Raw genomic sequence first — 72,089 nt, forward strand, 5'->3', positions numbered from 1 at the left:
TTGATCATTTTCCCTCCAAGCCCTCCTGCAGAACCTTCTCCTTCATTTCCCGAACATTTCACCAACCTTCTCTTTGCCCCTGATTGTCCAACCGCAGATCCAGGAGCTTCATCATCACCATAACTTCCCATTCCACCGTCGTATGTTGATGAACCACGCGATTTGGTGAAGGCACTTCTGCCCAACCCCAAAACGATGATGGCGAAACATTGCAGGCACAACCCACCATCGCCTCCTTAGCTGCTGAACTAGAAAATATACGGTCCCTTCTCTCCCAACAACAAGACTTGTTCTGCTAGAAAATAAATGAGGTAAACTAGCGAGTTAAAGACTTGCAACGCAATGCTGCTATGACAAGGCAGGTGATGATCAATATTCAACGCAACATCTATACGATCCACCTGAACCAAAGGCAAGTAGTGGAGCGTAACCATGAATATTTCAACTTCTTGATTGCTTATCTTCATGGCCCCATAGTGCCTCCGCATTTACAGCAGCGTCTGAATTTCGAAGAAGCAACTCGCATACCTCATCAGAATCCTCCACCGGAACCTCCTCCTCCTCAATAACTTTACAATTTTTTTATTTGCGGTCATTCTTTTATTGTTATTTCATTCATTATTTTTCTTTGTATAGAAGCTAATTCTTTGATTCTTTGTACATGATAAAACTTTTGTATTGCGTTATTTGTATTTCTTTGTATACTTAGTTAATTTTTAATACAACTGAGTAGCAATTCTTTCCCTATGCCTTAGCCTCTTCTTTATCATCCTTTGTCATTATTTGCTATATTCTTGATCTTCTATTTTCCCACACTTTGTATTTTCTGACTAACACTTAGTTAATTTGTGGCTATAGCACTATTTTACCTTTTATCCTTCAAAATTCTGCTCAAACCTTCTTTTCAAAATTTTGTCTAAGTGTTTGTCTATTCTGTCCAAACAACGCAATTAGGACCGTATCTCTAAATTTGGTGGTGGGAAAGGTCTGAGCAGATGCGATCAAGTAGATGCGGTCATTAAGAAAAATGTCAAAAAAAAAAAAGTTCTGTTTTCATACAAAACTCCATTGTCAGCGCAAGGGAAATCCCAAAACAATCCCAACCTGATACGAGTTAAGTCGTGAAAGGAACGTGCTCGTAGTTGGATGTTCGCATGACACCCGTGGGAGCAAGCCAAAACGAAAGTAGGTTTCCAAGAACGACGCAATATGAAAAGAAAAAGAAAATGAGAAGAAGAAAAATAAAAGAATATAAGAGACAACTCTTCTAACCAGCAAAAGTTATACTTAGCTGAAATTCAAGAGTTAAAGTTGAGATTGGCATACAACCGTAGCTGGATGTTCGCATGACACCCGTGGGAACAAGCCAAAATGAGGGGTGTAACCATGATCAACAGTCTCTAAATGAATGACGCAAATTTGACCACCGCATCCAGACACATCAAGTTATTTTTGCAAGAAGAGGTAAACATTCTTTTTAAAACTAGAAAGGCATTTTTGAGTAGAAATTTATTGCATAGAAGAATAAAGTAGAAATTTGTTGTTGAGTAATGTTGCCTAGGTGGAGCATTCAGAGCAACCATTCGACACAAAATTTAGGATAAGAATTGAGCAAGATTGCCTTAGTAGAAGATATGCTTGAGGACAAGCATATATCTAAATTTGGGGGTGTGATAACTTCTAGAAATACAAGTTATTTATACTGTTTTATTTAGATATTGCAGCCAAAAGAAAGAAAATTACGTTGATAGTATGGAAATTGGCCAAGAAATGCGAGAATTATAAATTGTCGTCAATACACCCACTGACACCATTGCGATGATGGAAAAGAACATTTCAGCTCTGTTTTACAGGAAATCAAGTCACCACATGCGTTCATGGCTCAAAGATAAACGGAACAACGCATCTACGTCGCATTGTGCCCGTCAACTCAATAATGAAGAGACGATCAACGCAATGGCGGCGCATGCCATGATCGATCAAGAGCTTTACGATCAACGCAACTTCAACCGCATGCAGTAATCAAAAACAACACTGCATGCGGGCAAACAATTGAAGATGTAAAGAGGAATGCAATTGTGGAGGATTCAGACGCGTGTACAGCTGTTAGTTATGCATTTTTTATGGGATTGATTTCTTAACAGGAATATTCACTCCACCATTTCAGGAATTGCCTTAACAATAAAGTGAGGACCATAATGCAAAGAGTCAAAGCTTCATCTATAAATAGCTTCTGCAATTCCATTGAAAAGATATGCTTGAATACAGAGAAAAGTGCATATACTGATCTAAGAGAGAGACTGGTTGAGTGACTAATTAGAGTAGATCCGGGAAGAATTAAGAGACAAGGCCGAGAGGTGAGTCTCTGGGCAAAGAATCCTTCTGATCCCCACCGTTGAAGCTGTGTACGAAGGTCACCTCTATCGGATGAGCAAGCCTGAGAGGGAAGCTCTTCTGTTCAACCATTCCACATGCCTGCAAGCAAAAACCACCGTCCAGATTTGTGTCAAGACGTTGACACTCTTCTATATTTGTTTCTATCTCTTTATCATCATTTGTATTCATCTTCGTAGTCTATCATTCACACCATATATCAGACGCTTAATCTTAGTATTGAATGTTATGATCATTTCCATTATCATTTATCTGTCTATTTCCGTTCACCCATAATCCATCTTCTCCATGACGTTTTCTTAATCCCATGGGTAATTAGCAAGAGTTAAGCAAGTAAATTAATTGGGTTAAGGAAATAATTAAGTTTAGTCAAGGTATGGTAGACGGCATCTGCACCTGTGAGAGCATAAGTGAAGATGCTATTCTGCCTATCGAGAGAGGGTTGGAAGAATGCGTTAACTAAAGCGAGAAGTACTTCCAGAGATCGAAGCAACCTTGCGTTCACTACGTTCATTCCTGTTTCACCATAGAGAAATGGGAACGCGGCCGATCATCGAGAGGTGTACACCAAGGGAAAGCAAAACCTTAGTTACATCTTTATCGCAATTAACAAACTTGCGACGTTTGTACTAATTATTCTTTCTCCTTCTGATTCATCCATAAAGACTTGCCATCGCATACCACGATCCTTTGTCAACTTCACAGTCAGTCCCAAACTCAGTATCATGTATATCATGTATCTTGTATCTTGTATCACATTAGCTTAGGTTTATTTTCATCGCAATTTAGTTTATTAACGCAACTTTATTTTACCCCAATTTTAAATTCATGTACAAACCCAATTCTTATTAATTGTAAAAACCGGTCGCATATATCACAAAAGTAACACTTTAACGAAAACAATCCCTGTGTTCGACCTCGGATTACTCTGAGAAACTTGCATTGGAATTATACTTGGTTTCAGCGCAAGGAAACTTGTGACAACGCATTACTCCATATCATACTACAAGCATATAATTAACAACGCATATATCTAGAAGTAGTATCGCATAAAATGTGGATGAGCATTAACATAGCATAAGATTACATTTAGCGTTACAAGTTTATGACAACATGAGCTCTGTCTCTTATACACATCTAGATGTGTATAAGAGACAGACCCAATTCTTATTAATTGTAAAAACCGGTCGCATATATCACAAAAGTAACACTTTAACGAAAACAATCCCTGTGTTCGACCTCGGTATATACCTGTCTCTTATACACATCTAGATGTGTATAAGAGACAGGACCTATAGTTCCAAGAAGCCCAAGAAAATGAACCCCAAAGTTGCATCCACCCTCAAGCCTTCAGAACATGAGACAGAAGAAGTCCAGCTACCACCAACTTTGCAAAGATTGAAGGAGAAACAAAATGATGAAGAAAAGATCACAACAGTGGCCGTAATGCAAAATTCTATGATCCCACCTAAAATGGGTGACCTAGGAATCTTCACGATACCATGCTCCATCGGAGGGGCCTACAGTGGCCAAGCACTATGTGATCTTGGGGGGAGTATAAGCGTAATGCCGCTATCAATATTCAAAAAATTGAATATTGGCACACTCACGCCCACGACAGAGACTCTCTTACTTGCGAATAGATCCCGAATACATCTTGAAGGAGAGTTGAAAAATGCCGCAATCTCAATTGATAAATTCATCTTGCTGGTAGACTTCCTCATTTTGGATTATAAAGCGGACGAAGATGCGCCCATAATATTAGGACGACCATTCCTTTCGATCGGTCATGCTTAAATTAATGTGCGTAAGGGAGAGATTGTAGTGAACATTCATTGGGAAAAGCTCCAGATTAAGGCAGTCAAGATCCCAGAAGACAAAGAAAAGAGGGAAAAGTGACCATGGAAGTGAAAAGACCAGCTTGGAATAAGAAGTCCCTGAGTTACTATATAAGTCAACCTCATCAGGGACGCAACTCTTTTGAATATCCTTTTTCCTGCATCAATACTTCATGAACTTTCATCATACTCGTTATTATCTATTATCACAATTACTTTGTTTATCTATCTGCACTTTTATTCAAAAAAAAAATGATTGTGCTGAACGATTGCTGTAAAAGATTTTGTTTTGTTTAAAATCATTTGACCCTCTCGATGTTTTTCTTGCAAACGATCAAGGCGAACGATTGCGGATGTGCTGCACGAAGAAGCAACTTATCTTATTTTGTCACCCCAATCCAAAGAAGAAGATCGTCGCAAAGTAGGATGCGTCCACAAACAATGCGAGCGACAGTGCAAATTTGGGGGTTATATTCTTCCTTAACTTTATTCCAAATTTTGCACTATCGCATCGCATTTTAATGTTGAAAGTTTTATCACCGCATCCTCTTTGATTACCACAATCATTTAACATTGATAAATTTAATCAGTCACCGCATGCTGTCTCTTTGCCAATTATGATTTGAATGATGAAACACATGCTTCTATTTTCTTCATATATACTAGAGTCAACTTAATCTTAGAAAAGTCACCTCATGAAATATTTCTAGAAGTTAGAGGTCTGCTAGCTTTCTTTTAAACCCTCTTTACGTAGCTTCCTAAGAACATTGAAAGACTTCTTTCAATCTTTTGGCAATGGGGACATTGCTGCATTTTAAATTTGGGGGTGAGGTATTTATTTTCGACCTTGCTATTTTTAGCTTTATTAAAAAAAATGAGAATAACAACTCCACTATCAACGCAATGGGGAAACCCATGTTGATAAGAGTTAAGTTGTGAAGGGCGCTTACCCGTAGTTGGATGTTCGCATAACACACGTGGGGGCAAGTCAAAACGAAAGTAAGTCGCCAGGATCAACGCATAAATAAATGTCTACAACTCTACTGCCAAGTAGGTATGAGTTTAGTCTGAGGAAGAGCGCCTTGCTCGTAGTTTGAAGTCCGCATGACACTCGTGGGGGCAAGCCAAAATGAAGACGAGGCACTTGGATCAGCGCAAGGTCAAATAATAATAATAATAATAATGTAAAAAATATGCAAGGATAAAAATCATTTGACACCCTGGTGGAAAAGTTTTTTTGAAATAAATTATGCAATGTCCCAGAATTTAGTAAAGTCCTTTTGAAGGTTAAACTTGCGGTCCCTAGGTTTTAGAAATATTTAATAGGAGATTTGAATAAGAATTAAGGAAATTTTGGTGTATAGGATTTGAATGAAGTATCATTGAGAAATCTAGGAAAAGAGATTTGCAGTTGACTTTCTAAAGGAAATCTTTAGCTTATGCTTGAGGACAAGCATTGTTTAAATTTGGGGGTGTGATAACAGGCAGAAATACATGTTATTACAGTGCTAAGTTCTTAAACAATGTTGCCTTGCGTTGATAAAATATATAAGATTGCGTCCAAAAAGCATTAAGTTTATAACATTGCGGTTACATGCGTACATCGCATAGAGACAGTTAATTTTTGTATTTTTATGTAGAATATGCGTTAACGCAAGGCAGAAAGCGCGATCACAAGAAATCAATAGACGAGCGTGGCATTACCGCAAGGCTTTGCAGGGATTTGTGCTTGCAAACATCTTCTCAAGAAGGATTGCCGCATAGAGTCACCACAACTTGGTGGGTGCATCTAGGTGAAAGGCATAATTAATCACGATGGGACAGAAAGCTGATGATGGTCGAATCCGAATTAAGTTGACAAGCTGCTAACGATAACAACTACACTAAGCTTTTTGGTGACAAATATTCAGCGCATCAATTTGAGAATTAAAGCCATCCCATCTGTGCAATCATTAGAGAGAAGCCGTCTTTCACCCCAAAGGCTCTATAAATATCGAAGGCAACCTTCAGAAAAGGAGTTCGGAAGTTCAGCAAGTTCGGTTCTTTTTGTTCATAGAATAGCCTTGTTCTTAGATTTTCTTTTATTTTAAGGCGGAAGCAAGAGAAGAGAGATTTTTTCGATAGATCGTTCCGGTAAACTTGGGAGAGTGCCGGAAGCTTTAAGATCAGAGAGAGGGTCAGCTTCTGCGGAAGCAGGATTATCTTTTGAACAAAATAGAGTTCAAAGTGTAAAAGCCTTGGGAAGCAAGGGATTGCTACCAGGCTTTCTATCCTTATCTTCCATTGTTATTTTGTACTCAAACTCATTTATAGAAATGGAATTTACTTCTCTATATCTGTTCACTCTCTATTTATTACGCATGAGTAGCTAAACTTGTCAAATGGGTTGAGAAGCACTTAGCTAGTAGGGAATCTTCATTTTATGCGATTATCTTGTATTATGTATGCTTCATTCGTCCATTAGAGATACTCGAGAGGGTAGTCTAAGGACAGGATCTAGGCTTGGAAAAGTCAGGTTAGAATCTAGGCTCGGGAGAGTCAGATTAGAACGCATAATCAAGAGATAGAAGCTAATGAATAAAAATTGTTTGCTATTAATGCATCGCATGCATCCTAGAGATAGGATATGATTATGTGCAGTCAGCTTGTATTTGTGTGCATCTTGCATCATCGCATAGTAAAAGAGTAGAGACTTAGGAATAAGCTCTATGGACACTTTTGCATTCAACGCATGCGTCCTAGAAGTAGGAGCACCGCATTTGCATTGGAAAATGATTTACTGTCGCATGAGTGTAGCATGATCGTATATTTTGACACATTCCTAGGAAATGCCAGCGAAAGACCTTCTCAACCTGTTCCACCCCATACTCAGTGCATTTATCGCATAATCGAACTTTTCTCATATCCGCCGCATTCGTTTATTTTATTATCGCATACAACAACCCAAACAACTATTTGATTTATTTGGTTACTGCAAAGTCTTTTGAAAAATTATCACCGTATACCGTTTTCCCAAGTCCCTGAGTTCGACCCTGGACTTACCAGGAAACTCAATGGGGTTTGTACTTGGATTCCACTGAGAAAACTTGTTGCTCAATGCAATTCCATCACCACATTTCATTCCATATTTTCACCGCATAAAATAATGCATCGGCAGCCAATCCGAAGGGAAAAAAATTCCGATTGGGGCAAAAACTAAAGCGACCCTATCCATTCTGGATTTCATCTTGATATTGACCAACCACATAAACCATCCGAAGGGGGACGCTTCAAGGGCGCCACGAGGCCGTGCAAGAAGATCTCATGTTGCAAACTAATGAAGAAGACCGCAAGATATGTTGACATACATCCTTCACTCATTTACTATAAATACTCCCTTCGTCCACCTTGATATTGACTCATGAAAACACCAATTGAAGGGGGATGCTCTCAGGGCACGACGAGGCCAAGCATGAATATCACGACATGAACATTCAGAGAGAAACGTGAGTGGAACTAACATATCATATATATCTTTTCCTCCCACTGAGTATTTTATAACCTAAGGTTTAGTTTACTTAGAAAAAACACGGCTAATGATTTTAACTAAGTGACTTTTTAGGTTTGCCCAAAAGTAACTCTTGCTTTGGAAAGTTGAACAACTTTTGATCATCATTCGTTAAATCTTTAACAAAGTCTTTGATCAACTGTTGTATGCTTATAGAAAATCTATCTAATTCACCTTTCCATGTAGGTTTCGAGATAGGGGTGTTCTGTTTATATAGCTTAAATACCCCAGCCTAGCCAGAACTAGCCTTAGAAAAAAGGTCCCTTATAGATAGATTTAATACAAATTTAATCTTTTATGGAAATTAATTTAATCCTATTAAACTTATTCAAAATATTAAACTTAGGTATCTAATCTCATTAGAACCAATAACTTATGTCTATCTCAATCCAATTTTAAAACTTTTTAAAACATGAGTTCACCTAAGTTCACAAGCAACTCTTTCTTATTGATTTTAGTTCTAATTTCCATTATAACTCTTATAACAAGAAACAACTAAAACAAACCACAATGTAAAGCAACACATACAAGGCATTCATAACTCTTATAAATAAGCCTAAATTCAAGCTTCATGCATTGTTCATTCATTGCTACTGGTATATAACACTTATATAACAAAGCAATGAACCAAGCACACATGCTCTCATACACCCTTATACTATAACTCTTATAATATAAAGATGATGCATGAATATGCTTAATGCATGCATAAATATAACTCTTGTATTATATGATGCATGAGCATGTTTTCTTATAATTTCATCATACCATTTACTATATTATAACACTTATAATATATGATGCATGAATAAAATGAATAACCTAAGGTGGGTTTTAAATCTATATGTCATACACTATGGCATATAAACAAATATACATCTCATGTATATTAAGTAAAAATTGATGGACCGGGATAATTAGCCTAAAATCCTAAAAAAAAAAAGCTAAATATTACAAAGATAAATGAGTCTACAAGTTCAAACAAGCGAACTGGGTCTTGAACTGTTCGAGCGAAGATCGTGTCTCCTTGATCGTGTAACAACTCCGTGTGATCGTCGAGCAACGCTGTATGAGCATAAACAATCATTTAGCAATGATCGGGTACCTTTGACTATGTGATGAAGCATGAAGGTCACGCGATCGTGCACCACACATCGTGCAATGCAAACCTTAAACAATCAAGTAGACGACAACGATGCGGTGAAGCATAATCATCTAAAGATCCTGAAGCAAGCGTCAAGTACCATATACTGGGTGATTGTGTAGTCAGTGACTATGCGATGAAGCATGTTGAACTACACGATCGTTTAGTGAGTGCACCTTCTAAACGATGAGTGTCAAAAACTCTTATACGATCGTTTACCTCAAGTGTCCACGTGATCGAGCAGATAACACTAAACGATAGAGTAAACTCTTTACTCAATCGTTTAGCATCAGTTATACAATCGTTTAGTAAACACTACATGATCGGGTAAATCTTTTCTACACGATCATTTAGCCAAATCTAAACGATCATTTGGCCTGGGCTACATGATGCGACCAACCTTTAGTCTTCTTCCTCGATGAGAATTGCATCTCCATCCTTCGAAACTTCATCATGAACGACTCAAAAAACTTCAAACACATTGAATACAGACTCAATTGCCTGTTAATTATGCCCAAAAACACAGGGGCCCTTACAAATTAACACTTTGTAAACTTAAAGAGAGCTTTAAACAGAGGCAATCATCCCTAAACATCCATCAACACATCCATAAACACATTTAACTCCTAAATGCATTGTAGAAAACATAAAACCCACCACGACTGTAAAAGAAGTTCAATACAGTAATGGAATTTGGAATATCAGAATAACCTGTCTCTATTACCAATTGTAGGAAATCTAAACAGAGATCTCCATGAGTAGCGGAAGTGGATCGTTCCAAATTCCATTCAGAATGAACACACTAATTACAATCTTAAACGGAAACGAATAGATTATACATAAACAGAAATTATAGCATGCTACTTTAAGATACAAGGGATAGAGTATGCGTACTTTTGAAGAACTATTCTTCAAGTATCCCTCGATCAGTTTCCAATGTGTCCAAAGCAGCACTAGAATGCAACGAACAGAACACCAACAACACGAACAACTAGATGCACCTCGAACCCAATCGAGTTAGTCCATGAACGAATTTAGAACATCACCACAAGTGTTACCTTAGTTTTCTCGGTGTGAGAATCCAGAAGTTGTAGGCTCTGTATGATCTTGGATTGAGGAAGACAAGAGGTAGACGATCGAGTAAGTGGGAGATATGAAAACTTTCTATCGTATAGATGATGTACTCGATCGTTTAGAAAATGGAAGCCTATTGTATAGACTTTGCTACTCAATCGTGTAGAACCGATCAATGAGTAATTATCGTATAGTCAACTCTTAGCTCGATCATGTATGCTCTCAATGGCTATCGCTTAGTAAAAACTCTTTTTACTTGATAGACTTTTTCATGAGATTTTCCGAATGAATCAACTTCTAATTTTGGAAAACAATTTTTCTTTTAATTCGCGGTTACCATAAAACTTCTAATAACCTCCCACTCAAATCGTTTATTAGAGAAAAAGAATTAATTATCATATAATTAATATATTATAAATAAATATGATAACTAACTTATCATATTATATTTATAACCTATAGTTTTAATATTTCATCATATGAAACATATGAACCATAACTCTTTTTCTATTTTATGATATTTAATATAAATCACATTTATATTAATTCCTCCAATTAATGTATCTAATACATCACACCAATTATATCACATATAATTGAATTTCCTCTTGTTAAATTGAACACTTCAAACTAACCCAAGATCTGATTCTCAACTTGAACCCATTGAGCGACCAAGGGGACCTCATGAACCTGTAGCTTGAAGCTCTAACGGTACGTGAATAACTGACTAAAACTCTTTAGTCACGAGATCCACCATTCGTTAACTCTCTGGCACTCCACTAAAGACCGACAGTTGCACTCTTCGCACTACAGACATATTTTTATGTCCATATAACCAATCAATAGTGCGATAACCCTTCACAATCGGTCGTAAGTATAGCTGGGCCAATTTAACATTTTGCCCCTATAGTTACATCTAACTCCTTCAGTACCACTGATTCCTCTAATGAATAATAAGTCATATTCCTACTATGACTGAGTCTTCTCTTTTGAAGAGAGGGTGTGGTCACTATGTTCAAGACCCGGAATCAGCCCTTAAGTGAGCAATTTATCTATTTACCCCTACTTCGGGGAAAGAGTGAATTTCGTTTTGTATAGCTGAGTTCCCAGCTCCCTAATCAGACGAATCCCCAAAAAGGTAGGTTTGTTGAGTTAGCAATCTAGCCACTCTCACTCATACTAATAAGAGAACCGCTCTCATAGGCAGGAGTTCCCAACTCACTCAGGATTAAGGTCATGTCACCTATGGTCATTTTAGTGAAATCTAAGTCTCAATTATCAACGATGTTAAATAAAGAGACTAATCATCTCGTGATCCAGTCTTATATAAACTCTTTGTATAGGAAACCACCGCTCGTATGTCTTCACATGAATGGTCAGGATCAGACCATTTGTAGCACTTTACAACAGTTGTAGATATCTACAAAGTGAGTCGTATCCGTAGTGTCACCAGGATAAGGTATCCCTTCTTTAGCCTTATACTACAGACCATTTAGGTTATTACTTAAGGCATGATCCACTTGTATGTCTCACATACATGCTTAAGTTACATGAAATAACCATGGATCTTAGTCTATTAGATTTGAGTAAATGCAAATAAAATAATATTTATTTTATTAATAACAATGTGTGTACAAAAAGTTTACAAAGGACCACCCTCATGAACAGGAGTTCCCAACTCACTCAGAATTAAGGTCATGTCACCTATGGTCATCTTAATGAGATGTAAGTCTCAATTATCAACGGCATTATATAAAGATACTAATCATCTCGTGGTCCGGTCTTATACAAACTCTTTGTATAGGATACCCCCACTCGCATGTCTCCACATGAATGGTCAGGATTAAATCATTTGTAGCAATTTACAAAACTGGTAACATCTACAAAGCAGCCTGTATCCGTAGTCTCACCAGGATAAGGTATCCCTCCTTTATCCATCTACTACAGACCATTTGGGTTATTACATAAGGCATGATCCACTTGTATGTCTCACATACATGCTTAAGTTACATAAAATAATCACAGATCTTAGTTTATTAGATTGAGTAAATGAAAATAAAATAACATTTATTTTACTAATAACAATGTGTCTACAAAATGTTTACAAACTACGAGACCACCAGGACAATTAGAACACCAATCTCAACAGTCATATATTCACAAATTATAAGAGTCTCAAGCATATCTTTTATCAGAAAGAATTGAATATGAGACAAAGAAGATGGATTGAGTTAATCAACGACTATGACTGTACAATTGAGTACCACCCAAGTAAAGGAAACGTGGTGGCAGATGCTTTAAGCTGGAAATCAGGAACTGCTAAGGCTGCTATTTTTTCAGTTAGAGGAGTGTCGTTACATGAGTTGCGGAGTGCAAAGGCGGCTCTAGTGGTTAGCCAGTCAGGAGGTTTATTAGCTTCATTCTAGGTACAACCTACCTTAGTTGATGATATTTTACGTGAGCAGTTAGGAGATTCTGATTCCAAAATATAACAGCAGAGGTAGGTAAGGGCCTAAGGACTGATTATCATATAAGGGCGGATGGAGTTCTACTCAAGGAAGGTAAGGTATGCGTACCTAAAGCCTTAGTACTTAAGTAGGCTATTCTGAAAGAGACGTATAGTTCAGCTTATGCTATATCCAGACCGTACAAAGATGTATAGAACATTGAAGAAGTCGTACTGGTGGTCTGATATGAAAAGGAAGATAGCAGAATATGTTAACAGGTTAAGCCTGAGCGGTAGTGGCTAGTAGCATTACTTAATCCACTCCCAGTGCCAGAGTGAAAATTAGAACATGTTACAATGGACTTCTTGTTTGGTTTACCTAGGATGCCAGCAGGTTATGACGACATATGGGTGATAGTTGACAAATTGACGAAGACAGCTAAGTTCTTACCAGTTAAGATTACTTTCACCCTAGACAGACTGACAAAGTTGTATGTAACAATAATAAGTCAGTTTGGAGCTCCAGATTCAATAGTATCAGATCGAGATTCAAGGTTTACATTGAAGTTCTGGCCTAGTTTACAAAAGTCTATAGGTACTAAGTTGTATTTTAGTACAGCTTTTCATCCGCAGATGGATGGACAGTCAGAGCGGACAATACAGACATTAAATGACATGCTGAGAGCATGTGTTTTGCAGTTCAAAGATAGTTCGGATACGTATAACAACAGCTATCATTCGAGTATTGGGATGGCTCTATATGAGACTCTATACGGAAGATCATTTAAGACTCTAGTATATTGGAATGAAGTAGGAGAAAGGAAGCTCTTAGGCCCAAAAATTGTTCAGCAGACATCTGATAGTGTTAAGTTTATTAGGGAGAATCTTACCCATGTGTTTCCTAAGCAACCAGTGCAGTTAAAGGAACTATGTGCTAAATCCTACCCATGTGTTATAATGCTTGAAATTATGATGTGATGGTGTGAGTATGTGATAAACATGCAAGTTTTCCTAACAAGGCCCAAGTATAAACCTTCTTAGTTTTCTTAGTAAGTCCAGGGTCGAACACAGGGACTAATAAGTAGATATGCAATAAACACTTTGATTCTATTGCGGTACTAAAAACAAATGAAGTGGATAATGTTTTGATTGAGATTTTTCCTATGTGATGTAGTTGAACGCAGAGTTGATGAAACTGTAGAGTTACAAAAAGTATGCGATGAAGGGGTTGAGAAGTTTTGCTAACATTTCCTAAGATTGTGCACAAGTTATGCGATCATGATACACACAAATATCAATACTACATTTCTCAATACAGAATGCCATAATTTCTATTTCTAGGATGCATGTGATGTATATGCAAAAAATTTGATAGGACTTACTTTTAAGTCTCTACTCTTGCCTAAGCGATGATGAATGATGCACACATAAAACAAGGTGACTACATACCATTATTCCTATTTCTAGGGCGCATGCGATGTGTAAATAGCAATAGAACTTATGTCTAATTTTCTACTTCTTACTTATGCGATTCTAATCCGACTTTCTCAAGTCTAGATTCTAATTTGACTCTCTTAAGCCTAGATTCTATCTTTAGACTACTCTCTCAAGTTTCAAAGGGTGAATGATGCATACATAAGACAAGATGATCGCATAAAATGTAAATCTTAAGTCATGCTAGCTAAGTACTTCTCAACCTATTCAGAAATTTAGCTACTCATGTGTGGTATGGAGAGATTGAACATAGATTGAAATGAAGTTTCCATTTTCTGCAAATAAAGTACTGAATACAAAATAACAAATGGATTTGAGAAATGAGAAGCCCGGTAAGCAATGTCTTTCTTCCCATGGCCTTTTACACTGCTCTTTGTCACTTCAACTCAGTTCTCGTGTGTATTCTTGCTCTCGCAAGTGTTTGCCCTCTCTCCTTTATGTTGCTTTCCAGCAATCTCTCGATCTGTCCGGGAGCGATTCTCTTGACTTTTCTTTGCCTTCTTGCTCTCTCCATCCTCTAAGTATATGTATGAGTATGTGCGTAAACAGACTAACTTACTTTCTCTCAAGTGGCCTTCGGTATTTATAGATTTCAAGGTGAAACAGCTTTTCTTGCTAATGATTGCCATGATGGGCGGCTTTAGTTCCCCTATTCTGCTGCGCCGTTTAATAGTCAGGAAACTAGTAAGAGGGCCAACACTTGATTTACTAGTTGCTAAGACATGTTTAGTGGAGGATGATACCACAACCTGAATATTGGATTCGGGAGCCACTAATCATATTCTCTTTTCAGGAAACTAGTTCCTAGAAAAAGCTTAAAGAAGGCGAGATCACCCTCAAGGTTGGAACATGAGAGGTTGTCTTGGTCGAAGCAGTGGGAGACTTGAAGTTGTTTTTCGAAGATAGATATCTAGTACCTAAAAAAGTTTTGTATGCACCTCTTATGAAGAAGAATTTAATATCTATCGGTTGTATTATGGAACAAATGTATAAAATATCTTTTGATGTTAGTGAAGCGTTCAATTTTAGAAAAGGTATTCAAATTTGTTCTACTATACTTGAAAATAACTTATATAAGTTAAGACCAACTAAAGAAAAATTTGTCTTAAATACTAAGATGTTTAGAACAGCCGAAACTCAGAATAAAAGACAAAAAGTTTCTTCTAATGCCTATCTATAGCACCTAAGACTTGGCCACATAAATCTCAAAAGGATTAAGAGATTGGTTAAGAATGGACTCCTAAATCAGTTAGAAGACAATTCTTTACCTCCATGTGAGTCTTGTCTTGAGGGAAAAATGACTAAGAGATCTTTTACTGGAAAAGGTCTCAGAGCCACAATACCCTTAGAGCTCGTACATTCGAACCTCTGTGGACCGATGATTGTCAAAGCTCGAGGTGGGTATGAATATTTCATCAGTTTTTTTGATGATTATTCAAGGTATGGTCATATTTACCTAATGCATCACAAGTCTGATTCTTTTGAAAAGTTCAAAGAATATAAGGCTGAGGTTGAGAATCAGTTAGGTAAAACAATTAAGACACTACGATCAGATCGAAGTGGGGAGTACATGGACTTAAGATTCCAGGACTATATGATAGAACAGGGAATCAAGTCACAACTCTCTGCACCTAATATGCCTCAGCAGAATGGTGTATCTGAAAGAAGAAACAGAACCTTGTTGGACATGGTTCGCTCAATGATGAGCTTTGCTGAGTTACCTGATTCCTTTTGGGGACATGCATTAGAGACTGCTGTCTATATTTTGAATAACGTTTCCCTCTAAAAGTGTTTCAGAAACACCTTATGAGCTAAAAGGTGTAAGATTACGTCACTTAGGATTTGGGGATGCCCGACACACGTGTTGGTGCAAAATCCTAAAAAATTGGAACGTCGTTCAAAACTATGCCTATTTGTAGGTTATCTAAAAGAAAAAAAAGGTGGTCTTTTTTACGATCCTCAAGATAATAAGGTATTTGTATCGAAAAATGGCACATTCTTAAAGGAAAGCCTCATAAGAGCCATCAACCTCGTAGTAGACTAGTATTGAATGAAATTTCCAAAGATGCTACAGATAGAGCTAGTTCATCTACTAAAGTAGTAGATAAAACTAGTACATCTAGTCGGTCACATCCTTCTCAAGAGAGTTGAGAATGCTCGACGTAGTGGGAGCATTGTTCATCAACCCGACCGTTACTTGGCTTTAATAGAAACACAAGTTGTCATACCTGATGATGGCATAGAGGATCCATCGACCTATAAACAGGCGATAAAAGATGTAGACTGTGATTAGTAGGTCAAAGCCATGGACCTCGAAATGGAGTCTATGTACTTCAATTTTGTCTGGGAACTTTTACATTAACCAAATGATGTAAAACCAATTGGTTGTAAGTGGATCTATAAGAGAAAAACGAGACCAAGCCGGTAAAGTACAGACTTTTAAGGCTCGACTTGTGGCAAAGGTTTATAACCAGAGAGGGAGTGGACTATGAAGAAACTCTCTCTCCCGTTGCCATGCTTAAGTCGATTAGAATACTCTTATCCATTGCCACCTTTTATGACTATGAAATTTGGCAGATGGATGTCAAGACAGCCTTTCTAAACGACGATCTTGAAGAGAGTATCTATATGGCTCAACCAGAGGGGTTTATTACATAGGGTCAAGAACAAAAAGTTTGTAAGCTTCAAAAATCCATTTATGGGTTGAAAAAAGCTTCTAGATCTTGGAATATAAGATTTGATATTGCGATCAAATCTTATGGCTTTGAATAGAATGTTGACGAGCCTTGTCTTTATAAGAAGATCGTCAATTCTACTATATCATTCTTAGTTTTATATGTTGACGATATTCTACTCATTGGGAATGAAGTAGGTTACCTAACTGACATCAAGAAATGGCTAGCAACGCAGTTCCAAATGAAAGATTTGGGAAATGCGCAGTATGTTCTCGGGATTAAGATTATTCGAAACCGCAAGAACAGAACACTAGCCATGTCTCAAGCAACTTATATAGACAAAATGTTGTCTAGGTATAAGATGCAGAATTCCAAAAGAGGTCTGTTACCTTATAGATATGGAATTCATTTGTCAAAGGATCGATGTCCTAAGACACCTCAAGAGGTTGAGGATATGAGACACATTCCCTATGCTTCCGCAGTAGGGAGCCTGATGTATGTAATGTTATGTACTAAACCTGACATATGCTACGCGGTAGGGATAGTCAATAGGTATCAATCCAATCCTGGATATGATCATTGGACTGACGTTAAAAATATCCTCTCCAATCCTAGATATGATCATTGAACTGACGTTAAAAATATCCTCTCCAATCCTGGATATGATCATTGGACTGACGTTAAAAATATCCTCAAGTATCTTAGGAGAATAAGGAACTACATGCTCGTGTATGGTACTAAGGATTTGATCCTTACTAGATACACTGACTCTGATTTTCAAACCAATAAAGATGCTAGAAAGTCTACATCTGGATCAGTGTTCACTCTTAACAAAGGAGCAGTAGTGTGGAGAAGTGTGAAGCAAAACTGTATTGCAGACTCCACAATGGAAGCTGAATACGTAGCTGCTTGTAAAGCAGTAAAGGAAGCAGTATGGTTGAGGAAATTCTTGACAGATTTGTCATTCCAAATATGCATCTGCCTATCACCCTATATTATGATAATAGTGGTGCAGTTGCAAATTCAAGAGAACCAAGAAGCCACAAGCGCTGCAAGCATATTGAGCGCAAATACCATCTGATCTGGGAGATTGTACATCGTGGAGACATTGTAGTAACCCAGATATCTTCTAAGCAAAACATTGTTGATCCTTGTACAAAGACCCTCACGGCTAAAGTGTTTGAAGGTCACCTACAGAGTCTAGGTCTACAAAGTTTGTAAACTAGGACAAGTGGGAGAACATTTGGGTATATGCCCTAGTTTATTGTATTCATATGTTTATTGTACTCATATGTTTTTCACTTATATTCAACATTGTGATACTCCACTAGGAGTTTTAGTCCAAGTGGGAGTTTGTTAGATTTTATGTCCTAAAACTCATAGTTTGTAAATTAATAAACATATTCTGTTTTGTTTTTTGATAAAGTTGTTATTGAAATTATAATCTTGAATCCAATAAACTAAGGTCCTGAGGTTATTTAATGTAGTTTGAACTATATGTAGTGACATAAATGTGGATCAAGTTCAAATATATAGCCAAAATGGTCTATAGTATATGAATAAGGTTGGGCGCCTTATTCTGGGGACACTATGGATGTGGCCCACTTTGTAGTTAGTATAAATGATATGATCCTGAATCGTTCATATAAAGATATGTGAATGGAGGCATCCTATGCAATGAGTTTGCATAAGACTGAACTATGAAATAATCACTTTTTACGTTCTAAATGTCGTTTTATGTATAAAACTGACTATTTCGTTAATTGATGACTAACTTAATCTTAATCCTGATCTAACTATGAACTCATGTTTACTAGGATTATCCTTAGATCTGCATAGGTGAGGGCAACTCATCATCAATGGCCCAATAAGCCTCCCATTTGAGGGGTAAGATCGGGTGGATAGCTGGGAATATAGGGTGACAGACAAAATTCACTCCCACCCATTATAGAGATAATAGATAGGTTGTTCTCTTTAGTACTGAATCCAGGTCTTGAACAAGGGGCCCCACCCTCTCCTTGGCCTGAGAGGGATTCAGTTTATAGGTTGGACCTTAAACCAATTGTTCATTAGAGGATCAGTGGAACTTAAGGAACAAGATGTAGTCTTGGGGGTAAAACGGTTTTTATGACCCAACCGAGATTACGAACAACCTGTGAAGGATTAGCTTACTAATCATGGTTATGTCAAATGAATACAAATATATCTATAGTGAGGGGATTGCAACTACGGGACTATAGTGGAATGACCCGTTAGTTAATGAATGTTGATTAGCTCCGTCTAAAGAGTTTAGCCAGCTAATCTTGGATCGTTGGAGCCCTTCGAACAATTCAAATTATTCTATAAGTCCATTAGGTTCCCCTATTAGCTCATATGGAATAAACTTATAACAGTATGATAGAATAATTCGAATTGTTCGAATTAGGTAAAGAGAGAGAAACCGACAAGTATATGTGATATAGTGGTCGAGTTTTTCAGTTTAAAGATACAGCTTTAATATTTAAATGTGATTTAAATATCAAGAATATGAATACATTCATATTCAGAAGCTCAGAAATAATGGAAATGGTCAAAGATGTAAAAAGTCAAAGAGTTGACATTTGACTTTGAAAAGTCAAACTTTGACCGACCTTATATTCAAATGTGATTTGAATTTTGAGAAAATGAATGTGGATTCATGCTCGGGAGGTAAAAATTAGTCAACACGGAAAAAATCATAAAAAGTCAAAATGTTGACTTTTTGGTTAATGTTTGACTTTGACCAAATGACTATTTTGTCCTTTGACTATAGTTAGTAGGAAAATCCAAACTTTTGTTAGATAATTTCACTAACAAAATAGTGGGCTAGGTGTTGGCTTATAGTAGAGACATTAAGCCCACTAAGATAGTGCATTATAGGTGTTGGGTTTTTATGGATTTTGTTCATGCAATTGTTGCATGGTTTTTTTCTATAAAATGGGCTTTTGATTTTAAATTAAAGACTTTTGACAATTTGTCAATTTTGTTTTTAATTTGGGCTGGAAAAAAACCTCTTTTCTTTGTGTGAAGTTCAAAAAGAAAACCCAAACCAAAACCCAAATTCATTCCTTTTTTCCATCTATTTTCTCTCTCTCAAGGTTCTTCATCCACCAGGTCCCACAACCCAGTTCTGAGTCCACAGGATAGTAGGTCAACTCTAGTGGTAGTCCAGAAGAGTTCGAGTCAAGATTCGGCAAGGAAAAGCATTGTTCGGGAGCTACAAAGGTTGTAACTCATCCCTTTTTAATTATTGTTTTTCCTTCAATTACATGCATAATTTTCTTTTAATTAAAATCAATTAGAGTGTAATTAGATCCTAATTCCACTGCGTATATCTCGAGTTCCATTAGTGAATGTGGCGACTAAATAAAGTAATCAAGAATTTCAGATTGAGTCAAACTAAAGAGGATGCGATAGTAGAATTTAGCAATATTAAATTGAAACGCGAGAAGTGCAAAATAAGAAGAGGCAAGGAAAGATACAACCCCCAAATTTTCTTTGTCAACCACCTCTTTTGATTGCATCCTTTCCTGCGGTGGGCTGATTCCATGATTGCGATGGGCTGATCGAATCGGTCGCCTGTTTGAGGTTATCGTATTGCTCCATCGCAATCATTTACTACGATCAGTGATAAATATCAAGAAGATAAAAAGTATGAGAGAGTTGCCAATTCTAAAGAGTAGTGATCATGTAAAAAACAATAAGATAGATTCATGAAAGAAAAACAAAAAAAAGAAGGATACTCAAAAAAAGGATTCGTCCCTGATGAGTGTGTGTTGCTTATCAATGCAGGGACTACACTTTTCTTCTTCATTCTGGATTCCTCAGGTCCACGGAGGTTTTCCCTCATTGGAAATCTCCTCCATGATATATCTTGACTCTTTTTCCATTTACCTTAAATGTGCTGGTCCCCTCTTCGTTTGTTAATTCTAGCACTCCATGCAGGAATACTTCTTTAATTATAAATGGTCCAAACCAGCATGATTTCAATTTTCCCGGAAAGAGTCATAGCCTAGAATTGAACAGTAAGACCTTTCGACCTACCTGGAGATTCTTTTCACACAGTCGCTTGTCATGCCAACGCTTCGTATGTTCGTTGTAAATTTTGGCATTTTCATACGCCTGTAGTCTCCATTCGTCCAACTTGAGTAACTGAAGCCTTCTTTCCCCCCTACAGCCTTCAGATCAAAGTTAAGCTTCTTCACTGCCTACAATGCCTTATGCTTTAATTCCAGCGGCAGATGACATGCCTTCCCAAACACCAACGCATAGGGGGACATGCCTATGGGTGTTTTATAGGCAGTTCTATATGCCCACAAGGTATCGTCAAGCTTCATGGCCCAGTCCTTCCGTGAGGGATTCACCACCTTTTCTAAAATCAGCTTGATTTCTCTGTTAGAAACTTCGGCTTGTCCGTTTGTCTGGGGGTGATATGCGGTGGCGATCTTATGATGGACATTGTATTTGATCAGCAGTTTCTTAATGATATGATTTACAAAGTGAGTTCCTTCATCACTTATTATGGCACATGGTGTGCCAAAATGAGTGAAGATGTTTCTCTATAAGAATTTGGAGACTGTTGCCACAACGTTTGCGATGCATGATACCGCTTCAATCCACTTGAAAACGTAGTCGACGGCCAACAAAATGTATTTATGACCATTTGATGGTGGGAATGGTTCCATGAAATCTATGCCCCAGACGTCAAAAAGTTCCAATTCCAATATGATGTTCATCAACATCGGATTTTTCTCTAAAATGTTTCCAGTGCGTTGGCACTTATCACATTTCATAGAATAGTCTCATGCGTCCTTAAACAGAGTTGGCCAGTAATACCCGATTTGCAAAACTTTTGTTGTTGTGTGTTATCCCCCGAAATGTCCGCCATTGGGCGAGTCATGACATTGAAAAAGTATCTGCTGAAAAGTAGTCTCTGGCACATAGAGTCTTAAGATCTGGTCTGGTCCCTTTCTGTAAAGATTTGGCTCATCCAAGTAGTAGGATTTACATTCATGAATGAGCCGCTTCCTTTGGTGGGATGTGTAATTTTCCGAAAATTGTTTGCAGGCCAAGAAATTGACAATAGCTGCATACCATGGTAGTTCTTCAAGTTTAAACAACTGATCATATGGGAAGGATATGTTCACCTCTGACTGAATGCGATCCACTTCAGGATTATCTAATCTCGATACATGGTCAGCAACCTGGTTCTTCATTCCCTTGCGATCGATTATCTCCATATTAAATTCTTGAACTAGGAGAACCAATCGGATTAGCCTCGGCTTCGCATCTTTTTTGGTCATTAAATATCTTATTGCAGAGTGGTTTGTGTGAACAATAACTTTGGATCATAATAAGTAAGGTCTGAATTTTTCAATCGCAAAGATTACCTCTAGAAGCTCCTTGTCTGTGGTGATGTAGTTTGCCTGCGCGGAGTTCAATGTTCTGCTCGCATATACGATGGGGTGTAACATTGTCTTTTCCTTCTATGCTAACACTGCCCCCATCGCATATCTGCTGGCATCGCACATTAGCTCGAATGGCTTTGTTCAATCGGGTGCGATCAAAATAGGCGCTATAGTCAATGCGTCCTTCAGTGCTTTGAATGCGGTGAGGCATTGTGAGTCAAAGTCAAATGTTCTGTCGGCTTCCAGCAACACATTCAACGGTCGAGCTATTTTAGAGAAGTCCTTCACAAATCGTCTGTAGAACCCCACATGTCCTAAAAAACATCTTAAAGCCTTCACATTTGCTAGAGGTGGAAGTTTTTCAATGGCCTCAATTTTTACTTTATCCACCTCTAGCCTGTCCTTTGAAACCTTGTGCCTGAGCATAATTCCTTCTTTAACCATGAAATGGAATTTCTCCCAATTCAACACTAGATTGGTCTCTTCGCATCTTTTCAATATCCTCTCCAAGTTTTTTAGACAAACTTCATATGTTTGCCCATAGATTGAGAAATCGTCCATAAAAATTTTAACTAAGTCTTCTAGGTACTCGGAGAAGATTGCCATCATACACCTTTGAAACGTGCTCAATGCATTGCATAGTCCAAAAGGCATACGACGAAAAGTGAACATTCCATATAGATAGGTGAATGTGGTCTTTTCTTGGTCTTCTGGTGCGATCATAATCTGGTTATAGCCCGCATACCAATCAAGAAAACAAAAATAATCATTCTCTACTAGTCGGTCGAGCATTTGATCAATGAAAGGTAAAGGGAAATGATCTTTCTTGATCGTCACATTGAGCTTCTGGTAGTCCATACAAATCCGCTAGCTAGTGACGGTCCTCATGGGGATTAACTCGTTGTTTGCTTTCGAGACTACTATCATTCCGCCCTTCTTGGGAACGCATTGCACAGGGCTAACCCACGTGCTATCGACGATAGGGTATATGATGTCGGCGTCCAGCCATTTAATGATTTCTTTTTTAATAACCTCTTTCATAGTAGGATTCAGTCTGGGTTGAGGTTCTATCAAGCCTTTCTAGTTTTCTTCGAACCAAATTCTGTGCATTCAGTATGTCGGACTAATTCCTCTGATATCCGCAAGCGTCCATTTGATTGCTTTAATATATTTCTTTAGAATACTAAGCAGCGCATTTTCTTTTTCTTCTGGTAACGCAGAGGATATTATTACTGGCAAGTTTTCATTCTGGCCAAGGAAAACGTACTTCAAATGATTTGGTAGAGTTTTCAGCTTCAGAGTAGGTGATTTCTCTAAGTAAGGTTTCTGTGTTTTTCTCTCTTCATTCAAATTCAACTTTTCTTCATTGTTCACTATCTCTTTTATCACATGGTAGGTTTTTAAGAATGTTTTTACATCCTCTTTTTCTTCATCTTCTTCTTTGAACTCCATATCTTCATCGCAAGTGTGTTCATCGTCAAAATCTGATATGCGTTCATCTTCTGGAAACTTCATTGCCTTGATGATGTTAAACCTGAGCTTCCTTCCATGGATGCTCATCGTGATCTCTCAATTGTGCACATCTATTTGAGCACGACCAGTGGACAGGAATGGTCGTCCCAATATGATTGGCACATCTTTGTCCGCTTCATAATCTAGAAGGATAAAGTCTGCAGGTAGAATGAACTTATCCATTGTAACCAAGACATCCTTCAACTTTCCTTCAGGTGTAACCAGGGACTATTTGCAAGCTGGAGAGCCACTATCGTGGCTGTCAGCTGTCCTACCGTTCAAATTGTTTTGAAGATTGAACATTAAATTTATGCTTGCCCTAAGATTGCATAATGCCTGACCGATGTAGATCTCTCCTATTGAGTAGGGTATCGTAAAGCTGCCTGGGTCGCGCATCTTCGGTGGGATGATAGTGTTTGATTCTTATATTAATGCCACAGTAGTGAATTTTCCTGTGCTTTTCTTTTTCGACACCATATCTTTCAGCATCTGCTCTATCGCTTCTATAAATGGAATTGTGTAATTGTTTAAATATTTCCAGGAAGGGATGATACTAGCCTTCATCGTTTTGCTTCTTTTTCAGTTGTTAAGGGAAGGGTGGTAATTATACTTTCACTATTCCATGGTCTGGAGGCTTAGAGGTGGTTGCAACTTCAGGTTCCATAATCTCGGGCTCTTTTGACTCAGTTTGCGTCAACGGCTTCTTTGATTCCATCGTACTTGAGTCGATCCTGCTAGGCTCCTTCCTAACTTCTGCCGTCGTCTTTCCATTTCGCTGGGTGACTGTTTTACAGTGTTCTTTCCCTGTGTTCCTTGGGTTGCGTGGGAGCTCAGTTGAGTTCGGCAGCATCCTCTACGGTCTATTCTTCAGCTCTCCCACAATCTGTCATATTTAGATTTCAAGATTACGGATGGAAGTTGCTTGGTTCTGAAGGATCGTCTCATTTTTTTCAATGTACTGTTTTAACAGGTTCTCCAAAGAGGATGATGGCGGTTCTTGAGAGATGCTGACTTATTGTTCTTGTTGACCATTAGTTCATTGGAAAAATCCTTGTGGTCCTTCTTTTTGCGCCATAGGTTGATAGCCTTGTTGTTGGTTATTTTTCCAAGCAAAATTAGGGTGGTTTCGCCACCCAGGGTTATACGTGCTTGAGAAAGAGTTGTTCTTGACAAAGTAGATTGACTGCGGGTTTCGTGGACACTCTTCATCCGAATGCAAATCTCCACATGTAGCACAGCTGGTGCTTGTCTATTCTATCGCGTTGACTTGCCCTCTTTGTGCTTCAGGATTATTTATTGCGATGCCCTGTAACAAATTTATCATCGCATTCATCTGATTTTACAAAGATGCGATGGCACTGTTATTTGCGTTACCTTCTCTGGATTTTTCTCTCTGATCGTTTTCTTACCAATCTTCATGGTTTTTTTGATATGTGATCAAGAATGTTCTTTGCCTCATCATAAGTCTTGTCCAGCAGACCGCCTGCTGCTGCCGCATTGGCAGCTATCTGCAATGCGGGATTTAGCCCATGATATTAATCTCCATTTGGAGGTAGTTTGGAAATCCATTGTGCGGGCAATCGCGAATTAATCTCTTGAACCTCGCCCACGCGTCACTGAGCGATTCGTCTTCTTCTTGTTCAAAATTTGTGATTAACTTCCTCCTTTAGACATTCTCTGTAGGAGGGAAATACTTCTTCATAAACTTCTCCACAACCTATTCCCATGAAGTTATCTCTCCTGGTTCGAGGGAGTATGCCCATTTTCTTGCTTTATCGCATAGTAAAAATGGAAATAGCGTGAGTCAAACTTCTTCAGCGAAAATATTGGGGAACACAAAAGTGTTACAAATTTCAATGAAACGTCGAAAATAGGCGTGCGGATCTTCGTCATGCCGTCCACCGAACTGTCCTGTTGTCTGTATCATCTGTAACATTACCAGCTTCATCTCAAACCTTGTTCCATCCAATGTTGGCCTCATGATTCCTAGGGAGAAATCATACAAGTTTGGTGATGAATAGTCCCAGATGGGTCTATTGCGATCATTCGCAAGTAGGATAGGATTTGCCATTATGTTGTTTACATTTGCGACTTATTCTTCTGGTTGTTCAACCATTTTGTGAGTTCTTCCTTGTTGTCGACGTCTGTTTCTCTATCTTCAGCGAAATGTTCTTTCGATCTCTGGGTTGTAATTGGGCTCAGGAGCGTGTCCTCGCTCATGCGACCCTTGCTTCTTCCTTTACCGAAGGAATGGCAATGCACAAAGGTCGAAAGCTGCAAAGAAAATCAAAGAGGTTTGATGTTAGCGCAATATATACCGTAGTCCTTGTCAACGACGCCAAAAACTTGATGCATGAAATTATGATACGATGGCGTGAGTATGCGATGAACATGCAAGTTTTCCTAACAAGGCCCAAGTATAAACCTTCTTAGGTTTTCTGGTAAGTCCAGGGTCAAACATAGGGACTACTAAGCAGATATACGACAAACACTTTGATTCTATTGTGGTAGTAAAAAACAAATGAAGTGGATAGTGTTTTGATTGAGATTTTTCCTATGCGACATAGTTGAACGTATAGTTGATGAAAGCATAGAGTTACAATAAGTATGCGATGGAGGGGTTGAGAAGGGGTTTAACTAACATTTCCTAAGATTGTGCACAAGTTATGTGATCATGCTACACACAAATATCAATACTACATTTCTCAATGCAAAATGCCATAATTCCTATTTCTAGGACGCACGCGATGTATATGCAAAACAGTCGATAGGACTTATTTTTAAGTCTCTACTCTTGCCTATGCAGTGATGAATGATGCACACATAAAACAAGGTGACCACATACCATCATTCCTATTTCTAGGGCGCATGCGATGTGTAAATAGCAATAGAACTTATGTCTAAGTTTATACTTCTTGCTTATGCGATTCTAATCCGACTCTCTCAAGTCTAGATTCTAATCTGACTCTCTCAAGCTTAGATTCTATCTTTAGACTACTTCTTGCTTATGTCTTGCTTCCCGTGACCGTTTAAATTGCTCTTTGTCACTTCAACTCAATTCTCGTATGTATTCTTGCTCTTGCAAGTGTTGGTCCTCTCTCCTTTGTGTTGCTTTCCGGTAGTCTCTCGATCTGTCCCGGGAGCGATTCTCTTGACTTTTCCTCGCCTCCTTGCTCTCTCCATCCTCTAAGTATATGTATGAGTATGTGCATGAACAGACTAATTACTTTCTCTCAAGTGGCCTTCCGTATTTATAGATTTCAAGGTGAAATAGCTTTTCTTGCTAATGATTACAATGATGGGCGACATTAATTCCCCTATTCTACTGCGTCGTTTAATAGTCACTGAAAGATGGATGTACTTGCTACAATGTGGCTTTTAACAGCTTGTCAACTAAATTCGGAATCGACCGTTATCAGATTTTCATCCCATCATGATTTATTATTTTGTCGCCTTGATGCGAGGTCTTTATGCGGCCACCTTTTTAAAAGACTTATCACGATGGCATGACTTGCGATCGCAACTTTAAGCGCGCTGACGCATTGTGTCCTTGGATCGCAATTTCATATGCGCCATTGCATTGTACCTGCACAAAATAGGTAAATTAGCTGTTTTTATGCGATGAGCACTCGTGATCACAATTCCTTTTAGTTTAGCGCTTTTGGACGTAATATTGCCTATTTTACCATCGCATTCTCTCATTGTTTTACTTATTTGCGCTGTAATAACTTGTATTTCAACTTATCATGTTACCTAAGCAGCCAGTGCAGTTAAAGAAGAATCTGTTATACGAGGAAGAATCGGTAGAGATTCTTGATAAAAAAGAGCAAGGATTGCGGAACAAAACAATACCTTTAGTAAAGGTGTTATGGAGGAATGATGGCATTGAGGAAGCCACATGGAAAGAAGAAGCGAAAATGAGAAGCAAATATCCCCAGTTGTTCAATTGATACCCTTGTAGCAAATTTCGAGGATGAAATTTCTTAAGGGGACGTAATTGTTAAACCCGAACCCTACTTTCCCTAGTGAAATATGTTATTTTTTTAGATTAGTAAAATGAGAGGTTTATTATTTGAGTTATTATGGAATTGTAGGGAAATGGGTAAAGAATAAGGAAACGAATAAGGAAAATCCTTAGGTATTCGACACTTGACTCTCGGGTGTTTATAAGTTAACCTAGCAAGAAGAAATTTTTGGCTAAGTGTTGGCCGTGAAAATAGTGGTGACCATCAAGTAAAATCCATGCATGAGCGAGCAAAGGATCGTGCATCAAGTATGCATGAGCGAGGAAGGATCGTGCATCGAGTCTGCATGAGTAAGGAAAGGATCACGCATCGAGTAAAGGCCATATGTGAGCGAGGAAAGGATCGTGCATCGAGTATGCATGAGCGAGGACAGGATTGTGCATCGAGCTTGCTATCGAGTACCATCGAGTAATTACCAAAATATCATCGAGTAAATGCTATCGAGCATCGAATATGCCATCAAGCATCAAGTTTGCATGAGCGATCAGCCTTAAGCATCGTTTCTGTTTGATGGCCTGACCACAAACAGGGTGTTCATTAAAGGAACACTGATACTTAAGGATATAAAGGTAACGTAGGATAAAATGGTAATTTAACCCAGTTAGTGTTACAAACACTCGTGAAGGACTAACTTACTGTTATTGGTCAATATCCATAGATACAGAAATATATCTGCAGTGTGAGGAGGCAATTATGGGTCTATAGTGGAGTGTATCAACAATTAACGAATATTGATTAACTTGGTTAATGAGTTTAGTCAATTAATTTCATATAATTGGAGCTTCTAAACTATAGATCTATTAGGTCTCGCTGGTAGCTCATAAAGGGTATTGAGGTAATTGAAGTAATTTGAAATGTTGAAATTTACTAAGGGAAAGAATTTAATGTATGGTGATACATTATAATATAAAGTTTATATTTTAATTAAACTTTATAATATAATTTTTTAAAACTTTGATTCAAGATTGATTTATGATAGAATTAAATATTTGAAGGAGTTCAAATATTAAATTTAATATAATAGAATTCATATTAAAACTATAAGTTAAAATTAATTTGCATTAGATGCACATTGAAACTATAGGTAATATGAGAGAAAATAATTGAATGTGATTCAATTATAGTTAAATTAAATATGTGATATTTAATATAATGATTAATTAATCGGAGAATTAATTAATTAATTAATTAATTTAAATTTACTTTAATTAAATTAATTGAAATTAAAAGTATAGGTTATGAGAGATGAATGTAATAAAATATGATTCTAATGCACATTTAATTAAATACGAGATATTTAATTATTATTAATTAATTTGACTAATTAATAGTTATTTGATTTATTTTAATAAATTAAATTTTGATTTAATTTATTTTTAAATTAAATGAATTTATTATTTTTTAATGAAATAAAATAAATTTGATTTAATTTATTAATTAAATAAATAATATATTAATTATAACAAACTCCCTAACGTAAGGAGTTATATGGGAGTGGCAGAGATCCTGAACTTCCTCCTCTCTTTCCAGTTAGTTCTCTATGCATCACAGAATTAGTTTTCTCTCTCTGATTTTTGTTTTCTGATATTTTTTTTCTATAGAAAATTTCCTCCAAGGATCTCACCTCTACCTCACTAGCCCAAGGGGAATATTGGTGAAAACATTTTGGTAGTGTTCACTTGTTTTTGTAGTAGCCCTCTAGAATCGTCAATGAGATGGTGAAGCCCTCTAGAATCGTCAATGAGAGTAAGGGTTTCTAGATTTTATTTCCTCTTTTAAATCGTTATTAAAATTTGAAAATGGTCTGAAATTTTTTCTATCGTGCTTGGGATTTTAACGCAACATACTTTTTCTATAGGCAACTTCTTCAATTTTTGAGGGGATTGTGAAACTCCTAAGGTTCTTCAATTTCTGAGGCAACTTCTTCTACAGTATGACATTGTATTCCTCAGTTAAACTCACCGGCTCAAATTTTTCAAATGTCTTCTTATTTGACAGCATGTCCTTCATGAACTTCACGTAATTTGATATATGTTTCAAAGCATCAACAAACGAAATATTGATGTGAAGTTTTTTGAAGATCTTTAAAACTTTTAAAATTGTTCATGCAATTTATTTTTCTTAAAGCATTAAGGATAAGGGATTTTATTAAGAATAGTAGGTGAAGGATTAGAAATACTCCCTGATTTAGGTGATACAAGAACAACAGTTTCTTTCCTATCAGCACTTTCCCAACTTTTCCTTTTCTTTCATCAATCTCAAGTTACTAGTTCTATAGTAACCTGCTCTTCTTCCTCATCTACCATTGGATTCACAATATTCCTTCTACTTCTCAAATTTATTGCTTTACTTTCTTCCTTGAGGTTCTTCTTAGTACAGCTAGGGAAAAAGCCCTTTTGTAAGGTATTTATTGCAGTAGCCATCTAACTAAGTTGAACTTCAATATTCTGAAAGGCATTCCCGTGACTCCTTACAGTGCTCTCCAAGAAGTTTGTCCTACTCCTTGATTTCTGTATAGATTTTCCAAGCAAATCCTCCATAGATGGTTTCTTCTCAGCATGTGGTTGAGAAGCAGAAAAATCTGGAGGGGCTTGAAAAACTAAGAAGACGGGTGTGATCTTTGAAAGCAGTTAGATCGATGCACATAATTAGCTTGTTTAGGATCAGGTATCTCCCATGATGGGTTTACATTGTGAGTCGCCATCGAAGCAATTGATGGTTGGTTTCCTGTAGACAAATGATTAATTGCATTAGTAAAGGAAGCCAACTATGCTTTTAATGAATTTACCTCATCAAACTCATAGATCTCTGCCACTCTGGATGTGGACTATTCCGATGACCAATTATAACAAGTTGCAACCATATCCTCAAGTAATGCTCGAGCTACTTTCGCAGTTTCAGAGAAGATGGAACCACCTATTGCAGCGTCCAAAATTCTCGTACTGGTCAGACTGCTATAAAATAACTTAACTTAGAGACAGTGAGGGTATCCATACTCGGGATACTTTCACAGCAACTCTTTGTATCTCTCCCAAGCCTTGAACAATTGTTCATTATCTCTTTGCCTAAATGTGCCAATTTCAATTCTCAACCTGCTCGTCTTTTATGGCATATAAAATTTGTTGAGGAAGATTTGAGCCAGTTCTTCCCAATTGGTTATGCTTTCTGGTGTAAGAGACTCTAACCAATCTTTTGCCTTATCCTGCAAAGAAAATGGGAAAATTCTTAAACGAATAGCATCCTAGAAACCCTATTTAATTTTACCATTTCACAAATCTCCAGGAAATCACGAATGTGTTTATGCGGATCCTCATTCAGTGCTCCTACAAATGCACCATCTCACGCCATTTGAATCAAAACAAGCTTTAATTCAAATTTTTTACATTAATTGGAATTTTAGCGATTCTAGGTTTTCACACGGAAACAATCGGCTAGAAAGAATCTATAATAGTCCTCGTGTTAACCTGATCTCTCATTGTTACAAATTCAATTCTCAAGTTCCTTCTGACTCTTCTCAATGTCCGTTCAATTTCTAGATCCAAAAGAAAAATATTAGATCGATGATTCGGTAGCATACACTGGATATTTCAGAAAAATGACGAAAATAAAGTAAAATACAATCAAAATTAAGACTAGCTTCGTCTTCACAATATTAACAAAAAATTATATTGTCAATCCCTGACAATGGCACCAAAAACTTGATGGTGGAATGCAAACATACATATCGTAGTAATAAAATTTCGAATGGGGTATCATCCTCAAGGAATGGATTTGAAGAGTTTTTGAAAGCTATTGTTCATTGCGAGCTAATTTTATTTGGACAACCAACAAGAGAAGTTTCTTGTTGATGCTTAATTAAACAAGAAAACAAGACTGACAATTCGATGAGATAATGAATCTAGGGTGTTGTTTTGCTATGAAATTCCAATCAATTATTAACATATGAATCAGGTCTATGATTAGGATATCTTTTTTCAAGCTCAACCTGTTCTAGCATAACTACGTCAAATTGAATCTCTTCCTCATTGTTATAATCATGTTGCATTGTGTTCCTTCATTTTTAGCCCTATTATTCTCTAATCATTCTCATGCATTATTGAACAATAGTTTAATCACTCGGTTCCAGCCAAACATCTCTTTCTCAAGCAGAAAATTCAGCATTTAATGGCTAATCAAACAAATGAACTCACATGGAGATATTAAAATTCAATCATTATACAATCGATTCAAACATCAATAAACTAATCACATGAATTCGTAGCAATAACAACACCATAGAATTGAAAGGTTTAGTTGCTCAAGTTTCTAAAGAAACAAGATCTAAAGCAGAAACACATCGTGGAAAACAAGAAAGATAGAAAGATAGGTTATGCAATCTCCTTTCACCGCCTTTGTGACACAATCTTGATCTCTAGACTTTCATTGTTGAGTTCCATATCAATCTCAGCAATTAACTCGATAATTCAGATGGTTCTCTCTCAAATAGGTCAAAAATCTCACCAAATTGAGATCCCCCTTTCATCAACGATAGAAAACTCGTTTTATAAGAGCACCCACAACGTCACAACGTTATTTGCAACATTACAACACTTGCAGAAGTGACAGTTGGGTGTCAAGTCATAGCATTGCAACTCTATCAGCAGTGTTGTAACACTGCCCCATTTTCTTTAGCTCTCGAGTCTTCAGTGTAGTGGGGGAGTATAGCTACGCTCCAACCTTACGCTGCCTTGTTTTCAACACTTAGCAAATGATGAACTTACTCCTTCACTTCTCTTTGCATTGGATGGTCTTAGGGTCCTTGTTATTAGACATTTGCACCAATTTTCATCCAAATAAACTCAACTTGCTCTGGTGACTCGATTTTTTGAAATTAACTAATTCAACCACGTCAAATCGCACAAACTAGAAATATTAGCTCCAAATCCAAAGGTAAAAAAAAGCACTTTTTAGGTGCTTTTTAATAACTACTCAAGATTAAGGTCGAGTTACCTACGGTCATCCTATGAATTGTTAATCTCTTCAATTAACAATATTATAAAGAAAGACTAATTATTTCATGATCTAGTCCTATAAAAACTCTTTGTAAAGGATACCCCACTCGCATGTCTCCACATGAACATTGAGGATAAGATCCTTTGTAATACTTACAACTCTTGTAATATTTATAAAGTGAGTCATATCTGTAGTATCACTAGGATAAGGCACCCAATCTTATCCTTATACTACAGACCATTTATGTTATTACTTAAACATTATTCACCTATATGTCAACCACATACAAAATTACATAAAATAACCTCAGATATTAGTTTATTGGATTGAGTTAATACAATCTAAATGTCAAATAAAATAACTCTTTATTTTATTAAGTAAACAATTCGAATATAGTTTACAAACTATGAGAACCACGAGATTTAGAGCACCAACCCTAACATCCTTTACCCACACCTTCTAATAGTTTAACTTTTTGCATTCACTTGCGAGAAACGAATTGGAAGAGTAACAATTGTTATGACTGATTTTTCTAGACTAAAAGGCATGATCGACATAAGTAAAAATAGAAATAATATAGTTAAGAAGATAGCAAGGTTTAGGCTAGAAGTGGCAACTTAATTAGTGTTCGGACTTGGGGATCGATGTCGTTAATTCGACTTCGAACCGAAACAAAAGAAAATTTTAATACCGAACTACTCCTATTACTACAAAGACATAGTAACAGTAGTAAGTCCGAGTCGATTCGTAGAGAAGTGCGATTGGTTTCGTTAAGTTAATTTTCTAACTAGAGCAATAAATTGGAGGTTTTGATGTGGAAAAGATAAATTTGTGAAAAAGTAAAGTGCAATGGATATATAAAACAGTAATGGACTCATTTAGTTCTCGGATCAAATAGCCATTGATTGTAAATTAAATCATTGTTTTCAGCCAAAATATCATATGTTCGAATTATGCATGCATAGCTACCCAATCGATGTGAATTAACTAATAGATACGCCCGAAATCAATTAATCTTAACTGATCAAGTGTACTAATTTGTAGTTAAGGCTGGAAAGTCGTGCCCTAACTAACCTACATGCTCCTAAATGCAATTGGGTCCTTTAGTGGCCATAAAGAACTAGAAACACATGTATTAAGATTCAGGATTCAACTATGTTGATTAAGTGTCAGGAAAGTCGTGTTCAAATAATCAATTTTTTCTTAAATCTAGATTAAACATGCAATGCAAAGATTCATATAACCTAAAACCTAAGCATGCTTATCTAATCTATGCTACAAGGGTAAATTCAAAGCATGGACGATACAAGGATGCGTGCGAGCTTGAATTTAACTAGCGAAGACATGCATTCATGATATGGGCATCAATCCACACATAAAAGAAAATCTAAATTAAACAAAATTTAAGAAAAACATAATCTTGAATTAAAGCATAAAATTAGATGAAAAACTCATCAAGATACAAAGAACGTTCGATCCAAGAACTAAACGAAAGATTACCTCATCGATTCATAGACAAACCAATGGGATACGTTCCAATACATGTTCATAATCCAAAAATAAAATAAAAACTAACCTAAAGATACTGAAAATTCAAGGAAAAGGAAGAAAAATGAAGATTAACTTCGGCCTCCATCGATTTGGCCTCCAAAATTCAGCATAATCCGACCTAGGGTCGAGGAGATATATTTACAGGATTCATCGCAACATTGCAATGTTGGGTTGCACATGCGCTCAGCTTCATGTTCGTCAAAGATCGTATCAGTGTTGCAACGTTGGCCATTCTGTCCACAAGCATTAAGTTGGAGCGTTAAGATGCATTGGGACACTGGCGTTGATTCAACCTCGAAGCGTTGCATTGTTATGGCCACTACCAGAAACTCACTACTTGATGCTCGACAGCTCGATACTTGATCCTCGATCACTCGGTTGCATTTTCTTGATTACTCAATAACCTCTTACTCGATGGTACTCGATGGTACTCGATGGCTACCTCAAACTTGGTGGAACTCGTTGGGATTTTTGTCTTTTCAACTCCTTTGAAGCCCGGATGTTCAAATTAACTCCAAATTACTTCAAATTAACCCTGTTCTTCCCCAAATGATTAATTATACCTCTTGTTCGCTTGATACCTACAAAATAGGGAAATAAACATATAAAATCACACTAACGAGCTCAAATTAAGCTAGGAATATTAGCTCTTCTTGAGAACTAACAATTAGGATCAAAATGGGCCTAGAAAAGAAGGGTTGCTTGAATCATATTTGAATCATATTCAAATGTACATTTCTCTCATAACCTACAGTTGTAATATGAACTTCATTTATATAATTAGGCCACATTTGATAACCAGGTGGTTTTGGATTTTCTTTTATTTTGAAAATTAAGCCTATAGACACTACTTTCACCTCCAAATTTCTTTCTTTGTTATCTATGTTTTACCAATTGTTTAACAAACCATGCTAAATTTTGGAAACTAAAAAAAGTTTCTTTTAAAAACTTGTTTTTTATTTTTGGAATTTGGCTAAGAATTCAACCATTGTACTTAAGAAAAATGAAAATCATTCTAAGAAAGTTAGAAACTAGGCTTAATTTTCAAAAACCAAAAACAAAAAAATGAAATGGTTAGCAACCGGGTCTAAATGAGTAATTATTTGAATCATTTTCCAATACACCAATCTTCTCTTATTACATAGTTTTAATATGATTCTCATCCATATTAAATTATGAATTATTTGAATCATATTCAAATACATTTATTCTCTCATACTATATAGTTCTAATTTGAATCATATTCATACTTTACTATATACTATTGTATCTTCATACATTATAACTTATATTAATTATATCTAATACTAAAATACATTTTTCGTTAATTGATTTGAACACTTTAAATTATTCTTTCGATACTTTGATCCTTGTTAGTTCGTTATGAATAGGGGGACGTTATGGACCTACAAATATAAGCTCTAATGATCTGAGATTAATTAATTAACCTCTTTCAAAATTCTGAATGCGTTGAGGCAATTGTTGTCAAAATCAAATTTTCTGTCAGCCTCCAACAACGCACTCAGTGGTCGTGCTATTTTCGAAAAGTCTTTGACAAAGCGTCTGTAGAATCCGGCATACCCCAAGAAACTTCCTACAGCTTTAACGCTTGTTGGAGGTGGAAGTTTCTCAATTGCTTCTATTTTTGCTTTATCCACCTCCAACCCTGTCTCTTATACACATCTAGATGTGTATAAGAGACAGGCTTTATCCACCTCCAACCCGTCCCGAGAAACCTTGTGCCCCAACACGATGCCCTCCTTAACCATAAAATGGCATTTTTCCCAGTTAAGAATGAGATTCGTCTCTTCGCATCTTTTCAGTATCTTCTCCAGGTTGGCTAGACAAACTTCATAGCTGTGCCCATAGATAGAGAATTCATCCATGAAGATTTCAACAGAGTCCTCAAGATAGTCTAAAAAGATGGCCATCATGCACCTTTGGAGTGCTTGGCGCATTGTAGAGGCCAAATGTCATGCGGCGAAAAGCAAAGATCCCATATGGGCAGGTGAATGTGGTCTTGTCCTGGTCTTCTGAAGCAGTCATAATCTGGTTATACCCGGCATGGCCATCCAGAAAGCAGTAGAAATCATTTCTAGCTAGACAGTCTAGCATTTGGTCAATGAACGGCAAAGGGAAATGATCTTTCTTTATGGCCACTTTCAGCTTGCGGTAGTCCATGCAAATGTGCCACCCAGTGATGGTTCTTTCTGGTATCAACTCATTGTTTTCGTTCGGGACTACCGTCATGCCACCCTTTTTAGGCACACACTGCATGGGGCTGACCCACAGGCTATCTGCTATTGGATAAATAATGCCCGCATCTAACCATTTAATGATCTCCTTTTTAACGACCTCTTTCATTGTAGGATTAAGTCTGCACTGATGTTCGATCATTGCTTTGAGGTCTTCTTCGAGACGAATTCGGTGCATACAGTACGCTGGGCTAATTCCTCGAATGTCGGCAAGCGTCCAGCCAATTGCTCGCACATGTTTCCTCAGAATTCTCATCAACACATTCTCCTAGAATTCATTAAGTTAGGAGAAAATAATTACTGGCAGCTTCTCATTTTGCCCCAAAAATACGTACTTTAAGTGGTTCAGCAGGGTCTTTAATTTCATTGTTGGTGGTTCTACTAAGGACGTTTGCGTTGTTTTTCTTTCTTCTTTTGCTATTGGCTCTTCTGCTTGGTTTGCGATAATCTATTCTTCCTTGCTTGTTTTTGTTATGATCGCATTACAGCAGCAATGGATGTGCTTGCATCTCCTTCTTCATTCCCTTCTCAAACTTTTTTCTTCTTCAATCAATTCCAGTCATCGTCTGAGTCATTGTAGGTCTTCTTCATCAGAAAAATTCATGGCATGATTATGTTGAACTTGAGCTTCTGTCCATTGATACTCAAATGATCTCCCCTTTATGCACATTAATCTGGGCACGACCTGTTGATAAAAATGGTCGCCCCAAGATGATGGGCACATCTTTGTCGGCCTCGTAATCCAAGATGATGAAGTCAGCGGGTAGGATAAATTTTGTCGAATTGGTGATCATCACGTCCTTCACCTTTCCCCTCTAAATGCACCAGAGATCTATCTGCAAGTTGGAGAGTCACGGTCATGGGCGCAAGTTGTCTCTCATTCAGCTATTTAAAGATTGACAGAGGCATCAAGGTTATGCTGGCTCCAAGGTCACATAAAGCTTGCCCGATGTACAGTCCTCCTATGGAGCAAGGTATAGTAAAGCTCCCAAGATCACTCATCTTAGGTGGGATTATTGATTTCGAACTTTACATTAAAGCCACCTTGGAAAACTTACCAGTACCCCTCTTCTTGGTTACCATTTCCTTCAGAAACTTCGCGTATGCAGGCATCTCCTCAATCGCTTCATTGAATTGAATATTAATATGTAATTGTTTTAACATAGACAGAAACTGTTGGTACTATACCTCCTCATTCTTTTTCTTTTCTGAGTCTCTACGAGAAAGGTGGTAACTGCACTCTCACGGTCCCCTCCTCTGTTGGCTTTAAGGGTGATGCAACTTCTGGCTCTATTGCTTCTTTTTCTCCTTCTTTTTCTTGTGTCACCGTAATTTTAGGTTCCAATGCAATGGGAGAAGTACGATTAAGCACCTTCTTTTCTCCCTCCATAGCTTTTCCATTCCGCAATGTCACAACCTGACATTGCTCTTTACCTGATCCCCCTGGGTTGCGTGGGAGTTCTGTTGAACTCGACAGAGCCCCTTGCGGTTTGTTCTTTAGCTCACTTCCAATTTGGCCCATCTGTAATTCTAGATTACGGATGGACGTAGCCTGACTTTGAAGCACAGTTTCGTTTTTCTCTATATATTGCTTGAATAGGATTTTCAGGGAGGAGGATTGTGGCGGTTGCGAGCTACTGGCTTGATTGCTTGTCTGACCGTTATTGCACGGGAAGAATCCAGGTGGCCCTTCTTTATGCGCCACCGGTTGGAAATTTTGTTGCTGATTCTTCCATGTAAAATTGGGGTAGTTTCTCTACTCAGAGTTATAGGTATTAGCAAATGGATTATTTTTCAAAAGTAAATAGATTGTGGATTATGTGGTCATTCTTCCATTGCGTGCCTATCACCGCAAGTCACACACCTTGCTATGTTTTGACTAATTGTGTTGATTTGCCCATTTTGTGGTGTTGGATTGTTGATCGCAATTCCCTGAATTAAGTTCATCATTGCGGTCATCTGATTTTTTAGTGAAGTAATAGCACCATTACTTGCGTCGTTTTCCTTGATTCTTAGTCTCTGATCACTCTCTCTCCAATCCTCGTGGTTCTTAGAGATGCGATCCAAGATGTTCTTAGCCTCGTCATACGTTTTGTCAAGTAAACCACCAGTAGTTGCTGCATTGGCAGCGGTCTGCGAAGCGGGATTTAAACCATGATAAAATATTTCCATCGGAAGGTAGTCTTGCAATCCATTATGTGGACAGTCCCGAACCAACCTCTTAAACCTCGCCCATGCTTCGCTGAGCGATTCGTCCATGTCTTGTTTAAAATTCATGATTAGCTTCCTTCGTCTAGCATTCTCAGTAGGCAGAAAGTATTTCTTCATAAATTTATCTATAACATGTTCCCATGAAGTGATCTCTCCCGGCTCGAAGGAATACGCCCATTTCCTTGCTTGATCACAAAGAGACAATGGGAACAAAGTTAGTCGAACTTCTTCGACAGAGATGTTCAGGAACACAAAAGTATTGCAGATTTCTATAAAGCTACGGAGGTGGGCATGGGGGTCCTCGCCATGCCATCCTCTGAATTATCCTGCAGTCTGGATCATCTGCAGCATCACCGATTTCGAATCGGCTTCTATCAAGGGCAGGCCTCATGATTCCTGGAGAGAAATCATAGAGGTTTGGTGATGCATAGTCCCTAATGGGCTTATTGCGATCGTTTGCCAACAGGATTGGATTCGTAGTTGTTTTCGTTTGGTGCTCCGTTTCCAGGCTGCTCCACCATATCTTCTTTATCTGCCTATTTTTGTTGGCACTCTCTTAATCGTCGTTTGAATGTCCTCTCAATCTTCGGGTCGTAATTCATCAGAGAATGAGAATCTGTAAAGAAATCAGAAAAATTATCGTTACCACACTATTTTGCCAAACTCCCAAGCAACGGCGCCAAAAACTTGATGTGTTATTTTATGATGTAGAATTATGGATGAAATGCGTTGATGGAGTTGCGTTGAACACTCAAATTTTCTCAGTGGAATCCAAGTGTAAACCCCACTGAGGTTCCTAGTAAGTCCAAGGTCGAACTCAAAGACTTGGAAAAACAGGTTGCGGTGGTAATTTTAGGAAAACTTTGCGGTAACCAAATAAATAAATAAGTTGTTAAAGTTGTTGTTTGCGGTAATGGAAATAGACAAATGCGGCGGAGTTCGAAAAGAGTTGATAAAATGGAAGATGCGATGAGTATGTGGTGAACGGGTTGAGAAGGGTTTTGGCTAACACTTCCTAGGATGTGTTCATGTTATGCAATCATGCAACACACATACAATAGTAAACCACCTCTCGGTGCGAATGCTACGGCTTCTAATGCTAGAACGCATGTGATATACTCTTATACACATCTAGATGTGTAGAAGGGCTAGGGCTTCTAATGCTAGAACGCATGTGATATATGCGATAAGTCTATAGGGCCTACACATAAGCCCCTATTCCTATTTATGCGATGATGAAATGACATCCACGCAAATAATGTGACCACATAATATCATACCTATCTCTAGGGTGCATGTGATGCAGGTTGACAAACAGAGCTTATCTCTAAGTCCCTATCTCTTGCTTATGCCGATCTAATCTCGCTCTCTCGAGTCTAGATTCTAACCTAGCTCTCTCGAGTCATTAGGTTCTTTCTTTAGACTTTCTCTCGAGTAGCTCTAAAGAGGTGTTGGGCACAACATAAAACAAGACAACCGCATATGTTGAAGATCCTAGGTCATGTTAACTTAGTTCTTCTTAACCCATTTGATTAGTTTAGCTACTCATGCATGCTAAGAGAGTGAACAGATATAGAATAAAAACTTCCATTGTATAAATATAAAGTTGAAGTACAAAATAACAATGCAAGAAGATAATAAAGTGTCTGGTAACAATCTCTTGCTTCCCAGGCTTTTACACTGTGTTTCTACTCGTGTTCAAAAGATATTCTCTCTCTCGCGAGAGTCGGCCCGCTCTCTGCTTTTACGCCTCAAAGTTCTCTCTCGAGTTGCCCTGAGCAATCTTCCGGCGTCTTGGCTCTTCTCTTGCTCTGCCTTAAAATAAAAAGAAAACTATGGACAAGGCTAAAGACTGGGAAAATTCTCTAAGTGTTCGAACTCGTCAACTGGTTGAACCCCTTTTCTGAAGAATGCCTTTGATATTTAAAGAGCTTCGGGGTGAAAGGAAGCTTCTCTCTTATGATTGCACGGATGGGATGGCTTTAATTCTCTAACTGATGCGCCAAATATTTTTCACCGAAAAGCTGGATGTAGTTGTTATCATCAGCGGCTGTCAACTTAATTCGAATTCGACCAACATCAGTTTTCTGTCCCGTCGTGATTAATCATGCCTTTCACCAGATGCGCCCACCAAGTTGCTGCGACTCTATGTGGCAATCCTTCTTGAGTAGATGTTTGTGAACAAAAATCACCGTAAAGCCCTACGGTAATGCTATGCTCGTCCGTTCATCTCTTGTTATCGCTCTTTTCACCATGTGTCAATGCATGTTCTGCATAAAAACACAAAAATCAACTGTTTCTATGCGATGAACGCATGTGACCGCAATGTTGTAAACTTAATGCTTTTGGACGCAATTTAACATTTTATCAGCGCAAGCCAACATTATTTAAGAAATTAGCACTATGATAACATGCATTTCTGCTCGTTATCACACCCCCAAATTTAAACAATGCTTGTCCTCAAGCATAAGCTAAAGATTTCCTTTAGAAACTCGACCGCAATGTTCTTTTCCTAAATTTCTCAAGGATACTTCATTCAACTCCTATACACGGAAATTTCCTTAAGTCTTATTCAAGTCTCTTCTTAAAATATTTCTAAGACCTAGGGATCGCAAGCTTAACCTTCAAAAGGACTTTACTCAATTCCGGGACATCGCATGATTTTTTTCAAAAAGAAAACTTTTTCATCAGGGTGCCAAATGATTTTTATCCTTCCATGTTTTTTACATTATTATTTTTTTCTCTGACTATGCACTGATCCAAGTGCTTTGCCTTCATTTTGGCAAGCCCCCATGTGTGTCATGCGGATATCCAACTACGAGCAATGCATTCTTTCTCAAACTAAACTCATACCACTTAGCAGCAGAGTTGCGGTCATTTATTTATACGTTGATCCTAGCGACTTACTTTCGTTTTGGCTTGCCCTCACGTGTGTCATGCAGACATCCAACTACGAGTAAGTGCTCTTCATAACTTAACTCTTATCAACATGGGTTTCCCCATTGCGTTGACAGTGGAGTTGTTTTTCTCAAAAATTTTCTTTTCTTTTCTTTTCTTTTTTTTTTGATAATACTAAAATTAGCAAGGTCAAATATAAATACATCACCCCCAAATTTAAAATGTGCAATTGTAAGACCCTAACACTGAATCTAAAGTGGGAGGTTAATTAGAGAAGAAAATTCTAAGTAAAGATATTGGGGCAATGGTAAAAACATTAGTAATAAATAATATCCAAAAGAGGACCAATGGGCCAATGCATAAGGAGGGCTTAAGCATATTGAACACAAGAGTGCATGGAGGATGCGAGCAAGTAGACTTGAAAAATGGCCAAGGGCTTGTATACAACAAATGCAAGGACACGCACAAGACATGCGTAAAAGGCATGCGTCGAGTGGGCATGCCAAGCGTACACGCCATGCGTCGAGGCCAAGTGCGCAACCCATGCGTCAAGCAGGTATGCCGAGCGCCCCTGCCTATGCATCAGCGGGCATGCCAGACGCCCATCCTATGTGTCGAGCGTTGCCAAGCCTGCCTAGTAGCCATGTGTTGATGCCTTATGCCAAGCACATGCCCATGTGATGAGGAACGCCCATGCGGTCGAGCGCACCTATGCGGCCAAGCAAGCAAGCATTGATCAGCACCTAGGCAGCACCCCCATGCGTCGATGGTCAGCGCCTATGCCAAGCACCATGCGTCCATGCCAAGCAAGCAAAGCGAGCATACCAAGCAAGCCATGCGTTGAGGATGAGCGGCTACCCTATGCGTTGGTGATGGCTGACTCATGCGATGGCTAAGTAGGAATTCAATGAAGGTAAGTGAGCTTGTTATGCGTTATGGATAAGGAGGAAGGCTAATTGATGGAAAAACCCCAAGGGGAGATGCCAATAGTTATACGATCATAAGTCTTAACAATTTAAATAGTGAAATATGTTTAAATATTTAAGTGATTTAGGTGGCTAAAGGAGGTTCACACAAAACTCTAGCAGGAGGTGGACAAAGGAGATTACATGTAAGGAAGGTCTTATCACACTAAGCAGGAGGTGGTTGAAGGAGATTACATGCAAAATGGGAATTTTGGCTGGCAAGTTTAGGTGAGAACAACTCAAGGCTATGCTGGAATAGGCTAAGTGTTGGCAGTTCCAAAATGAGACAAATGGGAGTTGAGTTGTCACAAGGGGGTGAGTTTGGGATGGCTATAAATAGAGGGGTTGGGTGAGAGAAATTTATTCATACCATCACCAAAATATTTGTGTTGAAAACTTATTTAGGGTGTTAGGCTTGAGTAATTAGGTTGCCAAGTTAATTGGAGTTCAAAAGAGCTAAGGTTGCATTGGTGAAACATTGGAGCCAGCCTGGACGCACGGCCAGCCAACGCATCACATAGCACGCACACCTTGCATCTTGCAGCGTTGCGTCCGTCCGTCAGTGCGCCTCGCACGACGCATCACGTGTGCTAGCCAACCCAGCAGCCCATCGTGCAACGCATCACGCATGCCCAATGCGTCAGCCCACTGTGCGGCACAGCATGCCCATCCTACCTACGGCCAAATGCCCAGCTGCCTACCACAGTCCAAATAACTCTAAAGGTTTTAGGATTTTGGCTAAATTGAAGTAGGGTAAACTGGTACTTTTATTATATAATGGTATTTTGGCTATTTTAACATTATTTATTGATATAACAAGTATTAGTTGAAGAATTTTCATTGATATGGAGGAATTCTCAGGAAGGTATTCTCAAGGTGATTTTAGTAGAAAAACTTGCTTACGGTGAATGGTTATTTAGTTTTATGCATTGATATGTGAATAAATGCATACGTAAGTGCAAGATGCATGCTTATGATGTTATGTTGCTTGCCATGATATTGTTTGTGAAATTTCTATGGAAACTGATATTATACCCGAAATACATAAGTTAGCATGCTTAAAAATGGTACTTGGCGGGAAAATATAGTCGGCCTCAGTCGGCGAGAAATAATAGTCGGTGAAGATCAGCGGGAAATAAAGTCAAGATACCTAAGCATGACTAGCGAGAAAGGATTATCGATGTGCACATTGGCAGGGAAAGCGGGTTATAGGAAAGTTTCCATAAAAAGTTGTTATGATTGTTAATATATGCATGATGTGAACATGCCAAGTATAGCATGGGACTGGAAAATAATGATTGAATGAAATTATACATGATCATGCATAGATTATACCGAAGTTGTGATTATGTGATTTACTTCCCAAAAATATGTTTTGTAAAATGATTGTTATTCTAAAAGGCACCACTCACTGGGCTTAGTAGCTCACACTCTTCCAAATATTTTCTTCTATTCTCCCCCTCCCCCCCAAGTTGAAAAGTGGAGCGTTAAGGAAGGAGTCCATAACCACCAAAACACCAGCACTTGATAAATTCTCAGGGCACCGCTTGGATCATGTGATAAAAGAATATAGGAAATTGAGCTATATGTATGAAATTTAGATAGATTATCATAAATATATTAATGTCTTTAATAAATAAAGGGGGAAATGTTAAATTAAAATGTTGTCTTGGAATGCTACTAGTATATCTTCATGCTCTCTTTCAAGTCTTAGGGCTAAGGCTTGGGAGGGGGTGTGACAGTTTGGTATCAAAGCAAAGGTTTACGTAAAACCTAGAAAAAGTTGAGTCTAGCATAAGTATAAATAGAATTTAAAAATAATAATAAATAAAAAAAATAAAGGAAAAAGGGGTAGGTTAAAGCCAAAGCGACATCGTGAAAAGGCTTACCTAAGGTATGGAAGCCAGATAATATTAGAAACTAGGCTAGGTCAGAACCTAAAAAGGAATAAATATTATGAAATATATTAGGAAAACCTAAAATAAAATCAGGAAAGGTTAGGAAAAATAAGTAAGGGATAATTGGTAGACATAGGAAAATATGAGAAGGGAAAATAGAAATAAAGAAATTAGTAGGTAATAACCTGAATAATGTCCACTGTAGGAAATGAATCCGAGCAGACAAGACTGGTGGTGGAATGACTCCTAGACGCGAACTGAAGACCGCGATGCTAACCCAGGGGAAAACCCTGTAATATCTGAGGATAGTGTGAACAACAATATTGAACATTCTATTACTTTGAACAATGCAAACCTAGTGGGATCCCAAAATAACATGGGATGTCCGCAATGCGGTAAAAATCATAGCGGTCTATGCCTAAAAGGGATCAGGATCTATTATGGATGTGGCAAGACTGGCCATATCCGTAAAAATTGTTATGTTTTTCAGAGAAAAACGAGAGAAATCCAGGAAAAATATCAGTGAGAAATGGCAGGAGGTTCGAGTTCCGGAAGTAACAATATATTGCCCGAACTGACGGTAGACTAGGAGTGGGCGCGTGCAGTAAAGAAAGATATTCCTTGACGTATCGTGATCGAATTCGAGGAACAACCCACCTATGAATCCAACACGCGGAATCTTATAAGTTTTGTATTTTCTGTAAGGAAATAGGTAATGTTCAAGAGAGGTGTGTGTGGAGAGATGAGAGGATGCGCATTAATTTCAAAAACCTACGACTACAGGACAATGAGTAAATAAGAAACTATGTAGAATGAAGAAAACCAGTAATGTAAATAGAAACAATGTTTATAAATAAAAGTAATATGTGATAATGTATGACTAATTTATATGTGAATGGTTGTAGATAAAATGCTAAGAAGTGGAAAACGTAGAACTGGGCAACCCTCTGGAAACGAAAGTGAAAGTGCCTCAAGTCATTCAAGAGAAAATTCCAGGGAGGAAGAACAAATGGATAAATTCATCCAAAGACTTCAAGCAAGTTTAGGAAATATACAACCTGATCCCGAAAAGAAATATGGAATAGAACGATTAAAGGCATTGGGAGCCACAAACTTTGAAGAAACAAAGGATCCTGTAGATGCATAAGTGTGGATGAATAAAGTAGAAAAATGTTTCGAGGTGATGAGATGTCCTGAAAACAGAAAAGTAAGTCTTGCAACATTCTTACTACAAAAACAGGCAGAAGATTGGTGGAAACTACTAAAGAATAGGAGAAGCGATCAAGAAGAAATATGTTGGGAAGAATTTTGAAAAACATTTTTTGAAAGATTCTATCCTCGATCATTTAGGGATATGAAACAAGATGAGTTCCTACAACTCATGCAGGGAAACATGACTGTAATGGAATATGAATTAAAGTATACGGAGCTATCCAAGTATGCTTTAAACATAATTGTGGACGAAAAGGAATGTTGTCGGAGGTTTGAATCAGGAATAAGACAAGAGATTCAAACTCCTATTACAGCAACCGTAGAATGGAGAGAATTTTCAAAACTGATAGAAGTCGCGATGAGAGTAGAAAGAAGTTTAACGGCAGAAGAAGTAAGACCAGAAAGAGACTCATCAATGAATCGGTGGCAGAGAGAAGAACCAAGAAATTTTACCCCCAGGGTAAAAAGTAGAAGTGGATGGAAAAGAAGAGGAATTACCAACACTAAAGCAGATCCTGAACGAGAAAGCCAAATAAAAGAGTTAATTGTGAGTGTTAACCAAAAACCAAGATGTTTGGTATGTAATAAATATCACTAGGAAGATGTTGGGAACAAACCCAAGAACGATCACACACATGTTTTAAGTGTGGCAAACCTGGACACTTTAAACGAGAATGTCCTCAGTTGATGGATACTGAAAATATACAATCACCAAACAACCCGGGAGGGAGATCAACGACTACAGAAGAAGGACGAACAGTAGGAGGAAGAAAAGAGGAAAATGGAAAAATGACGTTGGAAAAACTATATGGATTAACTCAAGATAGGGAAGACAATATATCGGTCGTGGGAAAAGGGAAAGAGAAAGTTTTAGAAGACTAGGATAAAAGTCGTTGTGTAATAAAACTGTATGAGGCAAATTACTAAATAAAAAGTTCTGTTGTAAAATAAGTTTCGTTTAATTTCGAGGACGAAATTATTTTAAGGGGGTGGTAAATGTAAGACCCTAACACTAAATCTAAAGTTGGAGGTTAATTAGAGAAAAAAATTCTAAGTAAAGATATTGGGGCAAGGGTGAAAACATTAGTAATAAATTATATCCAAAAGAGGACCAATGGGCCAATGCATAAGGAGGGCTTAAGCATATTGAATGCAAGAGTGCATGGAGGATGTGAGCAAGAAGACTTGAAAAATGGCCAAAGGCTTGTATACAACAAACGCAAGGATATGCACAAGACATGCAGACACGGACAGGGCATGCATTGGAGGCATGTGTCGAGTGGGCATGCCAGACACATAGGCCATGTGTCGAGGCCAAGTGTGCAGCCCATGCATCAAGAAAGTATGCCGAGTGCCCCTGCCTATGCATCGAGCGGGCATACTAAACACCCAACCTATGCGTCGAGCACTGCCAAGCCTGCCAAGTAGCCATACGTCGATATCTTATGCCAAGCGCATGCCCATGCGGTGAGGAACACCCATGCAGCAAGGCACGCCTATGGGGCCAAGCAAGCAAGCATTGATCAGCACCTAGGCGGCAGCACGCCCATATGTCGATGGTCAGCGCCTGTGCCAAGCGCCATGCATCCATGCCAAGCAAGCCGAGCGAGCATACCTAGCAAGCCATGTGTTGAGGATGAGCGGCTACCTAATGCATTGGTGATGGCTGACTCATGCGGTGACTAAGTAAGAATTCGATGAAGGTAAGTTGGCTTGCTATGCGTTATGGATAAGAAGGAAGGCTAATTGATGGAAAAACCCCAAGGGGAGATGCCAATAGTTATATGATCATAAGTCTTAACAATTTAAATAGTGAAATATGTTTAAGTGGCAAAAGGAGGTTCACACAAAACTCTAGCAGGAGGTGGACAAAGGAGATTACATGCAAGGGAGGTCTTATCACCCTAAGCAGGAGGTGGGTGAAGGAGATTACATGCAAAATGGGAATTTTGGCAGGCAAGTTTAGGTGAGAACAACTCAAGGCTATGCTGGAATAGGCTAAGTGTTGGCAGTTCCAAAATGAGACAAATGGGAGTTGAGTTGTCACAAGGGGGTGAGTTTGGGATGGCTATAAATAGAGGGGTTGGGTGAGAGGAATTTATTCATACCATCACCAAAATCTTTGTGTTGAAAGCTTATTTAGGGTGTTACGCTTGAGTAATTAGGCTGCCAAGTTAATTGGAGTTCAAAAGAGCTAAGGTTGCATTGGTGAAACATTGGAACAAGCCAACGCATCACACAGCGCGCACACCTTGCATCTTGCAGCGCTGCGTCCGTCCGTCAACGCGCCCGCACGATGCATCACGTGCGCTAGCCAACCCAGCAGCCCACCGTGCAACGCATCACGCATGCCCAATGCGTCAGCCCACTATGTAGCACAGCATGCCCACCCTACCTACGGCCAAACGCCCAGCTACCTACCACAATCCAAATAACTCTAAAGGTTTTTTGGATTTTGGCTAAATTGAAGTAGGGTAAACTGTACTTTTATTATATAATGGTATTTTGGCTATTTAACATTATTATTGATATAACAAGTATTAGTTGAGGAATTTTCATTGATATGGAGAATTCTCAGAAGGTATTCTCAAGGTGATTTTAGTAGAAAAACTTGCTTACGGTGAATGGTTATTTAGTTTTATGCATTGATATGTGAATAAATGCATACGTAAGTGCAAGATGCATGCTTATGATGTTATGTTGCTTGCCAATGATATTGTTTGTGAAATTTCTATGGAAACTGATATTATACCGAAATACATAAGTTAGCATGCTTAAAAATGGTACTTGGCGGGAAATATATCGGCCTCAGTCGGCGAGAAATAATAGTCGGTGAAGATCAGCGAAATAAAGTCAAGATACCTAAGCATGACTAGCGAGAAAGGATTATCGATGTGCACATTGGCAGGGAAAAGCGGGTTATAGGAAAGTTTCCATAAAAAGTTGTTATGATTGTTAATATATGCATGATGTGAAATGCCAAGTATAGCATGGACTGGAAAATAATGATTGAATGAAATTATACATGATCAGCATTAGATTATACCGAAGTTGTGATTATGTGATTACTTCCCAAAAATATGTTTTGTAAAATGATTGTTATTCTAAAAGGACACCACTATGGGCTTATGCACACTCTTCCAAATGTTTTGTTCTATTCCCCCCCCCCCCCCCAGGTTTCAGGAAGGAGTCCATAACCACCAAAACACTAGCACTTGGTAAATTCTCGAGGCACGGCTTGGATCATGTGATAAAAGAATATAGGAAATTGAGCTATATGTATGAAATTTAGATAGATTATCCTAAATATATTAATGTCTTTAATAAATAAAGGGGAAATGTTAAATTAAAATGTTGTCTTGGAATGCTACTAGTATATCTCCATGCTCTCTTTCAAGTCTTAGGGCTAAAGCTTGGGAGGGGGTGTGACAGCAATGTCCCCATTGCTAAAAGATTGAAAGAAATCATGCGATGTTCTTAGAAAGCTAGGTAAAGAGAGTTTGAAAGAAAGCTAGTAGATCTCTAACTTCTAGAAATATTTCATGAGGTGACTTTTCAAAGATTCAATTGATTCTAGTATATATGAAAAAAAAAAAAAAATTATGTGTTTCATCATTGAAATCATAATTGGCAAAGAGACAGCATGCAGTGGCTTACTAAATTCATCAATGTGCATTAATAAAAGATGATGCGATGATAAAACTTTTTTTAAACTATAATGTGATGCAATAGTGCAAAATTTGAAATAAAGTGAAGGAAGAATACAACCCCAAAATTTGCACTATCGTCCGCATTGTTTATTGACGCATCCTTCTTTGCAGCGATCTTCTTCTTTAGATTGCGGTGACGGAATAAGATAAGTTGTTTCGTCGTGTAGCGCCTCCACAATCGTTTGCCTTGATCGTTTGAATAGAAAACATTGAGAGGGTCAACTTATTTTAAACAAAATCGTTTACTGCAATTGTTCAGCACGATCGGTTCTTTTTTTATTTCGTATTTCTTATTTTTGAATAAGAATAGATAAATAACTAAAAAGATGTAGTGAAATGAAAATTCTAAGTAGTAGAGAAAAGTGGAAGATTTCATGATTCCCAAAACATGCGTCCCTAAAGAACTTCAATCGTCTGATAGCACAGGGACTACCTACTTCTTTCTTATTCAGGGTCTCTTAGTTCCACAGAGTCGACTTGGCGATGCCGGCCTTCTCCATGATATAGTTTTACTCGCTGCCCGTTTACTTTGAATATGTTGGTTCCATCTTCATTCGACAATTCGACTGCGCCATCCGAAAATACTTCTCTAACTATGAATGGTCCGGGCCAACGTGATTTTAATTTCTCAAGGAAAAGCCGTAGTTATGAGTTGAATAGTAAGACTCTCTGCCAGACTTGGAGGTTCTTTTCGTATATGCGTTTGTCATGCCAGCGCTTGGCGCGCTCCTTGTAAATCTTTGCATTCTCATATGCGTTGATCCTCCATTCCTTCAGCTCGGCCAATTGAAATTTTCTCGCTTCTTCTGCTTTCTCCAAATCAAAGTTTAGCTTCTTTACCACCCATAATGCTTTGTATTCTAGCTCCATAGGAAAATGACATGCCTTACCGAATACCAATGCATATGGGGACATACCTATGGTGTTTTAAATGCAGTCTGGTATACTCACAACGCATCGTCAAGCTTTGTTGCCCAATCCTTTCGCGAAGGCCTTACTACCTTCTCAAGTATCAGCTTGATCTCTCAATTGGACACTTCGGCCTGACCATTCGTCTGTGGATGGTATGTGGTGGCCACTTTATGGAGAATGTTATATTTACACAGTAGTTCCTTGACAGTATGATTGACAAAGTGAGACCCTTGATCACTTATTATGGCACATGGGGTGCCAAAACAAGTGAAGATGTTTTTCTTCAGGAAGCGAGAGACTACCGCCGCATCACTTGTGGTGCATGCCACTGCCTCTACCCACTTGGATACATAATCGACGGCTACTAAAATATAATTTTTACTATTTGATGGAGGGAATGGTCCCATAAAGTGGATCCCCCATACGTCAAACAATTCAAGCTCCAAGATAATATTCATAGGCATTGCATGTTTCCGTGAAATGTTACCTATGCGTTGGCACCGATCACACTTCCTGGCATAATCAGCTGCATCCTTAAACAATGTTGACCAAAAGAATCCACTCTGTAAAACCTTAGTTGCTGTGCGCTGTCCTAAAAAGTACCTACCATATGGTGAGTCATGGCATTGCGATAATATGCATTGTTGAGTAGCATTTGGTACGCATAATCACAGAATTTAGTCTGCCCCCCTTTTGTACAGATTTGGCTCGTCCCAGTAATAATATCTGCATTCATGTTTGAGCTTCCTCTGTTGGTGGTAGGTATAATCTTCAAGAAATTGTTAGCAAACCAGATACTTAACTATGTCAGCATACCAAGGAAATTCTTCAATATGGAACAACTGCTCATTCAGGAACACCGCACTCACCTCTGATTCACTGCGGTCAATTTCAGGGTTTTCCAATCTCGACAAGTGATCTGCAACTTGGTTCTCCATCCCCTTTCGATCAATTATTTCTATGTCAAATTCTTGAAGGAAGAGAACCCATCTGATCAACCTCGGCTTTGCGTCCTTCTTTGTTATTAAGTACTTTATCGTCGAATGATCAGTATGGATGAGTACCTTTGCCCCCAGCAAATATGCTTGAAATTTTTCCAACCAAAAATTACCGCAAGTAGCTCTTTCTCCGTGGTGGTATAATTGGTCTGAGCAAGATTTAACGTCTTACTCGCATATGCGATGGGATGTAAGATTGCTTTTCTCTTCTGTGCAAAAGTTGTTCCCATCGCCTACCCGCTTGCATCGTACATTATTTCAAAAGGAAGTGTCCAGTCAGGAGCAATTAACATGAATTCGATAATCAATGCATTCTTCAAAATTCTGAATGCGTTGAGGCAATTATTGTCAAAATCAAATTTTCTGTCAGCCTCCAACAACACACTCAATGGTCGTGCTATTTTCGAAAAGTCTTTGACAAAGCGACTGTAGAATCCAGTATGCCCCAAGAAACTTCGTACAGCCTTCATGCTTGTTGGAGGTGGAAGTTTCTCAATTGCTTCTATCTTTCCTTTATCCACCTCCAACTCGTCCCGAGAAACCTTGTGCCCCAACACGATGCCCTCCTTAATCATAAAATGGCATTTTTCCCAGTTAAGAACGAGATTCGTCTCTTAGCATCTTTTCAGTATCTTCTCCAGGTTGGCTAGACAGACTTCATAGGTGTGCCCATAGACAGAGAAGTCATCCATGGAGATTTCAACAGAGTCCTCAAGATAGTCTGAAAAGATGGCCATCATGCACCTTTGGAACGTGCTTGGCTCATTGCAGAGGCCAAATTGCATGCAACGAAAAGCAAAGGTCCCATATGGGCAGGTGAATATGGTCTTGTCCTGGTCTTCTAAAGCAGTCATAATTTGGTTATACCCAACATAGCCATCCAGAAAGAAGTAGAAATCATTTCTTGCTAGACGATCTAGCATTTGATCAATGAACGGCAAAGGGAAATAATCTTTCTTTGTGGCCGCATTCAGCTTCTGGTAGTAAATGTAAATGCGCCACCCAATGACGGTTCTTTGCGGTATCAGCTCATTGTTTTCGTTCAGAACTACCGTCATGCCACCTTTTTTAGGCACACACTGCACAAGGCTGACCCACGTGCTATCTGCTATCAGATAAATAATGCCCGCATCTAACCATTTAATGATCTCCTTTTTAACGACCTCTTTCATCGCAGGATTAAGTCTGCACTGATGTTTGATCGTTGCTTTGTGGTCTTCTTTGAGACGAATTTGGTGCATACAGTACGTTGGGCTAATTCCTCGAATGTCGAAAAGCGTTCAGCCAATTGCTCGCACATGTTTCCTCAGAATGCTCATCAATGCATTCTCCTGGTTTTCATTAAGTTTGGAGGAAATAATTACTGGCAGTTTCTCATTATGCCCCAAAAATGTGTACTTTAAGTGGTTCAGCAGGTCTTTAATTCCATTGTTGGTGGTTCTACTAGGGACAGTTGCGGTGTTTTTCTTTCTTCTTTTGCTATTAGTCTTCTTCTTGGTTTGCAATCATCTCTTCTTCCTTGCTTGTTTTTGTTATGATCGTAGTACAGGCAGCAATGGATGTGCTTGCATCTCCTTCTTCATTCTCTTCGTCAAACTTTTCTTCTTCAATCAAATTCTGGTCGTCATCTGAGTCATGTAGGTCTTCTTCGTCAGGAAACTTCATGGCATGGATTATGTTGAACTTGAGCTTATGTACATTGATGCTCAAAGTGATCTCCCCTTTATGCACATCAATCTGGGCACAACCTGTTGATAAAAACGGTTGCCCCAAGATGATGGGCACATCTTTATCGGCCTCGTAATCCAAGATGATGAAGTCAGCGGGTAGGATAAATTTGTCGATGGTGATCAGCGTCCTTCACCTTCCACTCTAAATGAATCAGAGATCTATCTATAAGTTGGAGAGTCACGGTCATGGGTGCAAGTTGTCCCACATTCAGCTGCTTAAAGATCGATAAAGGCATCAAGTTAATGTTGGCTCCAAGGTCACACAAAGCTTGTCCAATGTATAGTCCTTCTATGGAGTAGGGTATGTAAAGCCCCTAGGATCACTCATCTTCGGTGGGATTATTGATTTTGAACTTTGCGTTAAAGCCACCATGGAAAACTTACCAGTACCCCTCTTCTTGGTTACCATTTCCTTCAGAAACTTCGCGTATGTAGGCATTTCCTCAATCGCTTCACTGAATGGAATATTAATATGTAATTGTCTTAACATAGACAGAAACCGTTGGTATTGTACCTCCTTATTCTTTTTCTTTCTGAGTCTCTACGGGAAAAGTGGTAACTGCACTTTCACGGTCCCCTCCTCTGTTTGCTTTGAGGTGGATGCAACTTCTGGCTCTATTGGTTCTTTTTCTCCTTCTTCTTCTTATGTCATTGCAATTTCAGGTTTCAACGCAATGGGAGCAGTGCGGTTAAGCTCCTTCTTTTCTCCCTCCACAATTTTTCCACTCCGCAATGTCACAACCTGACATTGCTCTTTACCTAATCCCCCCGGGTTGCGTAGGAGTTCTGTTGAACTCAGCAGAGCCCCTTGCGGTCTGTTCTTTAGCTCACTTGCAATCTGGCCCATCTGTAATTCTAGATTACAAATGGACGTAGCCTGACTTTGAAGCACAGTTTCATTTTTCTCTATATATTGCTTCAATAGGATTTTCAGGGAGGAGGATTATGGCGGTTGCGAGCTACTTGCTTGATTGCTTGTTGAGGTTGGAAATTCTGCTGTTGATTCTTCCATGTAAAATTGGGATAATTTCTCCACCCAGGGTTATAGATATTAGCAAATGGATTACTTTTCACAAAGTAAATAGAATGTGGATTCTGTGGGCATTCTTCCATTGCGTACCCATTACCACAAGTCGCACACCTTGTGGTGTTTTAACTAATTGCGTTGATTTGCCTATTTTGTGGTGTTAGATTGTTGATCACAATTCCCTGAATTAAGTTCATCATTGTGGTCATCTGATTTTGTAGTGAAGTAATAGCACCATTACTTGCGTCGTTATCCTTGATTTTCAGTCTCTGATCACTCTCTCTCCAATCCTCGTGGTTCTTAGAGATGCGATCCAAGATGTTCTTAGCCTCATCATACGTTTTGTCAAGCAGACCACCAGCGGCTATCACATTGGCAGCGGTCTGCGAAGCGGGATTTAATCCATGATAAAAGATTTCCATCTAAAGGCAGTCTGGCAATCCATTGTGTGGAAGTCCCAAACCAACCTCTTAAACCTCGCCCAGGCATCGCTGAGCAAGTTATCCATGTCTTGTTCAAAATTCATGATTAGTTTCCTTCGTCTAGCATTCTCAGTAGGTGGAAAGTATTTCTTCATAAATTTCTCAACGACCTGGAGAGAAATCATAGAGGTTTGGCGATGCATAATCCCTAATAGGCTTATTGCGATCGTTTGCCAGCAAGATTGGATTCGCCATGATGTTGTTTTCATTTCGTGCTCCGTTTCCAGGCTGCTCCGCCATATCTTCTTTATCTGGCTGTTATTGTCGGTGGTTTCTTAATCGTCATCTGAACGTCCTCTCAATCTCTGGGTTGTAATTCGCCAAAGATTGAGAGTCTACAAAGAAATCAGAAAAATTACCATTAGCACACTATTTTTCCGAAGTCCCCAGCAACGACGCCAAAAACTTTATCCGTTATTTTATGATGTAGAGTTATGGATGAAATGCATTGATGGAGTTGCGTTAAGCACTCAAGTTTTCTCAGTCGAATCCAAGTGTAAACCCCACTGAGTTTCCTGCTAAGTCCAGGGTCGAACTCAAGAACTTGGGAAAACAGGTTGCAGTGGTAATTTTTAGGAAAACTTTGCAGTAACCAAATAAATAAATAAGTTGTTGGAGCTGTTGTTTGCGGTAATAGAAATAGACAAATGTGGTAGAGTTCGGAAAGAGTTGATAAAATGGAAGATGCAATGAGTATGCAGTGAACGGGTTGAGAAGGGTTTTGGCTAACACTTCCTAGGATGCATTCATGCTATGCGATCATGCAATACACATACAATAGTAAACCACCTCTCGGTGCGAATGCTACGACTTCTAATGCTAGAACGCATGCGATATATGCGATAAGTCTACAGGGCCTACACATAAGCCTCTATTCCTATCTATGTGATGACGAAATGACATCCACACAAATAAAGCGATGACATATTATCATACCTATCTCTAGGGTGCATGCGATGCAGGTTGACAAATAGAGCTTATCTCTAAGTCCTTATCTCTTGCTTATGCCGATCTAATCTCGTTCTCTCGAGTCTAGATTCTCACCTAGCTCTCTCGAGTCATTAGGTTCTTTCTTTAGACTCTCTCTCAAGTAGCTCTAAAGGGGTGTTGGGCACAACATAAAACAAGACAACCGCATGCGTTGAAGATCTTAGGTCATGTTAGCTTAGTTCTTCTCAACCCATTCGATTAGTTTAGCTACTCATGCGTGCTAAGAGAGTGAATAGATGTAGAGTAAGAACTTCCATTTTATAAATATAAAGTTGAAGTACAAAATAACAATGCAAGAAGAGAGTAAAGAGTCTGGTAGCAATCTCTTGCTTCCCAGGCTTTTACACTGTCTTTCTACTCGTGTTCAAAAGATATTCTGGCTCTCGCGAGAGTCGGCCCGCTCTCTGCTTTTATGCCTCAAGGTTCTCTCTCGAGTTGCCCTGAGCAATCTTCCGATGTCTTGGCTCTTCTCTTGCTCTGCCTTAAAATAAAAAGAAAACTATGGACAAGGCTAAAGACTGGGAAAATTCTCTAAGTGTTCGAACTCGTCAACTGGTTGAACCCCTTTTCTGAAGAATGCCTTTGATATTTATAGAGCTTCGGGGTGAAAGGCGGCTTCTCTCTTATGATTGCACGGATGGGATGGCTTTAATTCTCTAACTGATGTGCCGAATATTTGTCACCGAAAAGCTGGATGTAGTTGTTATCATCAGCGGCTGTCAACTTAATTCGAATTCGACCAACATCAACTTTCTGTCCCGTCGTGATTAATTATGCCTTTCACCAGATGCGCCCACCAAGTTGTTGCGACTTTATGTGGCAATCCTTCTTGAGCAGATGTTTGCGAACACAAATCACCGCAAAGCCTTACGGTAATGCTATGCTCGTCCGTTGATCTCTTGTTATGGCTCTTTTCACCTTGCGTCAATGCATATTCTGCATAAAAACACAAAAATCAACTGTTTCTATGCGATGAACGCATGCGACCACAATGTTGTAGACTTAATACTTTTGGATGCAATTTAACATATTTTATCAACGCAAGCCAGCATTATTTAAGAACTTAGCACTATGATAACGTGCATTTCTACCCGTTATCAACTACGAAATAATTAATCTCTCTCGATAACGTCAATGATTGAAGACATTAATATTTCACATGATGATCATATATAACTCGATCTTAATCTTGAGTAAGTTATAAACTCTTGTCTATGTGGGCTTGTTCTTTGATTTGCATGGGTGAGAGTGGCCTAAGCCTCAAACTTAATAAGCCTACGATTTTAGAGACTTAACTAAATAGAGAGCTAGGATCGTAATTTCACAAGATGGAGTTCAATCTTTCCCATATATGAAAAATAGATAAGTAGTTCCCTTAAGTGCTGACTCCGAGACTTGAACAATGGGGCCCACCCTCTCACTAACTCAAGAGGGACTTAGTTTTTAGTTGGACCATAAACACAATTTTTCATTAGAGGATCAGTTGTACTTAAGGATATAGAGGTACTTATAAGGGTACAGACATTTGACCTATCTGTAATTATGAACAACTCGTGAAGGATTAATTTATGTGAACTGGTCATATCCATGAATGCAACATATTCTACAGTGCATAAGAGTGCAACTATGAATCTATAGTGGTTTTTCCAATAGTTAATTAATGTCGATTAATTTAATTAAAGAGTTTAATTAATTAATTAATCTTGGATTATTTGAGCCTATAACATGTGTGTGTGTGGATCATTGGAGCTTATAATCTCTGTGTGTATGAGAGATTTAATGCATTTTAATATGATCCAAATATTAAATTAATATGAATTAGATTCATATTAAAACTCTAAGTTTAAAATTAATGTGAAAAAGATTCATACTAAAACTATAGGTTAGGAGAGAAATGTGTATTTGAATAAGAGTCAAATGTTTAAATCAAATATTAGATATTTAGCTGATTAAATTAAATCAATCAGGAGTCTGCATTTGCCAGAAGTTAGTTTTTTACGTGATAAAACAATTTTAAACAATTTTCCCTCTCCCAAATTCTCTCATATTTTTCTCAAGATCACAGAGAATTTTCATCTAAAAAATATAATTTCATTTTCTCTCAAAAGCACTCCCACAAGTGAGGTCCCTTTCCAAAGATATAGCGGAAAAGATCAATCGGAGACATCTATTGCAAAGAAAAGAGGAGATCAATTTACTGGAGAAGAAAGGAGAAAGATTGTTGTGGAATAAAGGATTCTACAAAGGTAAACTTTTTAATCCTAAATTCTATGCTAAACCTTGATTGAACAACATGTGATGTACCTGTTCTATGTTTCTAATTTTAATATGTGTTTTCCTTTTTTAAATTAAAAACAAAAACGATAAATCGATGTGGCAACGAGATTTGATCCCTTCGAAATAATGGTAAGTGTCAATGGTGAGTGTAATGGGAGAGAAAAAAAGAAAAGGTTAAAAGTCACATTTAGTCCCTAAACTTTTGTAAGAGTAACAATTTAATCACTGAACTTTGGTTTGTAACGTTTTAGTCCCTATACTTTCATTTTTATAACAATTTAATTCCTAAACTTAAGTATGTAACAATTTAGTCCTTGTTATTTCAAAATTTATAAAGATTTAATCTCTATTGTAAAAATTAGTTGGAAGATTTGAGATTTCTTACATAAATAAACTTATAAACTAATGGAGACTCTATATTTTTACTAAATACAAAGTCTATATCATAAAATAATAAAAATTGACATAAAATTTTGATATATTTTTTTTCACTACTACAAAATCTACATTACTTGACACTTGTAGTTTTTAATTACTTGACGCTTCTATGGAAAAAACGTCAAGTAATATGATTTTGGACCAAAAAAGTCAAGTAAAAGGGTTAAAAAAGCAGAGATTGACGGAATATTTCGGATATTTTCATGCGAACCTTTACTTGACACGATTTTCGTGTCAAGTAATATAAGTCTTACTTGACGCGTTTCACGTGGCAAGTATAAGAAGTTTTTACTTGACATTTTTTTCGTGTCAAGTAAAAGGGTTAAAAAAGTGGAGATTGACGAAATATTTCAGATATTTTCATGCGAACCTTTACTTGACACGATTTTCGTGTCAAGTAATATAAGGTCTTACTTGACATTTTTTTCATGTCAAGTAAAAGGGTTAAAAAAGCGGAGATTGACGAAATATTTCGGATATTTGATAGGCCTCCAATTATGTGTCAATATCAAGAAAGAAAGAATAAAGGAGAGGTGGTTGAATCGGTTAAGGAGGACGTCCAATTCTGTGGGGAGAAGTGGAGGTTTAAAAGAAGAAGGAAATGGAAAGAGAGGGTAGTGAAATCTGAATATCAAGAGTGAGGAAGGGAAGCTCTCGAGAGTGGGAATTCGGAAGTCTCTGTCGTGGAAAAGTCATCGCAATGTGCCGCTCATCGTCTACTTCTACTAAGTGATCGTGTAGCAGAGCTCAGCGATTGTATAGCATTTGGTAGGCGATCATATAGCATTTGGTAGGCAATCGTATCGAAACTGGTAAGCGATCGTGTAATGTTTTGTAAGCGATCATGTAGTTCCGGGTAAACGATCACGGGGTGTTTGTGGGCGATCATCTAATGTTACTCAGCGATCGTGTAGTAGAGCTAAACGATCATGTAGTAGAGCTCAAGGATTGTGTAGCATTTGGTAGGCGATCGTATAGCATTTGGTATGCGATCATACAGAAACTGATAAGTGATCGTGTAATGTTTTGTAAGTGATTGTGTAGTTTCGGGTAAGCGATCGTAGGGTGTTTATGGGCGATCGTCTAGTGTTACTCAGCGATCGTGTAGCAGAGCTTAGGAATTGTGTAGTATTTGGTAGGCGATCGTATAAAAACTGGTAAGCCATGTAATGTTTTGTAAGCGATCGTGTAGTTTCGGGTAAGCGATCGCAGGGTGTTTGTGGGCAATCGTCTAGTGTTACTCAGCAATCATGTAGCAGAGCTAAGTGATCGTGTAGCAGAGCTCAGCAATCGTGTATGGTAGGCGATTGTATAGCATTTGGTAGGCAATCGTACAGAAACTGGTAAGCAATTGTGTAATATTTTGTAAGCGATCGCGGGGTGTTTATGGGAAATCGTCTAGTGTTATTCAGCGATCGTGTAGAGACTTTAAGCAATCGACTACAAAATCTACATTACTTGACAGTTGTACTTTTTCATGTCAAATAAAATATAAAAAGTATATTTTTTTAATATTTATTTTTTGTTTCCCTCCCTCTCTCATTTTCATTTCCCTCTCAAATTTGGTTTCCCTCCTACCAAAATTATCAAATAAAATAATATTTTCCTCTCTCGTTTCATTTTTCTCTTAAATTAAAAACTTTTTCTCTCCTCTTTCACCATCTCACTCTCGAACTTCCCCTTCCCTCCAATTTTTTTCTTCTTCCGTGCTCCCGAGAGCCCTAACCGTCGTCAGCCTCCATTCTCCCCTCGCCTCCGTTTTGCATCGTTGTTAATTAAGTTTTTTCATTTCATCGTCCGCTCAGCCGCACCAGCCCTCTCCCTCGTCGTCTGGCTCCCGGCACCAGTTCGGCCAGCTGTGCACGTTGTTCACTGAGTCCTTTAACCCCGCCAGATTTGTAGCCGAATGCTTCTGTTCACTATTTGATCGCTTCATTACTCCACCCAGATCTGTAGTTCTAAATCGCCCCTACAACTGCTTTAGTCCGCTTCCGGTCGCTTTAGCCCTCGCCTCAGATCTATATCCAAACGCCCCAACCCACCACCCAGATCTGTAGTCGAAAACGCCCCCAATCCTTGTTTTGGATAAGGTTTGGTAATTTTGTGGGTTTATATGCATAATCTTGATTATTTTTTGATTTTGGGTTAGTTCTGATAAAAACCCAATATGTTTGGGTCATAGATTCAGGTTGTAGCGGAGTTTGAAGATTGGAAGTGTGTTGTGCGAGGTAGCAAGATTTTGACTTTGGCAAATTTTGGTAACTTTTAGTAACTTGTTATTAAACTTTGGTTTGATGTATATTCAGACTGACAAATAAATCAGTGTATGAGTGTTCTTGTTCCTCTTTTGTTTTCTTTTCAAGAAAGTTGGTCGAGGCTCAAGTGAAGCATCGTTTGAGCAAACACTTCGGGTAAGTGTTTTAGATGTATTTGAATGAATTTGTGCTTTGGGTTTTGATATAGCATCTTTTGTAATGATTTGCTTGTTTGAATGTTTGATGATGAGATTGATTTTGAAGTGTTAGAAGGAGTTGAGTTGTTGTCCAATAGGTTTGAGACCGATCTTGGCAAGGTTTTGGTAAGTTCGGAGGTTAGTATTAATAGTTCTTTGTTACCCATTGAAGTATTGGTCTAATAATTGAGTTATTTTCAATTTAATAAGTTTAATTCAAAGATTTCAAGGGACTGGAGCCACTGTCCAACAAAGTTAACGATGTTTGGATGTTTTGATAGGTATTAAGGCCTTGAAACTCTTTTGGAATTGTTACATAGTTGCTGGAATTTGCGTTTTGTAACTATTATTATTGAACTTTTCGTAGGTTGGATTACGTTGTTGTATTTTAATACTTATTTATATATTTTGAAATTTGATGTTATCGCCCTTTATTCTATTTTGTAGGTTGACTTGCTTAAACATGGCTTGCCTAACCCTTAGTTCTCAATCTTTAGACTTTAAAGCTCAATGTATAGATTAAATGATGTACTTTGTTGAGAGATTATTTATTAAACAATTTGTCACTTTTGTGTTTATTGAAAGTTGAGTTTTGTATAGTTGAGATTTTATTTTGTGCATGTACATGTGAAAGAGAAATATTGTTGTAATTTGTGAGGAGTGTTTATAGTTGAACATATGGATTTTTAGTGAACATAATGAGTTGATAGATCTTAAATGTATAATGTTTATTTATTTGATGTTTATATTGTTGGAATACAAGGCAGAAAATAAGAATATCGATTAGGGAATTTAATTTGAAAACAAAAAGACATACTTGACACATAAAAAACGTCAAAGAGTATCACACTATACTTGACACTCGAATAAACTTGAAATACCACCAATGTCAAGTATATTATTACTATACTTGACAACTCGCATAAACCTTGAAATCCACCATGTCAAGTAATATTATCTTTCTTGACATGAAAATTGTAAATCAAGAAACAATTTGTCTTTGGACGTTTTTAGGAGTCAAGGTTATCAAAACTATACTTGACACTCGAATAGTTTGACGTTTTTTAGAAGTGTCAAGTATACCTTTACTTTGTATTGGGAAAACGTCAAGTAATCCAATTTCTGTAGTAGTGTTTACGTTAGGGATTGAATTGTTATCAATTTGAAAGAATAAAATTAAATTATTACATACTAAGTTCCATAAATTAAAATTGTTATAGAAACTAAAAATCAAAGACTTAAATTATTATTTTCATCAAGTTCAAGAGATAAAGTGTTTTTTTTTAAAGTAAACGATAAAGAAAAGAATGGTAAGATTGTCGACCGTGAGAAGAAAGATAAGAAAATTCAAACTAAACTCTAAAGAAGAGGAAGAACGAAATTTGAAAGTTAGAAAGCTGCAAAAACTGAAAAAAAATTGAAAGAAAAAGAAAAAGAAAAGAAAGAAAGAAAAGTCGGAAAGTCCGCGCAAGAAAATCCGTAATAGGATTTTTTTTTTTTTTCATTTCTGCAAAGTCGATATTGTTGGTTATGGACATTAATTTTTGTCAATAATTTTGACATTGCTGCAACACCCTACTTTTGTAAAAGTGGTTACATTTTAAATAGTCAAAGTTTTTTCTAAAAGTGACAACATTTTGAATTAATTTTAAACAACATTGAAAATGTGTTTTTGCACTAATTAAAATATGGGCATTAAATGCTTCTAGGCAGAGAAATTTAATTAATTTTCTTTCAAAACTTATAAGAAATATTTAGGTTAAATTTGAAAGGGCACCAGCAAGAATAGCAAAATATATATATATATATATAATATATATATATATATTCTCAAAATAAACTTTTTTTCAAATTTGTAAATATAGGCAAAAAAATATTGATGGCAGATTTCTCTTTTTTAAATTATTCCAATTTACCGCTAATTGGATATATCTGTTGGGATTTATGCTCTAAAGCCTCTAGTTAAATTAGTTTTGAATAATTTTAAATATGCATAATTAGTTATCTATTAGCAGTAAAAAATTCAAAGATATTTCATGAGACTTGAACATTATGTAGTTGGACAAGTACCAATCTCTCATTGGCCCGAGAGAACTTGATTGATGGTAGGACCATAAACAAATTGTTCATTAAAGGGATAAGTGGTACTTAAGGAGTAGAGGTAATGGTAGGGGTAAAAACGATAATTTGACTCAACTGTAATAAACGAACAACTCGTGAAGATCGTCTTAACTTCATTTAATCATGGACGCAAACCCATGTTTTACAATGTTGAGTGGCAACTATGGTCTTTAGTGAAGTGAACTTCATCATTAATGAAATATTAGTTTAATTTGATTAAAGAGTTTAATAATTACCTTCGCTTCATTAGAGCTTTATTAATTGTCGGTTTCATTATGTCTACTAGTTCACATGGGTAAATACAAAGAACCAATAGTTTTGAAAGAAATTTTAAAATTAATTAAGGGGAGAATGTAATTGTTATATGATGGAATTAATATATATATATATATATATATAATATAATGTATATGGATACATTATAATATAAAATTAATTTTGAATAAGATTCAAAATTAAACCATATGATAAAATGAAATTTATTGTATTTGACTAAGATTCAAATAAAAATATGAATTAAATTCATATTATTATACTAAAACTATAGATTAAAAGTTAATATAAATGAGATTTATATTAAAAATTATAGGTTATAAGAGAGATATTTGAATAAGATCCAAATATTTAATTAAATATTGTACATTTAAATTTTATAAATTAATTAATTATTTAATTAATAAATTTAAGCGGATTATTAATTACTGTAACGAATAATTAAAAAAATTAAAATATATTAGATTAATTTAATTAATGGGTGAAGTGAGTGGTTTTAAATCCCAGTTCACTTTCGAAACAATGTAGGAAAGTTTTCTTGTGATATATAGCTTTTTGCATAAGGAAACTTACTCTTCCCCTCATATCTCTCTTAAATTTTTGAGAAATGGTTTCTATGGAAAAACTCTCTATAAAATTGATTCCATATCTCTTTCAAAAAAAGGTTCCCATAAATCGATTTCTTGTCAGAGAATAACAGGAAAGATATTTTGGATGCGTCCATATACGTGGGAGATTGGTTGCAGAGAAGAATGAAGACCTGGAGAAAACTTGAAGAAGTGTTTTTCAAATGTAATGTTTTCTTCTTCCCCTGAATTTCCATGCTTAACCTTTGTACTTGGCATAATGTATGTTGTTCTTTTTCTTCTTTTTTGTACTTAATTATAAAATAAAATCAAAGCAACAGGCAATCAGTCGCTTCTGTTAGGAATTCAATCCTTTCAATATCAACATATATCAATAGTATATCTGATATACTTTATAGTTGGTATATCAGTCATCTAATATACTTTATATTTGATATATCAATTGACTAATATACCAAACATAACATATATAAGTTATAAAATTGATATATCAAAACTACCATTCATATATAGTATTTATAAGTCTACAAGTGCTTGTAGATTTGTTAATTTTTGTGGATTTTGACTTATATATAAAGTATAAAAAATATATATATATTATACAATGGATATACCAAATTTATCATTCATAAACAATATTTATCAATCACGAAGTGTTTGTTCATTTTCTATTATTCATAGATTTAATTTCAATCCTTATTCAACTGTTAACGAATATTACTTTTCTAGTACATTATAATCAGCTTATAATGGTTCATTTAGTTATATTAGTTACCATTTTGAATAAATATTGATAAACTATTGATACACCAATCTTACATTTGAAATTGAATTTTGAACATGTGTTGATATATTATTCATATACTTGAATAGATGTCATTTTAAAAAGTACCGATGTACTAATGATACACCAATATTTTATACTTGAAATGAATTTTAAATTAAATTTGATATAATACTAATACATCAATGCTATAGTTAATTTTATTTAGAAGAAATATTGACATACTATTAACATACTTGATATTAGTTTTTTATGAGCATCAATACAATACTGATAACTTAATTTATACTTTAAATTAATTTTGAATAAGCATCTGGTTGGGTTTGATGCCCTAAATCTCATAAGGTCCCATAGTTTATAATTGTAAGGTACAAACATTTTATTTATATAATAAAATATGTGATTTTTTATTTCAAAATTAGTTGCATTAACCAAAAACCAATAAACTAATATCAAAGGTTATCTTTATAGCTTAAACATGTAAGAATATATCAACATGCAACAGAAGCAACAATGATCAATAAACACTCTAATGCATTAATATTGGCAGTAACTAAAGCAGGTTTCTCAATCACAAGAGAGTTTGAAGTCATACCTTTGTAGAACTCTTTAAGATCTTGATTCTCAGTTGTTATCTTCTTCAAAACTTGCTGTGAACCACCTCAAGATCTTCCCCACCTCTTGGAGCCTTAAAATGAGTTGTGGGACTCAAGAATAGCTTGAACGAAAGGAAACTTGGAGAGAAGCTCACTGCTACAACCCACTTGAAGAACAATTTCCTTAGCCCGAAATTTTCTGTAAAAACTCTTTGAATGCATGTCTCAATTCCACTTCAATCTTCTTTATTTATTGCAGGCTATTATGCAAAGAAAATGGTTGCAAGAGATGCAGCTCATGCTTGGAGTTATTGAAGTCTAACTTAATGGGTTTTGTATGAGCAAGTTGAAGATGATAATGGAAAAAACCAAATTTTCATTTTGTGTCGTTTTTCCAATTTTTCAAACCAAATGATTTCAAAAAATCAATTTGATTTTAAAATTGAAAATATTATTAATTTTGTAAAATTAATTTTCTAATAAAATTAATAAATAATTATTTAAATAATTCAATTAATTCTAATTAATTTAATATCAAATATTAAATTAGTTTTACACAAATCCACCTTCATATATTAATTTTACAAAAATCACCTTCATAAACTAAATTCTAACTTTCTAAAACTATAAAAATTAAATTCTAACGTTGTCAAAAATATGGAGACTAAACATATGGAGGAAATGATATATAGAAACGGAATACACTAGCAATCTAATTACATCTCAACTAAATAGAGTATACACACTGCATCAATAATAATGCTCAAACCCAAAAGTTTAGCCAAATAGGATAACAAAACTAATGAATTGAAATAACTAAAGACCTGTAGATAAACCATCATAGGTTGGCTTGATGGTAAAAAAGGAGATAATGGTCTTAATAAATGGCTATGAGGTCAAGGGCAACCCATGGTGGCCACCTACCTAAGAATTAATTTCCTATGAGTTTCGTTGACATCCAAATATTGTAGGGTCAGACGGGTTGTCCCATGAGATTAGTTGAGATGCTTATAAATTGACTTGAACACTCACGGCTATAAAAAAAACATAAAAACCTTAAGATATGCAAGTAGACTACAGCGATCATCTCAACAAGATACAATGACTAACTCTGGTAAAATTACAATCTCGAACTACCTGTATCTAGCCAAACTCTTGTGGATATGGCTCTCAACTCAGTTTAATATCGAAATGAGGAATTCTTTGATTTAGAATGGGATGCTACAAATGAAGAAATAAGTTGTTAGTGCTAGGTTAGCAACTCAATAACTCTCCAAAATACAAAATAAGATCAAATAAATATTTACAAAATCAAAACATTTGTCAAATTTAATTCAATTGAGTTGTTATTTGACCAGATCAAACATAACTCATTCAAATCGATGAAACTACAAATTTAAATTTCATATATGTTAAATATATGTACATGAAACATCATCTAATTAATTTAGGTCCCGTTTGGTAACCATTTTATTTTTTAAAATTAAGCCTATAGACATTATTATCACCTCCAAATTTCTTTTTTTTTTTTTTTTGTTATCTAATAGTTACCAAACGATACTTTAATTGTTTTAATCCAATTTGAAGCTTCTAAATAACCATAAATTTAATCTATACAATTAAATTCATTTTTTATAATTCAAATATTCGTAAAAGTTTCACTACTTTATGTTATAAAAGCACTCTAGCGTTAACGGAGGTAAAAACAAATCATTTTGAAAAGTAGTTAAGCAAAAATCTCATAAAACAAAATATTAAAATCTCCATGTTGACGTGGCAGCAAACATCACGCGCTGACAGATTCCATCTCTGACACAGTGTACGAAGAAGACGAAAGCATTGTAGAAGAAGAGAAGCATCCATCTTTACTTTTTCCTTTTTTTCTCCTTTACACCTATAAATCACATATGATTATGATACACCTTAATTTCATCTCAATAAATAATGTCCCTACCAAGGCTTAAATATAGAGTTAATGGACTGTTTTTCAAAAAACAAAATTATAAAGACGAAAAAAAATTCAAAAAATTATTTAAATTCAAATAAACATTTTATACTTTTTAATATTCTTCATTTTTTTTTTTTTTCATTTTAGTGTTGATAAGGGGAAAAAAAAGGAAATGTATAAAAGTAGAATAAAGAGAATCAAATTGCGGTGGACAGAGAAGATCACGATAGAGAGAGATTCAATGGAAAAGATGGAAAAAAATAAAAATAGAGGAAAGAAAAAGGAAAAAGATGTTATCATGGAAATTTCTGAAAAGGGGTATATCACATATAATGGTCCGCATCCAATGGTTTCATTCCACGTGTTGGCCCGACTAAATCTGCCGACTCATGTTTGGTCAAAGAAAACCCCTATTGGAAAGTCAGAAAGAAAAGGTTCAGTTGTCACTGTTACCTTTTCAGTGTATTGGGTTCTGTAGGCCCATTTGTTGACAAAATTATGATAGGCCCATCAAGTGAATGGGGCCCACCAATCAGCCCAATGCTTTTGTACCGTTTACATGAGAGGCAGCTTTTCTTTTAAAAAATGGTAAGAAATAGAACGTTTAAGTTTTTACCTTACAAAATTAGTATTTTTTTGAAAAACTCGTAAAAAAATAGTTTTTCGGTCCATTTTGAACGAGACTGACCACGAGATTTTAGTAAAAAATCAATTTTTTTTTTCAACTTATCGATTGTTTGAGGCTTTCTCGGTACATCTCGTCAGATTATACATCGAGATTATGTGCATTTCAGTGTTAATCTTGGACAAAATAACACCAGATTCTATATATTTAAGTTTTCTCGATGAAATCCCAGGCATAATTAACACCAAAATTCATATATTTGGGCTTTCTTGGTGAAATCTCGAGCAAGATTAACCGCATATTCTATATATATATACATATATATATATATCCTAAATCTCATCTAATTTTTCGAAAAATTTGATCTTTCCCAAAATTTTAAAATATCAAATCAATTTGAAAAATCTAATTTGATAAATAGAAAACGCATTTAGAATTTTAGAAGTTCATACAATTGTGAAAACATAAATTATGCTAAAGATTTGAAAACTTAATAATTTGATATAATATTTAGTAAACATAATCGAATTTGAAAAAAAATTTGAAAATAGTATAAAATTTGGGAAGATTTACAAAAAAAAAAAAAAAATTAGCAAATCTCAGTGTGTAGTCAGCGAGATGTACCGAAAAAACTCAAAACAATCGATTACTTGAAAAAAAGTTGATTTTTTAACTAATTATCGGTGGTCGATCTCGTTCGAGATGGATGGAAAAAAACTATTTTTACGAATTTTAAAAAAAAAAACGTATTAATTTTATAAGATGAAAACCTAAACATGCTATTTTTCATAAATTTCCTTTTATTTTCTGTCATGTCCCAAAAGGACTTTGACGTAGCTTTGTGAATCCTTTCAAATTAAGGTACTAGCTTGTTAGGATCAAAATCACTGTCAATTTAAAAGTGGCCCTTAAACATATAGGAAAACGACAGCTCAATTATATAAATAACAAACCTCATTTCATTTGTTTGCATGGAATAGGTATCCAATTGTTTCCTATCTTGTTTGGTTGGGAGATCCATACTAGAGCCATTTATACGTTTGATCACTAGTTTGTTAGAATGGATGATTTTATAAGAGGAACAACATCGATCTAAGACAACTACATTGTCCTTTATTCAAGTGATTAGTAGAGAGTGTAATTACAGTTTCACATGTCGGTTACAAACAAAGAACATCATGTAATATGTATAAACAATAAATTATAAGATTTTCTAATAGTGTGAAGTGTACTTGATAAGTTCAAAAATAATATAATATAGGAATATAATTACGAGAACAAGCTAGATTTACTCGATAGGTTAAAAATAATAAGACTATAATTATGGGGACGAGCTAGATTGATTGTGATATTATATCAATTTGTCAATGTTTATATTAATATTTCCATATTAATATTTCGACTTCAGCAATTATATTAACTAATATGAATATGGTATAAATAATAAACATTTTAACTCCGTTTGAAAAATATATAATGTTCATTTACTAAGTTTAATATATTTTTTAAAACAATTGTCATTATAATTTATTTTTTCACAAATATTCATTAACATCGACATGTTATTGATATTGCTGTGAAATTGAGATCTTCGACATTTTCATTGATAACGACATTTTAGAGCTTATCAATGTTTACTAATACGAGATATCAAATTGATGTTCATCAAATACCAGCCATTATCATCTCATTGCTTTTAATATAATATTAAACTAAGAGATTATTCAACTCTTACCAAATATTTTATCCTCACTCTTTTAATCATCCCATCATCACATCAATTGTGTTTTGTAAACAATGGATATGTCTGCTTCCAAGATTATTTTCTTTTTTCATTTCATTATCGGCGACAAGATGACAATAGTTGTCGAACAAATTTTAACAAGATTTTGATTGATGAAAACTACTATTATATGCATTAGAATTAGAGTAAATGAGGTAAGTTTGTCATTACATAAAAATGTTGGGAAATGAATAGAAGTTGGCATTGAAATAAGTTGAGAGCTTCCAAATAAGATTGAACAACTCCAAACCCATCGATCCTTTCATCTTTTCCATTAGGACCCACCAAAATTTCCTCTTCACTAATCAAACTTTTTTGACCAAAGACCCTTGAAGGTGATGGCCCAAAATAGATTCACAATTAGAGGGGTTCAGAAAATGTTCAATGAACCCAACAAAAATCCATATTCTATCAGTTGGATTGGGTTATAAACTTGTTTAATTGGGTATAATTTAAACTTTATAAGTAACTATTGGTTAAGTTATTCTTCCAAAGTTAGTTCAGTTTAAGCTATTCCCAACTTAATATATTGGCATAGTGATAACGAAGAAAACAAGTAGTCATTCACCCAAAACAGTCACATACACCATAAAAGTTATGATGTAAAGATTGAAGAGATGTGTTTATAATATATATATATGATAGCGTCAAGGGACTAGGGATAGCTTTTCGACACTACCCAAATTTTCAAAAGTGATTAAAATGTCGGTGAGTATTTATATTTGGTAGAATTCTACATCGACTAAACATTGTCACCTCAAGTTTCTTGGCTTGGACGTCCATTTTCATGATTCACAGTTGCTCAATTTAGGTCGACTAACTCCAATTTCATCTCGATTCTTTCAAAGTACTCCATAGTGACCTCGGACCACACAACCTCTATCGAATGGAGAATAAAGCGTAATAAATCGAGCCTAAAGAATGTACAAAAGTATCGCAATTTAATGGTTCTATCAGTTTGATTTCTGTCCATACAATTATTGAATAAAAAAAAATAAAGACACCATTCTTTATTTTTTTTTTTTAGGGTTTAGGATTTAAAGTTACAAGTTTAGCCCTTAAATATAGGCCAAACTTTAAAAAGTTTCTACTAGGTGTTTGAACTTCCAATTTTGTATCTAAGTTCTTAAGTTTTTAAAATTGTGCAATATAAATTCCTAAATTTTCAATTTTATATCTAATAAGCTCGTGAACTTTCAATTTGTTGTCTAATAGGTCTTTGGCCCATTTAATATTTCTTAATATTCACAAACCTATTCATTATTAAAAGTTATAATCTTTAAGACACAATATTCATAAATTGACCGACATAAAAGCCATCTCTATCAATCCACTCTCGTTGACGAGACGGCAAAATTTTATGTTAGATCGAATAGATTCGTCAAATGTTAAACTATCTATTAGGTATAAAATTAAGAATTCAAAAACATGTTCGGTAGTTTTAAAATAGAGAGACCAACTAAATACAAATCTTAAAATTCATAAACTATTAAGTACTTGTTAATGTTAAAAAAAAACAATATATACAAACTAAACTTGTAATTTAACTTTAATTTAACTTTTTCTCATGACACCTAGTCTATAAGATTGTATAAAGGCAAAGAGAGAAAAAAGATTGTATAAAGGCAAAGAGAGAAAAAAGTTTCTAACTTAATCAGCTGCACCCTATCAGAGATTTGGTTACTGATTGGGTTTCACAAATTATCTTTGTTTCTTCTTTTATTATTATTATTTTGTTCTCTCCCTCTCAATAGGTATGGCAAATTCAATAATTTGTAGTGTTATGACAGATAGTTAGGACAATGACTATATGGTTGCATTCTCATTCTCGAGACGAACTATTGACTTCTTTCATCTGTCCTTAATGCAAAGAACAACCAGAAAACAACAAATTCCCTCCAACATACCTTACACCTTACAAATCTGTCACAACTTTATGTTAATAATGTCATTAATCAAGAACCAGAGGTTTTTTAAAATTCAAATGATAAGAATGTCTTTGTATAACCAACCATTTTTCTTTCAAATGTGCTTCCAGTTTAAGGGATGATAATGGAATGATCTCATTCATAAAGAGAAAGACTTTAACAGATTTCTTAATATCAAAAAGAAAAAGCTAGAGGAGGACTCACCAGTTACAAACTCAACTGGGGGTCTGTATAGGGGTGGCCAACATTGCCATCACACCTTGTCTTAAAACCCATCACCAATACATGGAAAAGGCAAAGAAGGAAAAAGAAGAAAAATTTAGGGATTGCCAAACTCTTTACACACAAACATATTTATGTTACTTTATCTCAGTCTCAGTGCCTGTTTTTGTTTAAAATTTGAGTGATATGATCTGTCTCCTGTGAGTTTTTAACTCAATGCTTATGAGGAGGGCACTGGTAGCATTTGGTGAATAATCCAAAAGTGTCAACTTGATGTATGAAGTTGAGCATGCTCGCCCAACCTCCAAATCCAAATCCCACAATCAAAACCCATCCAACCACAAATATGTTCACAGAGTACAGCCCTGCCCAACCTCCCAACAATGATGGAGCTCTCTCCACTGCATTCTGTATTATTCAATAGAGAAAAAAGAGGGTTAACAAGTTGAGAGAAATTGAATTGTGAACTGGATAAAAGGGAGTTGGGGAAGCAATAGATTAACAACCTCTCTAGCTGATGGAGAAGCAAAAGTGACCATGTGAGCTAAAGCAGGGATTATATAGACGGTGAAGCTGACGAGAAGGGATCCCACCGTCGAGTTGATTGGTCCGAAGAATGGGAAAATTATTGCCAAAAACCATATCGGTA

At 36.7% G+C, this 72,089-nt stretch overlaps 1 protein-coding gene and 1 non-coding gene across 2 annotated transcripts in view; one reads left to right on the forward strand and one right to left on the reverse strand.

Annotated features, from left to right (window-relative positions):
* The first annotated feature begins 25,112 nt into the window (after positions 1-25,112).
* Positions 25,113-25,218, forward strand: LOC120068660. The gene has a single exon (XR_005479295.1). It is a non-coding gene; the product is annotated as a small nucleolar RNA R71 (small nucleolar RNA).
* Positions 25,219-71,328: 46,110 nt separating this feature from the next.
* LOC120092695 (auxin transporter-like protein 3) overlaps positions 71,329-72,089 on the reverse strand; it is a 3,115-nt gene continuing 2,354 nt past the window's right edge. The window contains exons 7-8 of the mRNA XM_039050847.1: positions 71,947-72,089; positions 71,329-71,848 (exon numbers count right to left, since the gene is read on the reverse strand). The exon at positions 71,947-72,089 is cut by the window's right edge and continues 115 nt beyond it. Coding sequence (XP_038906775.1) covers positions 71,654-71,848; positions 71,947-72,089 — 338 coding nt within the window. The 3' untranslated portion in view covers positions 71,329-71,653. The remainder of the gene's footprint in view (positions 71,849-71,946) is intronic.

The sequence above is a fragment of the Benincasa hispida genome, chromosome 12 (assembly GCF_009727055.1).
Source record: "Benincasa hispida cultivar B227 chromosome 12, ASM972705v1, whole genome shotgun sequence".
Taxonomy (NCBI): domain Eukaryota; kingdom Viridiplantae; phylum Streptophyta; class Magnoliopsida; order Cucurbitales; family Cucurbitaceae; genus Benincasa; species Benincasa hispida.